Consider the following 72,089-nt stretch of genomic DNA (forward strand, 5'->3'; position numbering starts at 1 on the left):
CTTGAAAGGTTTCAAGAACAAATCAAATAAACCTTATCGATCATCACTAGCATACGAGTTGAGGTTTACAACCTATCGTGTTGACAATATTTTGATTTTGTGTTGTTCCAATTGAGTTAATTATGCATGTGAGTCCTATGAGTTCTCATTTTGAACGCATAAAAGGCAAAGCACCTTAATCAATGGAAGGTACATTGATAGGAAAAGGTGAGCTGCTTAACTACTTGGAAGACGTGGTGGGCAGCTATGCTACCATAAGGCAAGAAATCAAGATTAAGAAAGTTCGGTCCATATGAGTTTGAATTTGTCATAAATTCTGGTTTTAACAAATTCACATGGATAAGAACAAATACATTGCTTTAAATCTAAGTGTCATAAGATTTCCTCCTTCATGAAAATGATTGTGAGGAAATGCTTTCACTAAGAAAGATTTTAAGAAGATAGTGATTGTAAAATTTCATTTTCAAATTTGATTATGGTTACGGTATCCCTTTCCATAATTTGAATTGTGACGTTTGGCAATTAGTCTTAATTGTTTAGACACACATATGAACTATCTAAGGCAAAGGTGTATAAGTTCGAGAAGCCTTGATAAAAGATTATCAAAAGCGTTAAGTATTAGAAACATGGACTTAAGAAATTCAATAGGTATTTTTTTTCTGGAAGTTAAGATGTTTTGAATACATGTCGAAGCTAGTGGGAGCATAAGTGTTATGTTTTTATAGTAATCATCATGATAGTGGGAGCATAAATGTTATGATTGTATGATTATTAAGGCACGTATTGCAAGTTGGCAATATTAATTATAGAAAACAAGAGTTATACCTTGCAAAGACGTAAGGGTTGTAGAGTTGTTTTGCTATAATTAAGGGAGAGAATATTATGCTTCATTTCAAATCTAAAGGCTTAGGTTGAGAAATGTTAATAAATTTAGTCAAAGGTACATAGTGTGTTCTTAAAATTTCGATTATGATTACGGCATTCCTCTTCACAATTCGAATTTTGAGAACATAGCAAATAAAACATTATGCGTCGTGTCCCATACGCTTCGGGTATAGGATCGATTGCAAATGCTTTAATATTTGACCATTATAAAATTTTCCAAATTTCTAGCGCATTTAGAGGAAAAAGGGACTAGAATTGGTTTTGACTAAAATAATTAAACAACTATCAAAGGACAATTCAAAGTTCGACGAGGATTGGTTGCTTGTGAGTAGTTGGAAGCATGGTATTGAATGGACCATATCGACATCATTACGAATACATAAGATTCTATTAAGAATAAGTTGTCATATGGAAAATATGGAAACGTGTCCATATTGGGAATTGAATATTGAAAATCTATGTCTAGATTAGAAACTTTTATGCAAAAGGATGTTCAAAGAATGTACTTTAAGTGAGAGACATCATATCTAAGGAATTGTCTTGTAACAATCTCCAAATAGAAGATTTTGTAATATCATTGGCAATAGTCTTTGTGATTTTGGTGCAGTGACATTACGAAATAATCATTGCATGGAATGTTAGAATCTAGCATATTCTATAAGTAGCAAGAATTTGATATTCTTTCACTTATGGAAAAGGATTTGGAGTTGTGAAATGAGAATGATTGGAAATGTGTTCAATTTGATCTATTTCAAAAGGTAAGAACCATAAGTAAACATTATGTGCATGATAAGAGCATGGGACAAGTGTAATAATTCAAGTAAGAAGTTGATTACCCGAAACGACAAATAATGAGTAATCGATATGGTGATAAATAAAAGGAGTTTTATTTATACTCAAAGGGTTGAGGCTATATGGGATTAGTATTATTCTTGTGTTTCACTTTGCATGTTTTGACTTCCTGAATAATTTAACTGGTTTAGAACAGTCAAATTATTCGAACGGGCCACAGTCGTTCATATGTTGGAAGTAGGTATGAATGAAGACTGTCATGAATTGGTGTGTGGATTGTCTCAAAGAGTATTAGACATAAGCAAATGTTTGTTGCAACGTTCATGAGTGCTTAAGAATAAGATTTGAGCATTGGATTAAACCCACACTCACTTGGATCATTCCATGAATTGTATCACGAGTGATTGGTGAGACAATAACATCTTATATTCTTGAAACCGAGATGTGTGAGTTGTATCTTGCTAATCGGTTGCACATTGATAATATGAAAACGCACTAGTAACTTGGTGTTATAAAACATATTGTTGTGTGTGATTCGGTGAGTGAGTGCAAGCAAGCATTGTATCAAAGTTTATCCGTTCCTTTTATCCAAAGAAGGATAAAAGCGATATCTTTGGGCCCCTCAATGATTTAGTGATGACAAACGAAAATGCTCGGCCGGGCTAGGGCTAATTTGATTTGTTCAATTAGTCAGTCGTCATAAATCGGGAATCAAGAAATAGTACAAAGAGAATGATTAGAAATCATATCTCATACGATATCTAGAATGGAGGAATATATGATCCCTTATCTTAAGGACACGTGTATCTGATAGGATCAGAGTTGACAGCGGCTTTGGAAAGCTACGATTGCAGATCATGATCAGAAGTCATACGCAAAATAGTTATTAGACTTATCCAAGTGGGATACTGTTGGATTAGTGTCTAAGTCCATAACTATTTTGGTATGTACTTGACCCGATGGTGCATGGTCCTTTTGGGTTGCCTTCACCAAAGCAACCTGATAGGATGAATTATGGAGAGAAAGGATTAAATATGATTTATTAATGTATTATGAGAATAATATATTAAAGGAGAAATCATATTGTTTAATTAATATTAGTCAATAATTGATTGGTAATTAGTATATATACAACATTATGGAAAACCCTAATATTGTACAATAAGGCTTGGTGTCATAATCGTCTTTGTGACAAACCCTCCTCTTGGTGAAGACAAAACTCTTTCTTGGTGAAAGAAACAATTTGGAGAACTCTCTGTGTCTTCTAATTTTTATTCTATTTTCATTGATTAAGTTTCTCTTTAGTCTTTATACTTGAAGTGTATTTGATCAATACAAACCTTCACTTGAAAATCAGAACATATTGCATGGGGTATAGTGCCCCCTTATGCCAATTTTAGTACGAATCTGAGATCTGATCCCTTAGAGTCAGAAGCTCCATCTGTAAAGTGATCCCATTTCTTTGTTTCAAATATCTTAGAGCCATTGGATTTCCTTTTTGGCTTCAAGTTAAAGATTCGAACTAAAATCAACCATAAAATTTACTAATGCTTGTGATTTTATTGGAAATCATGGCTCGTATCTAAGTTATAAGTGTTGGATTAGTGTCTAAGTCCATAACTATTTTGGTATGTACTTGACCCGATGGTGCATGGTCCTTTTGGGTTGCCTTCACCAAAGCAACTTGATAGGATGAATTATGGAGAGAAAGGATTAAATATGATTTATTAATATATTATGAGAATAATATATTAAAGGAGAAATCATATTGTTTAATATTAGTCAATAATTAATTGGTACTTAGTTTGTGACTAAAAGAGATTAATTAAACTTAAGGGACTGGAATTGTAATTATAAGATAATTATAATTTGGGCCATGGATTGCCTTATATGATAAGGTGGACGAATTCTATGGGGAAGCCCATATGAAATCGTCCAAGGCCTTAAAGAAAAGGCTCCATGGGTTGCTTAGGGCTTAAGCATCCAAATTAGGGTTTCCTTGTTAGATAACCCTAATAGCCTTACTATATATAAGACCCTTATGACCCAAAAACGTGGCTAATGATCTTTCTAGGGTTTCACACGTTTTTTGGGCAGCCTCCATACTCTCTCCTCTTCATCCTCTTGCTTATGGTGTTTGTGAACCATTAGAGGAGTGACACTTGTGACTCTAAGCCTTCCAAAGTCAATACAAGGAGATTTGGGATTGTTATTGCTACATAACAATCAAGGTAACATTATAAACTCATTCTTGTGTTAATATGATTACTTGTATGCTAGAATTAGGTTTTGTAGTCTTGGATAACTTGCATGTACAATAGAGAAACCTAGATCCAAGCTTTAGGGTTTGTATGAGCACATAGGATGTTCTTAGGACCAAAACCCATCAATGGCCACCTGCCGTGGAGACACACATCCATACTCATAATGTACCTCATGTCTAATCTCACTCTGCACTTCGCCTTGTCCAATAATAACCCTGGTCTCTTGATTCCGAACCGCAGGTCTTTATAGCTAGATTTCTAACCGCCCTTGATCAAATCTCTGGTACCCTCTATAAAGTCCGGTTCTCCCCCACCTAGGGTTCGAACCATCACCAATTGACGCACTAACAACTATCCCATAGATAGTTTCTACCAGAACATCGCACCTACTCTTGGAGGGTGCTACACGACGCCCAATGATATCCCTACATAGGGATCAAGCAACCCCAAATTCCATAAATCTCCGATGAAGTCCCCAAGAACTTCTCATCACGACTGCCTCTAGTTCCTCCAAAAATCTCATACCATCCACTACCGAACATCTCAATTGTCCAGTAATAATCCGAACTATCAAACTGGAAATTCCGAATCATCATACTCCTCATCCTCGCATTCCCAACCAACGTGTGAATCATCACAAGAGCAGGGTCACCACTCCCATACTCAATTCCTCACATAGACATAAGGGTCATCGCCCCGATATACTCTTCTGGGTCTCCTATTGCTGCAGTTAGCATAAGTCCTACTATACACAAGTAGGGTGCATCCTAGTCCCTGCCCATCTCCATCCCACTACCAACCTGCACATGATATACCATTTCTCGCGGCAGACACGCTGCCAAAAACTCTGGTGGAAGATCGCCATCAATGATAGCCTGCAGGGTTTACTCCTAACCCCAAAAACCGACATCTCATACCTCTTATGTTTCCCAACAGGAAGCGAGAATAGCACCACTCAGGTCACAGAAAGTGTCCCCTTTCTCTCGGCTGCTTGCTCCTCTCAAGCCGTAACCATCTCTACTTATCTTTGAGTCTTGCGAATACATCTGACATCTTACCAAAAATATTTGAAATGGTCTCGACCTCCCTCTCAAGGGATGCCTCTTCCGGCTCAATCATGGCCCTCGGGCTTTAAACCTCATCGCGCGCAATCTCCGCATATTCAACCATGCCCGGGTAACCGGGTAACCATAAACATCATTCACTACGAACCATTGTACCTAGACCATGACGTCTATTTCCAATCTACTTCAACGCATGGCATTTGAACTATGACACTACTCCTTGATCTCTCATCCCCACTTGTTTCTCTAGTACCCTAAGGATTCTTAGTTGGACTGCTTACTGATACGGTGTCTTCGGTAGTACGGGCCCTATACTACCGCTCACACCGCATCAGCATTCACCCCAAGTCCTCCTCCTAGGATCCCAGATCACAAGCACTCTGATCTCGCTATGCATAGTCTAATCTCCCGTAGACCTTTCGTAAGCTCCTCACTGCTACCTACTCACTCTCAAGTATCTCATAGCAGCAGAAATCTCCTAGGCTAAGGCATCACAAATCAGGCCACTCTAGTCCTAATATGATTATCTAGCCTACTCTATCATGCATCTTATATCATATCATAACTCATAACACATAATGTAAGGGTATTTTGCGGATTCACCGTTCGGTCGTTGGCTGACCGTACACACCTTCCACTCTGCTTGCTTCCAAAACCTCTTTTTCTTTTTAGAAAATTTTAGTTTTATTTGAAAATTTCTCAAATTCCTCGGTTTGAGTTCAAATACGCCTGAAGGTGCATCCGAGTCCCTCAAACCAAGGCTCTAATACCAACTTGTAACACCGTAAATTTTCAAAATAATTTTCGTATTTTATAAAGAACATAATTCATTTATTATTCATAAAAAAACATCATTGTTTGAACTCATTTAAAAACATATACAAATCCCAAGATCTCATAGCATAAAAATCTCGTGTGTGTACTGATCAAGCCGGCGCCTTTCCGCGAACATCACTGATACCTGAAACACATAACACGACAACTATAAGCATAAATGCTTAGTGAGTTCCCCAAGATACTACTTACGCACATACGCCTTTCCAGGCCCTGACCTTCCGGTCCATGTGTCTCAGGGGACTTCCGTCTCGACTCGGTAAACCTTCCGGTCCTACCTGCGTCAACCTTACGGTTCACATCACAACACCTTCCGGCCCATAACATATATGCCTTCCGACCCATAACATAATGCCTTCCGGCCCATATCAAGCATAGCATATATAGCACATATAAACGATTAACTTATCACGTACGATGCATATAACTCATAACATATCTGACCTTCCGGTCACACAACAAAAACCCTTCCGGGTACATTATAGTGAGAAAACTCACCTGGAACTAAGAATCAACCTCCAATCATGCTGCTTGCCAAACACCAACTTCTAACTCTGTATCAAATCCGACAATTAACCCAATCAGGAACTAAGTCCAAATTCTCAATCACCAGGTCTAAAGATAGACCATCTACCAGTCCATTACGGTTCTAACCCATTGGGCCCACCAAGGCCCAATAATAATTGAGTTTTCCCCAAGGCCCAACCTCATCCTACAAGACCAGCCCAACATGAGGCCCAAGACATCAATTTAATTCTCAGATCACAGGCTCCACTAAGCAGGCCCAAGGATTCCGGCCTATCACTTAAAGCCCAAAATATCACCTAGTCCAAAAGCCCACAGAGGGGTTATGCGGGGAGTGCCTCTCTTGGTATGCTCAGCGTACTCAAATATGCACAAATCTGATCGGGGACCTCATCCTAGTACGCGGGGCGTACTAGGATTACGCTGGGCGTACTCTCAGTTTTGCTTAAATACATTTATGGGTCTTAACCCGTTAAGACCTTGACTTATCTCTTGGATCTGGACTTCCTAACATCTTTTACTCCATAAAGTCATCGACTTTAAGCCTTTACATGGCTGGTGAGGTCACAACACATAAAAACTCTTACTTTCATAACCCAAAATGCTCACAACATCATGCATGGGTAGATTCACACGATCAAGATCTCATTTTTATGGTTCTTCACCATTAGATACACTTAAAAGGATGGCTATTAAGCTTTGGAGTGCATCAACTCATAAAGTCTCAAGCTTGGGACCAAAAACCCTAAAATGGGCCCTAAAATGCACAAAACAAAGAGAGAGGGAAAGTTTGGAGTGTTATACCTTCAAATGGTGCTCAAGCCCCAAGAAAGCTCAGATCCACAGCTTGTTCTTCGACTTCACACCCTTTCATGCTTCTTCTTGACTCTCCAAAGTCCACAAGAACACAACAAGCTCATTCATGGCCACCACAAACTTCAAGGATGGATATTAGGGTTTGAGAGGGTCTAACCACTAAGGAAGATGACCAAAAATGAGACCATCTCTTTCTTTATATAGGGACACTTCATTTAATTAGGGTTTTCCTCTGTGTCTAGTACGCCCAGCGTACTAGGTGGCTCAGCTTAAGAAAAACGCGTGTATGTACGCTAAGCGTACGCATTATGTACGCCCAGCGTACATGGTTGTCAACTTCTTGAATTTAAGGGCTTAACTTGTCAACCCTCCAAACTTTCATATCTTCCAAGATAAAACTTTGTTTCCACCATCCTCCTACATATCGAAAACTAATGAGATCCCTTATCTTTCAAGCAACTCGCCTCAAACTGAAACCTTCTCGCGCCCGACTCGTGACCCACCAACACGAATCACGAACAATCTGAAACAGGATGTTACAGCTAGAACCTTGATGTAAATCTACTATCTCTGTCGGAGATAATGGATGAACACCATGCAACCGCACTATTTCCCTTATGTAAGTTCTTGTAAGCCTTTCCATCTTGTCAGTCTCCTTGATTGGTAGAAAATGCACGGATTTGGTCAATCTATCGACGATGATCCATATGGTATCAAGTCCACCCGTTGTCTTGGGAAAATTGGTTATGAAATCCATAGTAATACGTTCCCATTTCCATTCCAGTATCTCCGGTTGTTGTAGTAATCATGAAGGTTTCTGATACTCGACCTTAACCTTAGTGCAAGTAAGACATTTACTTACAAAGCTAGCAATTTTCGCTTTCATGTTAGGCCACTAGTACAGATTCTTAAGATCCAGATACATTTTATCTGAACCTGGATGAACGGAATAGCTCGTGTCGTGAGCTTCGATCATGACCACATCTCTGAAGCCACCATGTCTCGGTGTCCAGATACGGTCCATGAGATAATAGGCTCCACCACCCTTGATTTCTAGATTCTTTTCCATTCCTATCAGGGATTCACCCGTCACATGTTCAAGTTGCAAAGCTTCTAGTTAAGCCTCCTTAATTTGTGTGGATAAGTGGGAATGGATAGTTATATTCAGAGATTTGACTCAACTACCAGTGTATTTTTTTCGACTAAGGGCGTTGGCTACTACATTGGCCTTGCCAGGATGATAACGAATTTCGCATTCGTAGTCGTTGAGTAGCTAGACCCACCGTCGTTGTCGCATGTTGAGCTCCTTTTGATCGAAAATGTGTTGAAGGCTTTTGTGGTCGGTGTAAATAGTACTCTTCATTCCGTACAGGTAGTGTCTCAAGATCTTCAGAGCAAATACCACTGCTCCTAACTCAAGATCGTCTGTTGTATAGTTTACTTCGTGTATCTTAAGCTGACGGGAGGCATAGGCAATAACCTTCCCTCTTTGCATAAGAACACAACCAAGTCCTTGATTTGATGCATCGCAATACACTACGAAATCTTCTATCCCTTGGGGGAGGGATAGTATCGGTGCGGAGCACAAGGCTTGTTTCAATGTTTGAAACGCCTTCTCTCGTTTTGCTTCCCAGTCAAAGACCACGCCTTTATGGGTTAATGTAGTAAGAGGTTTCGCAATGCTAGAGAAGTTCTTTATGAATCTGTGATAGTAGCCAGCTAGACCTAGAAATTGACGAATCCTTGTAGGTGTCTTCGGTGTCGACCAGTTCTTAATGGCCTTAATTTTGGAGGGGTCCACATGTATCCCTTTTTCTCTAACAATGTGGCCCAAAAATTCGACTCTTTGAATCCAAAATTCACATTTAGAGAACTTAGCATAGAGCTTCTCCGATCGTAGTGTTTCTAAGACTCTTCGTAGGTGATGACTATGTTCTTCCTTACTTCGGGAGTAGATAAGTATATCATCGATGAAGACAGTGATGAACTGATCCAAGTAAGGACGGCACACCCTATTCATTAGGTCCATGAATACCGCTGGTGCGTTGGTTAATCCGAACGGCATCACTACAAATTCTTAGTGTCCATAACGGGTTCGGAAGGTTGTCTTGGGAACATCTTCCTCTAGCACTCGTAATTGGTGATATCCGGATCGTAGATCTATCTTCGAGAAGTAGCTCGCTCCTTGAAGTTGATCAAATAGGTCGTCAATGCGGGGCAGAGGGTAACGATTTTTTACACTAAGTTTGTTCAGCTCTCGGTAGTCGATGCACATACGGAACGATCCGTCCTTCTTTTTTACAAACAAGACCGGTGCTCCCCAAGGTGAGAAACTTGGTCTAATGAATCCTTTTTGGTGGAATTCGTTAAGCTGACTGGAAAGTTCTTGCATCTCTGCTGGTGCCAGACGATAAGGCGATTTTGCTACTGGCATACCCCCTAGAACTAAGTCGATTCTGAATTCGACTTGGCGTTGTGGTGGTAATCCCGGTAGTTCTTCTGGAAAGATATCCGGGAAGTCGCGTACTTCTGCAATGCTATTAATATCCTTTACTTCCCGACTCGTATCGACGATGTGTGCAAGAAATGCATTATAATACTTCCGCAAACACTTTCGAGCTTGGATGCACAAAATGATGCGAAGGTTTGTACTTGATTTGTCGCTGTAAATCACTAATGTTTCATCGTTAGGGAGATTAAGACGAACTACTTTTTCAAAGCACATGATGTCGGCGCGAAGAAGACTTAACCAATCCATGCCAACTATGACGTCGAAACTTTTAATTTGGACTGGCATGAGGTTGATTGGGAAAGAGTGACTGTCTAAAGTTAATGTACAACTCATGTATATGCAGTTGGTGTTTTCTGTTTTTCCTTTTTCCATTTCTACAGTGAATGATTCTTCTAACATGCTAGGTTTATGTTTAAGTAAGTGAATAAAGTTTTGTCTCACGAAGAATCTCTCTGCTCCACTATCAAATAATATGCATGCATATGAATTATCGAGAAGAAACGTACCAGCAACTATTGTAGGATAAGCTTTGGCTTCTTCGTGACCTATAGCCAAAACTCGTCCCATTCCGCCGATATTTGTTGCCTTCGGGTAGTTTCTTTTGTAGTGACCCACCTCGCCACAACCATAGCAAGCTTGGCCTACACCAGCATTGGGAACTTTAGCGATTGGCTTTACGGGGGCTTTGCAGAAACGGACAGTGTGTCCCTTTCTGTTGCAGTTGGAGCACTGCATTTCTCGACAAGGTCCATTGTGGTGGTAATTGCACTTGGTGCACTTTGGAAGGTTGCCCACATAAAGCTTTGTTGGGTAGAGATTTGTAGGAACGGTAGTAGGTACAGTAGCAGCATTCACTGTAACTAGTTGTTGTTTCTTCGAGGATTCTGTTGGGTTTTGAGCATTCTAACACTCCTAAGTGTACATGCAACCCTAAATACCTTGGATCTATATTTTCTCCATTACACATGCAAATAAGATCTTTCCAAGGCTTTAATCCTAACTAGCATATTATGAAGTTCTTATACTACAAAGTACTAGTTAGATAACATACCTTTTGATGTAGCTTGATGTCTTCAAGCTTTAAGAGCTTAGCCCCAATAGTGTAGAAGCCTCAAGTGGAATCAAAAATCACCAAAACACCTTGGAAGACTTTAGAGAATATGAATACTTGGTTCTCTTTAGTGAAATCGGCTAGCCCTTCTTAGTGTACCCACACTAGTGCAATTTCACCAACCAAGGACATCTTTATATAGTATGGAGACTAAGTTTAAACCCATGACCTTTCATTTCATATGATCCATGGGTTAAAGAATCCATGGACAATCCATGAAAGCTTAGCCCAACCTAAATGAACTTGGCCCATTCCATATATATAAGAGTCCATATTTAATTAGTTCATTTTGATCACTTAATTAATTCTAAATTAAGTCTTGATCAATACTAATTAAATAATATGATTCCTTATTAATATATTAGAACTTATAATATACTAATATAAATCATAAATATACTATTCTCAAAAGACTATCCATATAAATTGTGTCAGTGAAGTGCAACCTAAATGGACCATGCCGAGTCGGGTCAAGTACATACCAAATATAGTTATGGAATTAGACATTAATCCAACAGTCTCCCACTTGGATAAGTCTAAAACTATTATTGAGTATGACTTCAAAACCTAACTGGCAATCGTAGCTCTTAAAGCCGCTGTCAAACTCTGATCTTGTCAACGAACTTGTCCATTAGATAAGGGATCATATATTCCTCCATTGTAGATATCATATGGACTGAGACATGGATTATAATCATTCTCTCTGTCCATTTGTTGTTTCCCGATTTCCGATTTATGACGACCGACTAATTGAACAAATCAAATCAGTCATGGCCCGGCCGAGCACTTCCATTTGTCATCATCAAATCATCGAGGGGCCCACAGATATCGCTTTTATCCTGAAGGTAAAAGGAATGGATAAACTTCAACTCATATGGCTTGTTCTACTACTTGTTGAATCATACATAAAGACACGCTTTATAACATCGATTTACCAATGCGTTTTCGTGGAATCAATGTACTATCAACTCATAGTAACAAGTCATATCTCTAGGTTTGAAGAATATAAGATATTATCGTCTCATGATCACTCGTGATAAAATCCATGAAGTGATTCCAATGAGCGCGGGTTAAATCCAATACTCAGAACTTATGAGCACTCATGAGTGTTGTAGCCCTTTTGTCCAACACCTTAGACCTCTACAAGCCAACCCATGACAGTCTTAATTCATATCTACTTCAAACATATGACCGAATGTGGATGGTTTGAATAACTTAGTCATTCCAGAAGAATAACCTAGTTTATTCTGGAAGTCAAAACATGCAAAATTGAAACACATGAATAATTGAATCCAATATGGTATCAAAACCTATGAACATAAATTAAACACCTTTTATTTATCGCCATATGGTTACACATTATTCATTGTATACTGTTTCAGCTATCAACTTTGTTCTTGAATTTAAAACAATAGTTGTCCTATGCACCAAGCATGTACACTATGTTTTCTAAACACTAGTCATGCCATACACCAAGTATGCATACTATGTTTGTCTATGATCTTTACTTTGTGAACTAGATCAACTGAACATAACTCCAATGATCCTCTTTTCACAGTCCCAAATCCTTACTGCAAATGCAAGAATTCCAAATTCATGCGATTTATTGAAATCTGTTAGATTCTAAACTTATATGCATTGACCCACTTGTAATGATTATGCACAAATTCACAAAGAATTGGCACCAATCATTACAGAGTATTCCAAAGGAGATCAGCTCCTTGGAAACATCCTTCTTGCATTAAGTTTCCTAATCTCACACAGATTGAATAATTTCTAACTTCGAAACATTTCCAGATTCATTTTGACTATCACTTCTGAACAAGAGTTTCCTCCTTACAGATTATGTCAACATGGTCCTTCCAGAATTAATACTATACTTCCAACTATCCTTGAGCACCCAATCTTCGGTAAACCTTAGATCGTCCTCGACAATTGTTTAATCCTTTTAGCGATATCCAATTCTAGACCTTTTCCATTCTTAATACCCCAGGCATTTGGAAAATTTTAGAACGTATTAATATATCACATGTAATCGATCCTATATCCGAAGCATATGGGACACGATTCATGATGTCTCACATAAAGACTACACCAGTCTTTTGCTATACTATTTCCATTTCAATTTTACAAGTTCTCAGAATTCAGATAATGAAAAGGGATGTCGTAATCATAATCGAATTTTAGAACGCAAATAATGGACCCATATACAGAATTTCCTTATGTTGAGCCATTCCAACATGAAATTCATATATATATATATATATATATATATATATATATATATATATATATATATATATATATATATATCCTTGACTAAATACGATTAAAACCTCAATCTAAGCTTTTAGATTTGAGATGAAGTATAATTTCCTCTCCCTTAATTATAGCAAAACAACTCTTTCCCAATTGAAACTTTGTTTTCTATAATTAACATTGCTAACTTGAAATCTTTATCATAATTATCAGGTTCCCACTAACATGATGATTATGAGCATAACACTTATGCTCCCACTAGCTTTGACATGTACTTAGAAATCAGCTGACTTTCTTACCAAAGATCAGATTTTTGATACTAGATTGTTTTGATAAAACTTTATCAAAATCATACACCTTGCCTTAGATAGCACACTTGTGTGTCTGAACAATTTTAAGAAATATGAAAAGGGATTTCGTAATCATAGTCTCGATTGTTTAGACCTTTGCCGCTTCTCACAAGTCCATGTTAGTGTGCAGGTAAACCACACACACTCCACTAACGAGTATGAGAATGCAAATATTACAATTGCTATCTAGCTAAAATCTACTTAGTGAAAGAGTTTCCTCACCATCATTTTCATGAATCGGAGAGAAACCTTATGACACTTAAATTTACTGGTGTATGTGTTCTTATCCATGTGAATTGTCAAAACCATAGTCACAAGACAAGGATAATGACAAATCCAAACTCATATGGACTGAACTCAATCTTGATTTCTTGCCACCTGGAAGCTCAAGGGCCTGCCATTGCTTCCAAGTTGTTGCGCAACCAATTGAGAACTCTAAGAACTCATATGCAAAGCCAACTTTAACTGGAATGGGCACAGAATATGTCAACATGATAGGTTATAAACCTCAAGTCGTGTGCTAGTGAAGAACTTCAGGTTTTATTCTTGATTAGTTCTTGAGACTTTCAAGACCTTTAAGACTCCCACCGTCCTCTTGACCTATAATACTCCCTTGTCAAACATCCAAGAGATAGTGCGGATTCTAATCAAGACAAACACTTCACACAATTGGCCTTAGTTGGTCTTTGTTTTATCAAAAACATCACAACTTACCAAATTCAAATGTACAAGAGTAGGAAACTTTTACTCTTACATGTGACAAATGTTTTAAACCTTCTTTAAGACATGTCACTCAAATTACAATCTTGGAGTTTGACTCGAAGACTTATATTGGAACGAAGTATGACTCATCTTCTTGACTTAACCATTTCAACAATTCAAGATTCCTCTTCTTAGTCATAAGAATGCACTAAGATTCCCTTGGAGAAATAATTGTTCTATGGTTTCTTAATCATTAAGATGATCACAAAACTGATACTAAAGTACTCTCCCATCTTTTCAGATTTGAGAAACTTTTATCTTTCTGCCTAAGTTGATTCTTCTTATTCGCTCTGCCTTACATTGGATCCTTTTCCAATGTCTCAGAGTTACATTTAAGCTTGTAAGTATAACCATATTTACTGAGCTTTAGTAAACTATGACGAATAATCTTATCAATCTTTTGTGGTGGACTTAATCAGTGCACAAGAATGTGTACTCGATCCCTTAGTCCATTACTTGACTCACATATCCATGTGAACAAGTAAATTAGTCTTAATTTTCCAATACTTGAAAGTTCTCATTCATCATGCCAAACAACTTCCATGATTCCAAGTTTCGGTTCAATTGAAACTTGGGTGATGAGAATCTTTCCTTATTTGGTAATGTTAGACATTACCACAAATGAAAGAATCAATTTCATATTTCAACTCTTGCTATTAATGGAATCATATAAGCAACAATTTTCCTCAAATTCCATTGTAAGGATATTTTAAAATAAATAAAATCAAAAATTTTTCTTTTATTTTAAAACTTTTGCGGAAAAACTTATCCTTACAATCCAAATGAAAACTTTTTGTTATCTATTCCTAAGCAATATCTCATAACTCCTAAGAAGTAGCTCAAGAATCCAATCTTTAAACTATGCGATAGAAATCCAGCTAGGCGATCAGATTCAGCATATTCTTTCTTTAAGTTTCTTCACTTTTCTTTGATTCTTAAACCATCACCATGTGATCCAGTCACATCATGTATCAAGAATCTCAGAATAGAAACTTAGCAGAGTTAGATAGCGGACTTTACCTAAAGTAGAGTCAAACTTATTGACTTTAACATCCTTAGGTATGTTTGGCAGCTTTGCAACTAATGCCCCTTTCTTTGGCAATATAAACATATGGACCCTTTGATAATGGTACACGGTAGTATCTCAGACTTGGCTTTCTCTTTACCATTTGGTCAACCGAGTTGACTATGGCCGATCCCTTTCCACTTGAAGAGAGAGCTTTACTAGATATCCAATGTCATCATTGTCAATCTCCACAAAGTTTTAGGAAGTTGATCATAGCAAATAGATAAGATCATTAAGGGTCTTGTCATAGTCTGTTTCATAGGTGTTCCAAAAGAACTCACTATGTGACTTAGAAAGTAGTTGAACCACCAACTTTCTCAAGACTTTGACACCCAACTCTCCCGGCTTGTCAATATGTGACTACATCTCCAAGATGTGACCACACCTAGACCTTGCCTTGCCAATAGGGATTGAGTGACCTTGAACTTGTGGGTTAGGGAGAATAATTGGAGGAGGTGAAAGAAGTATGATTTCCAAAGGATATCATCTTCATTTAAGAAAGCTTGTTTCAAGAGATTTGGGAAGATCATAAATGTCTAAACCAGACATCTTTTGGGAGATATTCAAGATAGTTGATCTTAAGTCCTTAATATGACACCCAATATGAAATATTAAGGCTAGGACCCAACAAACTATTTTATAACTTAGAAGAGGGATGCCGTAATCCAAGCTATAAAATATTGAAGGTAGGTGAATGACGATTCACCAATTTCCACCAAGATAAACGAAATGAATCATTAGGTTTTAATTAGATTTGAAACTCCTAGATCTTTGATATTCGTTGAACTATTCAATGGCATGTTTCAATCTCGAGTGTGCCCTTCAGGTTTTTTGACTGGGATGCCGAGGATCACAAAACAAGGTGTGAAGTAACCATGCAAATTACTTGGTACCCTTAAGTGTTTACCCCTCAATCAATGTGTTGGTTAACAACACACGCTCCATCGATACTATGATAAACATTAAGTTACCCTTTGCCTACCTTGTCAAATACGAGTTAGTGTGCCGGTTAACCACACACGCTCCACTAACCGACTTAAACAAAGTGCAAAGTATAATTTCATGGATTAGCACCTTATTCACATTTTCCTAAGTGACTAAGATTGGGTATTATTAAGAGTTCAGTTACTTAGTGTTTACCATTAATACTTTTAATGAAGGGAGAATTATGATCCTGTCAAACCCGTTCGGCTAACGACCCTCCACCGGTCAAGGAAGCGGTGGGTGAGAGTGGACACCCATTAAACTACCATTTTATAGGCAGTAACCGTATACCCCCCTCATAGACCGGCTTCGTGAATGAGGCCTACTAAAGGTAAGACTGACTTTACTCTTATACATACATATATATATATATATATATATATATATATATATATATATATATATATATATATATATATTATTAACTTATAATATTATAAAGTATAGGGGTTGAAATTTAACTTTTAAAATTCTAAGGGCTAACTTGGAATTAAAGTATTCATAAGAGAACATTTTTCAAATTCCAAAACTTGAGGGCAAGTTTTGAAATTATTCAAAACTAATTAATTCCATAACTTATGTGTTTAAAGTAATTTTAATCCAAAAACTCTTCAAATTCCATAACTTGAGGACAAGTTATGGAAGACTTTAAACTAATAAAAGAATTAACTTATCTTTATTTTATAACTTATGGAATTAATTAAGGTTACACATTTTATTACTTAATGAAGTGACTCTTGAACTTCCATAACCTGAGGACAAGTTATGGAGTCATAAAACCATTCAATGAGACAAGACTCTTCATTTTTGTAACCTTTGCCAACTTTTATGAGTTTTATGAATCTTAAATGTGACTTCTCATATAACTTGAGGACAAGTTACAAAAACACATTTTAGAATCAACTCTTAGATTAATTTGGATTGAAAACAACTATTTCACTCAACTTTTCTATTAATCTAAGCAACTCATAAGAACAAGATAATTCAAATCAAACTTTTTCATGTAATTAGTCTAAACCTTAAACTAATACAAAACATGAATCTATTGACAATTATCTTTGAAATTGGATTAGCATGAACATTACCACATCAAAAACAAGTTTATAAGTCCAAAAACATCTTAGGGTAATGTTCCTAGTCCAATTCCAGCCAAAAAAGTTGAATTTATGCTGTCTGGGGGTCCAACTCGGCGAGTTGGATCGATTTGATCACTTTTTATGCATGGAATCGCCGAGTCTCCTGATGGACTCGCTGAGTCTGATGATCAGACAGCAAACAACTTCGATTTTTTAAGCAGTTTTGCAAGTATAACAAGAAAACAAGCCTAGGCTCTAATACCACTGTTGGGTTTTGAGCATTCTAACACTCCTAAGTGTACATGCAACCCTAAATACCTTGGATTTATGTTTTCTCCATTATACATGCAAATAAGATCTTTCTAAGGCTTTAATCCTAACTAGCATATTATGAAGTTCTTATACTACAAAGTACTAGTTAGATAACATACCTTTTGATGTAGCTTGATGTCTTCAAGATTTAAGAGCTTAGCCCCAATAGTGTGGAAGCCTCAAGTGGAATCACAAATCACCAAAACACCTTGGAAGACTTTAGAGAATATGAATACTTGGTTCTCTTTAGTGAAATCGGCTAGCCCTACTTAGTGTACCACACTAGTGCAATTTCACCAACCAAGGACATCTTTATATAGTATGGAGACTAGGGTTAAACCCATGACCTTTCATTTCATATGATCCATGGGTTAAAGACTCCATGGACTATCCATGAAAGCTTAGCCCAACCTAAATGAACTTGGCCCATTCCATATATATAAGAGTCCATATTTAATTAGTTCATTTTGATCACTTAATTAATTCTAAATTAAGTCTTGATCAATACTAATTAAATAATATGATTCCTTATTAATATATTAGAACTTATAAGATACTAATATAAATCATAAATATACTATTCTCAAAAGACTATCCATATAAATTGTGTCGGTGAAGTGCAACCCAAATGGACCATGCCGAGTTGGGTCAAGTACATACCAAATACAGTTATGGACTTAGACATTAAACCAACAGATTCTTGGGAAGACCCACCCTTCCCCTTATTCCATCCTCTCTTCTTGTTATTGTTCTTGTTGTTTCCCTTTTGTGGTTATGGTTCAGAAATTGTTGAGTTCTGATGATTTCCGTGATCAATAAGCGATTGTGCCAACTCTTTGGCACTTTCAAAAGTGTCAGGTTTTGAAGCTAACACGCTTGACTGAATCTGGGGCGACAGTCCCCAAATGTATCTCTCTATTTTCTTGCTCTCAGGAGCAATCATATATGGGCAAAGGATTTCCATACCGCAGAATCTATTGGTATAAGTTTCTATGTCGGTACCAATCATTCCAAGAGTCCAGAGTTCGTGCTCGAGTTTTTGAATCTCTCCTCATGGATAGTACTCCCTCATCAACATGATTTTTAATCTCTCCCAGCTTATTGAATTCGCCACTATCAGAGTAAGTACCTTAACGTGGCCATTCCACCAAGTTAAAGCTCTATCAGTAAGTGTGTAAGTTGCAAACTTGACTTTGTTGTGCTCGGGGCAGGAGCAGGTTTCAAAGACTGATTCCGTCCTTTCAATCCACTGCCTTAAAATCATCACACCACCCGTTCCATTAAACATCATGGGTTTAGCATTCGTAAAGTCTTTATAGGTGCACTCTCGGGGTTGCCTATGACTATCGCCATGGTTGGAAGGATGTATGCCAATTCCTGAACTAGTAGTAACAGGGGTATTGATTTGTGACATGGTAGCTACCACAGCTATGGTGACTACTGCCTGGAACATGACAGCATCAAATTGAGGAGGTGGAGGTGGTGGTGGTATCGGTGCTTCCCCACCGTTGTTGCGTCTCCGATTTCTACGCGGAGGCATCCTTCAACTATAGATTGAAAAGACAAGGGTAAGAAGTCCATAGTATAGAAAATGAATGTGCCTCATGAACTAAATCGCTATAGTTCAACAACAGATGATAGTATGAGTCTCAAAGATAAAATAACGAAAGTTATTCGTAAATCCGAATATATGAACAAGCGTATGGTTTTTCCATAATATTTTAAAGATTTAACGAAATACTCAACTTAGTAATAATATCGTGCAAATTATATTAATATAATAGATGATACAACGATCACGAAAATTTAACCCCTAAAAGGGTCTCGGGTTACAAGGTTTAAGAAAGTAAAAACTTTTAGCCGAGGTCCTAACTTATAACAAAATTTGAGGTTTTCGCAAGTACTACTTGCGACGTGTGTTGCGCTTGGAGCTTGACTCCGCATCCGATTGCTTTGATTCCATAAGACGCCTATTGAAGGCGGCTTGCTGTTCCCTCAACTTTGCGAGGGCTGCAATCATTTGTGTTTGGAATGCGTCGGTGCGGAGATGGGTGTCATCCTGCAACATATCCAGACGACAGATGTCGGCCGTGTGAACTTGTACTTCCACGTTGACTTCGCGGATTCGATTTGCTTGGACCCACGATTGATAGGACTGGTTGGCCAGTTTACCTACCATGACCGAAAGTGCTCGGTCGGCTGAACCCCCATCCCTGATGTCGTAGAAGTTCCGACACATACCGTAGGGAGAGCATATCCCTTGTTGTTGGCTCCAATGGTGGAGGTGACTTCCCCAAACGGGAGTCGGTCCCTGGAAGTTCCTCCTAATGGCTGGAGGGTCGACTACTTCTAGTTCTGAGTCTGTACCAGAGTCATCCCCTTCTTCCAACTCGATAGGTTCTTCATCCTCTTCAGGATCCTCCTCTACCCATCCTCCATTGCCCTGGTTTGGGTAGTAGGGGTCCCCTTGTGGGTGAAATCCAACCATTTGACTATACGAGAATAGGGTTATAAGTTTTGAACAAAACTTGAAAACATGTAACAATAAACAAGTCGATTAAACTATTGTATGCACCAAATACTCCTATAGTATTTAAATTTGTATGTTTGATACTAGTGTCTATTTTGGTAAGTTTTGACTTGTTGCTCACTACAATCATTCATCGACATACGTTAGTCCAATCTCGGATAAATATAGTTGATCAGGCTATATTCGTCCCAAATTCGATTACATATATCAAGGACTAATCGTAGTGTCCAACTCGTCTTAATACTTTTTGTATAGCTCTCATCATGAAAATATATCGTTCTATGCATGTATTTTGTATTTTCATGACCTAAAATAATCTATTTAAATGAAATGAGGATTTTAGGTGTGAAAACCTTTTGTCAGAGACTTTGAGTCCCTAAGCATTTATAGTTTGTATATTTTATGAGGTTCGATATACTTAGTTCACTATAAACATTGCTCTGATGCCAATCTGTCACACCCCCAAACCGGAACGGCGGAAACGTTCGCGGGCGGATGACTTCATGTGGTAGCGTAACAAATGAATACATAGTAAAGAAAGCAATACAACCATCATATATATAATTGAAAGTTTACATTGTTAAAAGAGTACATGTTCAAAACCAATTACAATATAATGCCAAAAATATGAATTTAAACTGGCACCGCAACGTTCCTTCTTCAAAAAGTTGTTTGGTACCTGCAATTACTGAGCCCTTGGGACATATAAGTAGTTTTGAAAGAGTAGATTAGAATTTAAGTTGGTGAGTTTCATAAGTATTAAATGATAGTATTTGTATGAACTAAAATGAAATGGTTTGTTTTTCTTTGTTAGTTTCTAGAAAATCCCATATTTCCTACTGGTATAAATGTAGCCTTAAATCAAGACCAATGTTTGTTAGAAAGTTGATGTTTTCCTATCTGTGAGTAGTGGTTTAGAAGTTCCAAACTTGTATCACAATTAGGTTTTTCATGCCTAAAGTAGTTAATTTATGTACGTATAAAACCTTCAATACGTCTGGAAAAAACCCCGTAAATCAATGTGTTTTTAATACTCTATGTGAGTTTTATAACCATACTATTGACTAGAAATGCCTATACACCACGTTCTTCAGGCATTGGAATGTTCTGACATTTTTCACCCCAAATGGTGTACTGTAGCTAACAGTCAGGGTGCGGGGTTGTCAATCTCGTATAGATCTATACACAAACACCATGCTCCCCCTCCTAGGGATTCTGGTATATAATACAGGACTTGAAATGTGTACTCGAGCGTACGTGAAGTTTAATGTCTCACAAAACTTAGTATAAAACAGATTTACGTGTGAAAATGTTCGTTTGTTCTTGTATATGAAAGTAACTTCTTGAAATAATATTTCCAGTATGTAAAAGTACGTAGTGTTCTCGTAAAACTATACCTATTATAGTTTTCTAAAAGTGTGTTTCGTTTGTATAGTAATCCCTATTGAAATGCTCACTGGTCATGAAAAGTATAATTTTTGTAGTGCCTAAAACTGGACACATATACCTGTAGTATAAATAGAGTGTTTGATTTACATAAACACATAAATCATTTCTTATTTCAAAAGATAAGATGTTATCGTGGTAAAATTCGCATACGAAAGTTTCCCTATAATAGTTATAAATCACATATGATTCCATTGATAAAAAGCGTATAATGAAACTTTATATAACATACGATAATAATCGAGTGTTTTACTTGTATTCCCCCCACCCCCCTTAAAAGCATATAAAAGTATTTATAAAACATTTAAAAGTGTGGATTGTAGGGATATGAACTCACTTGAAAGATCGAAGAAGGCGAGATGAAAACCGAGTAGAATTTCGACTCGAGAAAGCGGATTTTCTCGGGATTCTCGGAAATCTCGGGAGCACAAACGAACTTCGGTACTTGAGCAAGGTAACCGGGACTATGATACAAATTGGCCCTTTTCTTTGGAACCCTCGCATCCTTTTTATAGGGAGTGGGAACCGCCTCGGTACGCTGGGCGTACTCGAGCGTCATGCGTGACCGCATCCTCGACTGCCTCGGACTTCGGATGGGACAAGGCATAGCCTCGCATAGGGGCGATGTGGACGATCCGAGGCCTAGGCCTCTAGTACGTTGGGCGTACGAGTGTACGCTGGGCGTAACTCGGATCGGCCCGTGACTCAGCATTCGGATAATACCGAAATTAAATTAAAAATTATATTTTTAATATTTAATAAATTTCAGAAAATCATATCTCCTTCATACAAGTTCCGTTTTCGACGTTCTTTATATCCACGCATAGGTGAGACTATACTCTACAACTTTCGTTTAGATTTCATTGGCAAATTTTGAAATTATTTTTATTATTTATTTTTAAAATGTCGTGGTAAGAAAATTTCGTTAGAAATTCATAACTTCATTATCTGACGTTTGTTTTTGCCAGACTTTTTACCATTGAAAAACCATTGTCGAGACCTTCAATTCTCATTTAGGTCATTCCGGTCAAAAGTCGCTCGATCTCCGTTTCGAGTTTTTAGTTGTCCGTTGCTACGCCGAACTTGGAAAATTCATAACTTCCTTATACGAAGTCAGATTTGGGCGTTCTTTTTACGTACAATCACGGTTTAATGACATCTAACATAGTAGGTAATTTAATTAGTGATTTTTGGACATTTTATTTTCGAAGTTAATTTCATTATAACAAACATGGTTACAATACTTAACTTTTTAGGTCGTTACATAGAGTTGAAAATCGGGTTGTCACATCATGTATCATCGGGTGTTCATAATTCTAAATACATATAACGTTAAACATATTCATGTAGCAATAACTGGGATCTAGTGAGACTTGTCAGTTGACACCATAGAGTGTATGGCCGTAACATGTAGTTATAATTAGAGTCTCCTGGAGGGAAAGCGAGTTTTTGTGTATAGATCTATACAGGGGTGAATTCCACACACCTGAGCTGTTCGCTACAGTTATACTAGGTCAGTCTAGGGTGACAAAACCTTGATCAGAACCGGCGTTTGGAAAAATGCCAAGACAGGCAAATTTGTCACTATCATGCATGGTTATAACGACTCACATAGAGATCCATTATCATCAATACATTATGGGAAACAAAGTGCTTAAATCATATTAACACGAAATAATTCATACGATAATGCTAGGACTACAACACTTTTATAAATCAGAAAATATCGGATTTTCTGGGGAAGTACTATTATTCATTGCCTTCTAATTACAATAGATATAATACAAGGAAATTTTGGATCATTTGTTTATACATGTTTTTACAAATGGAAATCACACATACATTTATACTTGATCAATACATCTTTTTCATAGAATTTACAGAAAATATCAGATTTTCTAGGTTTCACGAACCATACAAATTCTTTCAATCAAACTCGCTTATGAACTCACCAACATTATATATGTTGACCATTTTCTAATAACTTGTATTCTTAGGTAATCGATAAGCTGAAGAACCATCATGAGTGTTTTGGAATTTCTTTTATGCAAATGTCAATCATCGTACAATTTATGTTTTGGAATATGAAATATAAAATAATGTATTTGATGTAAACAATACCAGCTATACTATGTGATGTTTGGTGATGATTGTGTTTTGTTTCATGCATATTCATTGTGATGATATTTCAATTTATAGTCACATGAGCCCTCGGATGTTTCCACCGTCTGGTTCGAGGGTGTGACACAAGTGGTGGATGTCAACTTTTGTATGCGAAGCTTGTTAGCTGGCAATCGAAAAAGCAAACTTGTGTTTCGATTTCCACAACAGAAGTAGAATTTGTTACTGTTGTAGCTTGCATTTTTCAAATTATATGGATTCAAAGTCAACTACATTATTATGCAATCAACATGAAGAAAATTACGTTGTGTTGTGACTCACAAAATGCAACTCACATCTGCTATAACCATGTGCAACATTCAAAGACCAAACATATCGCACTGCGTTATCACTTTATCAAATATCATGTTGAAGATCGCAACATAGAAGTTCACATTATAAAGACAACTGATCAAATTGTTGATATTTTTACAAAACCATTGGATGAAAAGAATTTTCTTATAAGTTTATTGAGCTTAGGCATGCTAGATGTGAATGCTATTCCTGGTATGAATTCATCATAAAGACAAGTGATGTCGAACTCTCATTGATCCACTCAGATGTTAATGTTCACCATTCAACGTTCGACACGCTTCGCTTTCAACATTCCTTTGAATGATTCATAAGATGCTTCGCTACTTCATTCCTATAGCAATGTCGATAATTTCATTTCTTATGTCGACACTTTAAACTTCGCATGTCTAGTAAATTTTTCTTTCTTTTCTTGTTATTTTTCATTCAAAATTCAAAATATCAAAAAGATTTTCTTATTTTTGTCATTTTCATTCAAAATCAAAAATATCAAAAAGATTTTTTATTTTTGTTATTTTCATTCAAAAATTAAAAAAAACAAAAAAAAAACCATTTTTTTTGTTTAATTAACATGCTTGTGAAACTTTCTAATGAAGATCTATAGTGGAACATGTTTTGTAGCACTAGGGAAAGGTAAATATTCGATATTGTACACTAGTTAGTATCCCTAGAAGCATGCTACAGCATGTCGACGCAAGCCTCCATAACTCAATATGTTTCGAACCCTTAATGGATTTCTCATCACGAGGATTCCTTCCCAATCAGGCTATATTCACATTAGTCGTTGAGCTACATTACTCTTCTCAAATGAGTTAAGAGTTTCCTGCTTGGTCCACTAATAGAATAGGTATTTTTGATTCTCTAACCAATATTTTTCATCAAATATTCTTAAACGATCAAACACAATGACACATACCCAAAACATCTCTGGTCCAAACCAACCAGGTTATATGTATCTAAACAATTTGTGTCTATGATTTAGATTCATGAGACCATGATGAAGGTGAAACCCAATATTTCGAAATATTTAAGGAATTAACGAGGAACTTTTTTTCTAGAATGTTACGAAACATCTATTTCAATACCTCACTACAATATTCAAAATCATATTCTTTCTTTTTGCGTAGTCTTGCTAAAATGTTCGAAACCCACAACATTTTTACCCAACAAGATCCAGGACTAAATTCTTTTTTGGAATATGATTTTTGTCTCAATAGCAGTTCAATACTTTGTTACTTGAAATATTCTTCCAAGCCTACTTGTCCCTGCCTACACTGGTCAAACAGGTACTTTTATTTACAGTTTTTCACACTTATGTTGAGTTGTGATTTGTAAGAAAAGTTTAACCAACCCACAAAGCCTGCTAAAAGAAGCCCTTCGATACTCATCTATGAGTATTCGATTATAATTCATGGGAAACCACATAAACAATTCCACATCTCTCTTGATGTGAACGAAGTGATCTTTGCCCAGGGTCTAACTGCTTTTGTGTCGATTTATAATTAACATGTCACACCGCCAAACCGAAACGGCGAAAACGTTGGGGTGGAGGACGTCATGTACAGTATCACAACAATTGCATCATAGTAATCAAAGTAAACACAACCATTACATTGAAATATAGGTATATACATTGGTTTGTTACGTAGTTTGAATACATCAAAAGTATAACAAAATATAAAAGACATGACTCTATACGCTCCGTCTTCTCAAAAGCGTGTGGGAGTGCCTGCCTACTGATTTTCTGAGAATACAAGCAATTTTTGAAAGAGCATCAGCATTAAGCTGGTGAGTTCATAAGAATGTTTTTGTAATTAAAACCAGTTCGTGAATCTGTAAAAGTGTTTGTATGCTTCCCAATATAATTCAATATTTTCTAACATATGTGTTTGTTATTGTATTCTGTAGTAGTGTATAATGTGCTAGTTTGTACGCCTGATTACCACTAGCTGTATTATATACTGTTGTTTTTAGTGAAAACCCTTTGTATGAAAACCCTGGCTATCACTAGTAATGTATAGAATGTTCTGTTTGAAAACCCCGGTTACCACCAGTATGTATAGTAGTTTTATTACCTACAACAAAACCATGTATTGTATCCCCTGGAATCCTCCAGTGTAATGTAAAGTAGTTATATTAATTAAAATAAAACTAATGAAGAATGAAATCCCTTAAACGAAGGTTATTTTATACTATTGTGAGTTCATATAACCATGCTTGACATGACCTAGTGACCCCTACGACGTTCTTCAAGCGTCGGACATTATGGCATTTGTCACCCTAGGCATGTCTGCCTAACTGTAGCTAGTAGTTCAGGTGTGGGATAGTCAGTCCCGAATAGATCTATTCAAAAATCTCAAGCTCTCCCTCCAGGAGACTCTGGTTATGCTATGATGGGATTTAGCCAGCACCCCGAAGGGTACAATTGAAGTGATGTCTCATAATCTTGTATTAACTAGTTTACGTGTAGTGTAATGTTCTTTTTGTACTTGAATCTGTAAGTATACCTTGATGGGTAATAATAATTATACTTACATAATTATTTAATGTTTTACTCTTGGAATCCGAAAGTAGTAATGTATATCATAAACTAAATTTGCCATAGTTTATATGTTTGTTAATATATAAGATGTGAATTTGTAAAATTGTGTTTTGAAATCCCAAAATATACCTATTATAGTTTGCATGTATGTTATGTACTTGGTTCGTGTATTGAACTGAAAGTTATGCAATTATAGTTGTAAGTTGAAAACGTCCCTTATGCTCAACATATTATAAAAGGGATAAAATATCTATATATTTTATAATCTGTAGAAATCTTTTGGTTGTACCAATTGCATAAGTTTTACAAGTGTTGAAATTCTTTTGTATAAGTTCACAAAATCATTTGTGTTTAGCTTGTAATCTCCCCCTGAAAACGTTAAAAATAGTAAAATCATAGGGGTGTGAACTCACTGTCAGTTGCATGAAGGTGTCGAACTGTGAAACTAAATGAGGACCTTCAAGTTGTGGTACGCAGAATTAACAGAATACTAATAATAATTAAACACGTATACGCGCAATATTAGCGAAACCATTTATTATAGTGTTGGAAAACACTTGCTTGGAGTTTGGGAATGTTACCGGGACTCGATTGAATCAGAAAAAAGCGGGTTTTCGGCCAAGTTCACAACATAGGAAGGTTTGCATCCGTGAACTGTTCTCGGCCGTGAACAGCCCCTTGAATGGTTTACGGTCGTGATCGGTGTTCTTGAATAAAATATGAAGGTTTGAAGGGTTCACGACCATAAACTGATTTCGACCCTTGAAGAAGATTTGAAGGGTTTGTGGCCGTGAACTCAAGAACAGCAATGCTTGATTTGATGGAAAACGCATTGTATAGGCTCCACAACAATACCCAAATGTGATTTTGATGATTTTCGAAAGAAAAGGGGTATTCTTGAGTTTGCGGTCGGGAGGTTAGAGAGAGAACGGATGATTTTTCGGCTAGAAAATTGTAAATGAGGGGTAGGAGCACATATATATAGGTTGGGTTCATGGTTGGTGGTGGGGTCCACCAGCTGTGAACGGGTTTACGACCGTGATCGGGTTCACGGCTGTGAACACCAATCAGGCTGGATTTTCGCTGATTTTCGAAGAAACTCAGGTTTTCACGTGATTTTGGTTCCAACTCTTATATAAAATTTAATAGCATAACTTAAATGATTTTCCAAACCATAAGAATTTGACGGAACTAAATAAAAATTCAATATTTATTAACGGAATCGGGCTAACGTTAACGGAAAAATGGTCGAGTTGTCACATAACATCACAAAACCAAATTTTATTTTGCTTGCTTCTTATCTTATTCTTTGTCTCACATAGGCACTCAAGAAATCCTTCAGGTTCTAAGTAATACCAACTTAGGCTGATGATTTCGCAAAGTCTGACATATGACTTCACTTCTTAACCCAATAGTGAAAGAGCCCAACCTCCATGCCGAAGGGTTACTGATTGTTCTTATTCCATTGGGACACGCAAACAGACTAATGGATGTGACATTTTAGTTGTCATGCGGTTTTCAAAGAAAAAGTGCTAATCACTTTTTAGACGTGGTTGTTTTTATGGCTATTGGTCTGATTTTCAAGGAGCCTCGTGGACTGCATTAAATGCTTAAACCGCTTCAAATTCAAATTGGGGTTTATGTATAAAAGGGTTTTGGTTCATATTGTTCTAATCTTATGCAATCAAAAAATCCCCAAAATTTTATTTCCCTTTACGTTCTCTCAAACCCTAACAATGGTGGCTCCAAATTTGCCCGTTGATCTATCTCAGACAACAGATAACAACATTTCACAGCCTTTAATGAAGATTCAAAGAACAAACTATAGAGTTCAACCTGATGAAACTCAATATCTTGTCGAATTGTAGATGTTAATTATTTCTTTGAACAATTTTGTTTTATCAACAGCAATGTCGGCATTCTTCTCTGTTCCGATGACTTGGTTGTCACTGGCTGGCTCTACTGTAGTTTTCAACAACACCATCAATGTGGATACCTTCCAGTTAACCAACGACAACAGGTTCACATTAACTAAGAAGACGTTTTCTAAAATCTTACATATCTCGAATGTTGAACCCTTTTATGAAGTGACGAATGAACAAGTCCTGCACATGTTCAATGAAATGGGTCATCAACCGATTCTCACTAAGATAAGTAACTTCAACAAATCTTCTTTGCCCTGTATATGGAATTTTTTGTTTGGAATATTCCTTTGTTGCCTGACGGGTCGAAGCGTTGGTTTGGACAAGGCCAAATTGGAGATCTATGTCATGGTCGCAAGTCTTTATTATGATTTACAAGTTGATTATGCCACACAGTTATAGGAAGAATTTGTTAAGAATATTGGCCATATGAATGTGGTAAATGGCATCTCTTGTGCTCGTTACCGGAGCCTTATTTTATAGTTTGCATATGAAAGAGAATGGATTGTTGTTCTAGATATTATCCAAAAGGCTGAATTTTCTTTGTATCAGCATCCGAAGACAATGGAGGATAATCCCGATGTGTTTCCTTCAATTTTCTGAATCCCTAATGCTATGATTCGCAAGGTTGATCCTGCTCATCCAGTAGTTGTCATTTATTTAGAAAATACCAATCCTTCGATTGAGACCGGGGTCTTGTTAGCAAAGGGTGCTAAAGTCAAAAGAAGCAAACATTCAAAGAAGGATCCTAATGTTAGTCCTTCGAAGACTGCACCTGAGTCTACTCCCAAGACGGTTTCAAAGAAAGATTATATGGCTCGTGCTTCGAAATCTGATTATGTTCCAAAGGCGGTTGTTCAACCTATGTCTTCTCCACAAGCAGACATTGTTTTGCCTTCAAAGACTAGGGTTCTTAAAAAAGTTAAAGAAAATGGTTCACAGACCTTCTCATTCTACAAAACTTGGTCAGGTTACAAAGATCAAGAAGCCTCAATTGAATCGGAAGGGAGTCATTATTAATGAACTTCCTACTCTTGTGTCATCTGCATCTAAGAAGCAAAGAGCTGAAGATATGGTGAAACGCATATCCAAAAAGAAGAAGAAAGTGGTTCACGATTCTGTAGACGAAGTTGTTCCTTAGTCAGATTTTGATGAAAGTGGTAAGTCTCAATCATCATCTCGTGAAATTGATATGGGTACTCCATCACCGACGAGGGGCTCTCTAATCAAGTCGAATATCGAGGAGACTGGAGGTCCTGGTGGCTCTTTGAAAACATATATTGTGGACACAACCACTAATCAATGTGATCCTTCGAAAATATCCACTCTTGAGAGGAATGTTGTTACACCACCCGAAGTTTTGCATATCGAATAAGTTTCTGAGGAGGTTCAGACTTCATGCATCATTGCTCACATATCTCATATGGATGCAAATGTCAATATGGGTGAAGGAGTGTTGACCAAAGAAGCATGTGGTACTTCTACTATTATCATTTCATCTTCCTTCGAAACATCTACCATTCATACCGATACTTATCTACCACCATTCCATCCTACAATTTCTACCACCTTACCTCAATCCACATAATCACCAACTTTTGAAAACATCCTTAATCAACCCATCACTTCTTTATTTCCATCACAATCTATCAGATATTGAATTCAATCCAGAAGAGGAGAACATTCGTGATCACATGTTAATGTTTAGGAAACAAATCAAGATTATCAACAGGAAGCTTAACTCTTTATTGAAGTAGATGTGATGCTCAACACTCAAGAGCTTCTATTAAGAAATGAATTGGATCTACTGAACAGGAATAATGAGAACCGTGTACAGGCTCAGTCTTTGCCTTTCAATGATGAGCTTAATGTCACACCCCAAAACCGGAACGGCAGAAACGTTCTGGGGTGGATGACGTCATGTCAAGTAACACAACACATGCATTATAGAAATCAAAGTACAACAAAACATTGCATTAATAGTAATAGTTTTACATGGTTACATTACAACAATTTAAGGTAGTACAAGTAATTGAATAAATACAACGAGGTACTAAGCCATCTTCATCAACAGCTCCGGGGGTGTACCTGTCTAATTGCTGACCTGAGAATACAAGTTATTTGAAAAGCGAGTATCAGCATTTTTACAAATGCTGGTGAGTTCCTAAGTATTTAGTGTTATTTAGTCAAATAACTTTATAAAGTAGTAGTTTAAGTGTTTTCTGTGTATTAGTGTTCTTTCCAGAAAATCCTATATTTTCTTTAATAAAAGCAGCCTTCTACCAAGACTGGTCAGTGTAATGTGGTAAAAAGAAGTTTCCCTTGATTTCTATTATTATCAAAAATACTGAATTTGATTATTAAAGAAAGCAAGAGACATCAGGGAATAACATATGCCTCAACAGTGAGGACTGCTGACTAAGGCAAAAGAATCATAGACTCCAGGAGAGTATCGAACTAACGACAAGCCTGGTTCAGTCTAACAAATGGAGACACAGACCCTAGAAGGTACCAAATGAAAGGTACAGCTGGTAAGGTCTAAGACAATGAACACAGGCCGAAGACGATACCAAATGAAAGGTACATCTTGCAAGGTCAAAACAGTGAAGACAGACCGCAGACGATACCAAATGAAAGGTACATCTCGCAAGGTCAAAACAGTGAAGACAGACCGCAGACGATACCAAATGAAAGGTACATCTCTCAAGGCAAAATAGTGAAGACAGACCGCAGACGACACCAAATGAAAGGTACATCTCGCAAGGTCAAAACAGTGAAGACAGACCGCAGACGATACCAAATGAAAGGTACATCTCGCAAGGTCAAAACAGAGTGACTCCGAAAAAGGTGACATCAGCATACAGTGTAAATTGCTGACGCAATACTGTTACCTTAAAGCCATGAATTATAAGGCAACTTAGGATACTCGTAACCATACTGACTAGAGTTCCAGACACCTACAAGCATCTATATAATGTGACATTTGTCACCCCTTGGCTTGGTAGGCCGTGGACTGTAGCTAGCAGTCAGGGTGCGGGGTTGTCAATCCCGTATAGGCCTATACACACAATGTCCGCTCTCCCTACAGGAGGCTCTGGTTACCAACTAGACGACGGAGTAGGCCGCATCCCTAAGATGCATCCCAAATAGAGGATAGTGTGTTACTAGGAGGGAGTGGTTTTCTAATGTAAGTGTAGACTAGAGGTAGAGACTCTTAACTGAACTGACTAGGGAATTTCCTGTATGTCCATACTCATATACATAGTATATAACTAATGAACCAAACGACTTTCGGACAGCCACCCGATCCCACCAGACCACATCTCAACGAAGAAAAGGAAATAGGGCGGATGAGTTAAGGGTCGTAAACTCCCCAAAACATGCCCAAATGTTGGTTTTTGCCCCCCAAATGACCTTAGTCTATTTCTATAAAATACTAGGAAGGAGTTAAGGACTTAAACACATGAAATGGAGGGGTAAAAAGGAGTTTACGGCCCAAGCAAGTGCCTAGGCCGTAAACTCCCCAAAACACACTCTAATGGTAGTTTTAATCCCCCAAAATGGCATCACACTTCATTATAAATTGCTAGGAAGGTATTTAGGGCTTAAGACTTCACAAAATCCAAGGTATGAGAGTTTACAGCCGTAAAATCCCATGGGAGTGTCCCTAGGCCGTAAACTCCAATATAATTCCCTTAGAAGCCTCAAATCCACTCATGCCTTTTATGAAAAGTACTTAGAAAAATCCCATGAACAAGCTAGAAGCATAAAACACCCAAGAATATACCCTTGGGAGTTTACGGCCATAAACTCCCTTAAGTTGGGCCGTAAACTCCAAATTGGTCCATCCTAATGCTTTAAACCCATTCACACACTTGATATTTGAGTTTAGCAAAGTTCCACAACTGATAGGAGACCCTTAGCACCCTTAAACGCTACCCGGGACCCCAAACACTTAACTAAAAGTGTTTTCCGCTCCTTTGAGCGCGTATATTTGTGTAATTAGAATTAAATATACTAATTGTATGTGAACATATGTTATCATATGTTAAATAGGTCATTGAGTGTGTTCGAGTCCTTACGTGGCACCGAAAGCCCAAACAGCACTCTCGTTGGACCTACTTACACCAGGTGAGTTCATACCCCTGAATGAACCTTTTAAATGCTTTTAAATGTTTTATAGAGGGGAATACAAGTTAAACATGCCAGTTATCATATCAATCACATGTGATTGATAACCTGCATGCGCAAGATTTTACCACTTTACACTTTTTACCGAGTAGGACACTATAATGACTTTTACTTATTTCATAACTTTCACTTATACTGATTTATCCAAATTCATTTTAAATTGGTTTATGAAAGATCCTCTAAGGTTTTTAAACATATTTTACAAAAGAATACATTTTGGGATTTTCTCTGTACATAAAGACTTTTCATTAAAGATTTCCTTTCTAGACGTATACTTTTACTTGTTAAATACTGCTGCTTCGCTTATACTTATTTTATACTCCTACTCGGAAACGCTTCCAATTATATTTGTAGTCGCGTATACCTAATGACGCTTATACTTATTCACGCTCTTACTTAGTGATACGATTTCTTCTTCACTTATACTTGATAACGACTCTACTTCACTTATACTTGACAACGACTCTACTTCACTTATACTTGATACGCTTCTACTTCACTTATTGTTGCCTCTACTTTGTGATACGCTTATACTTGTTCGAAACTTCTACTTCACTTGCGACCGCTCCTACTTCACTCGTTAGACACTCCTACTTCACGAGAATCACTTATACTTGATACACTTATACTTTACGATTCTGTTATTCCACACTATATGAATTCACACCACGATGATATGTCTTCAATTATTACACGCTCAGTCATAGTTAGATGTACGTCTGTGCTTATATAGATACATATAAGTAACGATTGAAAGACTTAGGAAGGCTATTATCCGCCCTATTTCCTTTTCTTCGTTGAGATGTGGTCTGGTGGGATCGGGTAGCCGTCCGAAAGTCGTTTGGTTCATTAGTTATATACTATGTATATGAGTATGGACATACAAGAAATTCCCTAGTCAATTCAGTTAAGAGTTTCTACCTCTAGTCTACACTTACATTAGAAAACCACTCCTTCCTAGTAACACACTATCCTCTATTTGGGATGCATCTTAGGGACGCGGCCTACTCCGTCGTCTAGTTGGTAACCAGAGCCTCCTGTAGGGAGAGCGGACATTGTGTGTATAGGCCTATACGGGATTGACAACCCCGCACCCTGACTGCTAGCTACAGTCCACGGCCTACCAAGCCAAAGGGTGACAAATGTCACATTATATAGATGCTTGTAGGCGTCTGGAACTCTAGTCAGTATGGTTACGAGTATCCTGAGTTGCCTTATAATTCATGGCTTTAAGGTAATGGTATTACGTCAGCAATTTACACTGTATGCTGATGTCACCTTTTTCAGAGTCACTCTGTTTTGACCTTGCGAGATGTACCTTTCATTTGGTATCGTCTGCGGTCTGTCTTCACTGTTTTGACCTTGCGAGATGTACCTTTCATTTGGTATCGTCTGCGGTCTGTCTTCACTATTTTGACCTTGAGAGATGTACCTTTCATTTGGTATCGTCTGCGGTCTGTCTTCACTGTTTTGACCTTGCGAGATGTACCTTTCATTTGGTATCGGCTGCGGTCTGTCTTCACTGTTTTGACCTTGCAAGATGTACCTTTCATTTGGTATTGTCTTCGGCCTGTGTTCATTGTCTTAGACCTTACCAGCTGTACCTTTCATTTGGTACCTTCTGGGGTCTGTGTCTCCATTTGTTAGACTAAACCAGGCTTGTCGTTAGTTCGATACTCTCCTGGAGTCTATGATTCTTTTGCCTTAGTCAGCAGTCCTCACTGCTGAGGCATATGTTATTCCCTGATGTCTCTTGCTTTCTTTAATAATCAAATTTAGTGTTTTTGATAATAATAGAAATCAAGGGAAACTTCTTTTTACCACATTACACTGACCAGTCTTGGTAGAAGGCTGCTTTTATTAAAGAAAATATAGGATTTTCTGGAAAGAACACTAATACACAGAAAACACTTAAACTACTACTTTATAAAGTTATTTGACTAAATGACACTAAATACTTAGGAACTCACCAGCATTTGTAAAAATGCTGATACTCGCTTTTCAAATAACTTGTATTCTTAGGTCAGCAATTAGACAGGTACACCCCCGGAGCTGTTGATGAAGATGGCTTAGTACCTCGCTGTATTTATTCAATTACTTGTACTACCTTAAATTGTTGTAATGTAACCATGTAAAACTATTACTATTAATGCAATGTTTTGTTGTACTTTGATTTCTATAATGCATGTGTTGTGATACTTGACATGACGTCATCCACCCCAGAACGTTTCCGCCGTTCCGGTTTTGGGGTGTGATAGATTGGTATCAGAGCATTGTTTATAGTGAGCTAAGTATATCAATTCATAAAAGATATACAGCCTATAAATGCAATTGGATAAAACACTCTGACCAGTAAATTATACTTTAAAATATAACCATATTTTACCAAAGTATAATAACATCCAGAATCTAAACACTCGAACACAAGTATCACAAGAAGAACAATAATAAAAGTCTTCGGATGTTGAACCCTACAGTCAAACCTGGGCAGTTATGTAATCGTAAGCTGGAATAAATGTAACCTGATCAACTACATTTATTCGAGATGCAATGAATGTGTGCTCGGGAGTGGTAGTGGTGTACAACAGGTCTGAAACTTACCAATTAGGGATGCTAGAGCCAAACATAAAGTTAAAATACTATAGGAGTATTTTAGAACGCTAAAAGATTCACACTAATCCCATAATCATATTCAGAAGATAAGACTCAAACAAGAATTAAAATACCATAGGGGTATTTTAGGAATCATAAACAACCTTGCGTGAATAACTAAAAAGATCCTCATTGATATACCTACAACTACAGAGGGTATACTCCCAAGGTTATATATAATAAGGACCCCATAGGCTAAGAATGTGTGGTTTCGCTCTATTACCTTTTCCTCGTTGGGATGTGGTTCTAGAGTAGTATCACATATTTGAAGGCCTATCGGATCCAAGCTATATATGATTTGTACACCCTGTGTAATCGTAGCAGGACTCGATATGGATCACATAGTGAAATGTTAATAATCTCTTAGGATTCTTTAGACATTTCCATTCTCTCACGAACCCTGTAGAAAACCCTACCCACTTTAGTGCATAACAGAAGAGTTGATTCCGACCCCGAAGAAGTTCATTGAGAAGATTTCCTGTTTGGACATAAATGAACTGGGCCGAGACTATTAAGTGCACCAAGTGCCCATATTCTTATAGGGACATCGGTGAGGAATTCGCCTAAACTTCGGAGATTCCCAGTCATCCTTCATGAAGTGATGACACCTAGAGTTGTAATCAGAAGGAAGGCGGAGTAGAAATTCAATATGTTCATACGAGAAGAGAACCCTAGGAAACTACCCAAAGGAAACCAACGCCGATTCCAGTCAAAGATACGAGGCAGACCGAGGGAGCCAGTACGTGGAACCCCGAGAAGTGTCTTTTCCTCGTGTTCATCACGCTAATACACCTATAAAATAATACAATTAAGTGAGTTAGTGGTTACACTGCTCACGCTACGTGTTAGGTAAATCGCCTTGTTCTCGTTGCCAGTAATGCGCTTAGAGCGGATCCCCACACCTCTGTGAGGTTGTTTAGCCATAAGCCCTCATGAGCCTCTCTTTCCGCAGCTTCGTTCCGAACTGTTCTCAAATCTCTCCAGGCCGGAGAGTGAAACCTTTCTCAGTATAAAGGTAACTTAGTAGGAACGACTCGCATCTTATGGCCTTTTTCTGATATTCAAACACCCACTTCGATTACCAGGACTACATCATAGGGATGTAGGTCGACACTCAGACAACCAATACCCGAGGCACGGGAAAAATATTATGCCTAATACGTTCAGGACAGAAATGTCCAGGGTTAACTATCGTCTTTCATTACCTTATATTCCTTTCCGTGTAGGAAAAAAACCATGCCACCGAAGAAGCGTAACCAATCCACAAGAAAGAAACCCACTCTCTTATTCGATGAAGCTACGTTCCAAGCTGCAGTCTCCGCAGCCGTAGCAACTGTCATGGCTCACCTAAATGCTAACAACGCCAATGTTAGCAAGGTGCCCGTCGGGAATTCCAATCCTGACAATGGACAGCATCAACCCACACTTCCATACTCAGCCACCCAAGAACCTCAACCGACTAAAGAGAAAACTCAAGTTTGAGGAAGGAAGTACCTCAGCTCAAGGACCTTCAGAAGGATAACGGGCTGAGGCAGCCTATACTCCTGTCAACCCTTCCCTCCCGATCTCAAGGAGACCGTACCTAGGAGACCTCCCCCATTGCAGCAAGTGCAGCTACCATCATCATGGTGCCTGCCGGGAACTCTATTGTGCTAGGTGCAACATGAAGGGGCATACTACTCGTGTATGCAGAACTCCGGTGGAACGTATTGCATCAATCGCCAATGCGGTGGCCACTCAGGTTTGCCGCCTATGTGGCGAGTTTGGACACTTCAAGAAGGACTGCCCAACCGAAGGAAAAGACAAAGACACAGAAGGGGCCTGACACTACTGCTTAGGGAGAAACGTCAAGGAACTCGATAGATTTTTGGTACGTCTCTCGATCTCGGATAACTAAGCTAAGAACAATAAAAGACTAATTCAAATGCAAATTCTTTCCAGTAAGGCGAAAGTCGCAGCACTTTTATAAAATTTAAAATTCATTAGGTAAAACTATAGTGGCTAAACATATACGTTACGGCCATGTCTATTTAAGATGGACGGACCTAGAGTGAGCGAATGCCGCCTCATTTCCTGTTCTTCGTTTGGTTGTGGATTTAGGGCGGGGTCGCTCAGTCAACAGTCCTCCCCACCTTAAATATACATGACTAGTATATGTGAGGCGATTATAGAAATGCCTCGTGAGAATCCATTTATGAAAAGATACTCTATTCGGAAACACTTAGAACTCTCTAGAGTTCCGCGTCGACTCTATCGGTCCAAGTATCCGCGGTAGTGATACATAGGACAGAACCCGAGACGCCTAGAACTAGTGTGCCTGTTCGGCACATGACTCTATCGATCTTCACTTTACATCATGTCGGAGTGTCCCAACTTCGACGAATCTATTGATCATGGTTTGACTTCGTGCAACCGTGTGTACATTCTTAGTGTTGTGTAAAAAGAGCTTTCTCCATAGCCATATCGGCAAATAAAGGTTCTTTCGAACCTGAACATAACACAAATAAACAAAATTAACGCGATCCGTCAATAGTTCCTCTTATCTTAGACCTTCCAAGGTACCCAAGGGAGGGTACCACGCGCCATCGACCGACCCCTCGTATTCAGATGAACACCGAAGCGAAGGACATTGCAAAGACTCTAGAAGATGACAATTGACCGAAGCATACTCCGTAGATTCCCCCGAGAGACCCTTCGCACCTAGCACATTAGGTTCGTGAACCTAGAGAACAGAACTCATGAGACTGACCACTATAAATAGGTATATGCATAAAGGTGACATATAATCGAGATCAAAAAGATTTAAGGTGTGTGTTTCCTCCCTATTCCCTGTTCCTCGTTGGGTTGTGGGTTTGGGGTGGAGTCGCACAGCTGAACGTCCTGCCGACCTCAATCGTATACTGCTCGCATACACCCAATATTTGTGGTTAGACTAAGCATGAGCTCTACCACGAACCACTTCGCAAAACACTTTCACCCTAATCCATAAAATAGGAGTCGGAGTCAAGAGAATCACTACGGGTTGAACTATTAAAGAGCCGGGTGAGAAGACTCTATACTCACTAGATTCGACCTAGACCAAGAAAACCGAGAACCTTCGGAAGAGTAGTTGCAGTATATGCCCGCACTACTCAGGCACTTCGTCCACTTGTTACAGACAGGTAGTGCCTACCATCCCCCACCCTATTGCATGGAGGAAATCGTCGTCGCCCTGTAGACGATAGACTTCATCCTCCGAAGTGAACACTAGAATACCGAGGACCACGGCATAACCTTCGTAGCCAAGAGTAATCGGTCAAGTGTGAAAGTAGCTGCGTTAGATCTCATGACCCGGATCCCGAAGAGATCATAGGCTTGACACCAGCCCTGGTGTTAGTTGAAGGGTCATGCATGAACATACACTTTCCACGCTAGAATAAACCGAAGTCTTAGAGATTCATTGGACTATTAGGTGTTCCACGAATACTATCTCATGCACAGATAGTAGAACCACCTCTCGAGATAGTCCAACACTCGTCTAGTGAAACCCTATCCCTCCGACCCTCAGGGTTTCCGTATCTCAAGATTCTTAAGTGCAGGCCCACTTTGCACGAGCTTGAGATAGACACTCTACAGCAACCCGATAACCATAGTCACGCAACCCGCTCGATGATCTAGAAAGTCTCTATCAGCCCGTTGACAAGGAACGTGAGACAAAAGACCACTCGAGCATTCTAAGAACCAACCTGAAGGACCACACACACATCCAGTACAGGTGGGAGCGTTAGGAACTTCAAAATAGCGATCACTCCAGTGATGATCTTTCCATAGAAGTACACTATGTTCTTAGTACTGAAAAGCTCTATCTTTCCGAGAGTTTAGGACCATATGGGGATTCTCATGGAGATTTGGTCCAACCCTATTCAGACCGCTACTACTTTCAGATATACCACAAGACTCACACTCGATCGATCCACTTCATAGTCTTGATATGTGATTACCCGACATCACTCTTCGTACCCCACTCATCTTGATAGAATCCATTGAGAACCCTAACCTCGTAGATACACCAGGCGGAACCTACTAGCTACTCGAAACGGAGTCTGCATCCCGTGCGTGAAGGTCTGTTGGAATGGCAAACACGGACTAGAGCTCACCTGGGTATGCGAGGACAACCGTATAGGGAGTATTTCCTTACCTCTGCTTGGCCATTCATACCTACTTCCTTGCCTAGACCTGAATTTCGGGACGAAATTCCCTCTAACGGGGGGATGATGTGACAACCCAAGTGTTCCCATTACATTTTCCCCGTTACCGTTAACGGAATATTCCACTGTATAAAAGTTCCGTTAGTTAGAGGGCGTCAATTCAATAAACATCCCATTTATTTATAGTGTATATGACGATAAGTCGTGATATAAGGTAACGGTATTGCGTCAGCAATTTACACTGTATGCTGATGTCACCTTTTTCGGAGTCACTCTGTTTTGACCTTGCGAGATGTACCTTTCATTTGGTATCGTCTGCGGTCTGTCTTCACTATTTGACCTTGCAAGATGTACCTTTCATTTGGTATAGTCTGCGGTCTGTCTTCACTATTTTGACCTTGCGAGATGTACCTTTCATTTGGTATCATCTGCGGTCTGTCTTCACTGTTTTGACCTTGCGAGATGTACCTTTCATTTGGTATCGTCTGCGGTCTGTCTTCACTGTTTTGACCTTGCAAGATGTACCTTTCATTTGGTATCGTCTTCGGCCTGTGTTCACTGTCTTAGACCTTACCAGCTGTACCTTTCATTTGGTACCTTCTGGGGTCTGTGTCTCCATTTGTTAGACTGAACCAGGCTTGTCGTTAGTTTGATACTCTCCTGGAGTCTATGATTCTTTTGCCTTAGTCAGCAGTCCTCACTGCTGAGGCATATGTTCTCTTGCTTTCTTTAATAATCAAATTCAGTATTTTTGATAATAATAGAAATCAAGGGAAACTTCTTTTTACCACATTACACTGACCAGTCTTGGTAGAAGGCTGCTTTTATTAAAGAAAATATAGGATTTTCTGGAAAGAACACTAATACACAGAAAACACTTAAACTACTACTTTATAAAGTTATTTGACTAAATGACACTAAATACTTAGGAACTCACCAGCATTTGTAAAAATGCTGATACTCGTTTTTCAAATAACTTGTATTCTCAGGTCAGTAATTAGACAGGTACACCCCCGGAGCTGTTGATGAAGATGGCTTAGTACCTCGCTGTATTTATTCAATTACTTGTACTACCTTAAATTGTTGTAATGTAACCATGTAAAACTATTACTATTAATGCAATGTTTTGTTGTACTTTGATTTCTATAATGCATGTGTTGTGATACTTGACATGACATCATCCACCCCAGAATGTTTCCGCCGTTCCGGTTTTGGGGTGTGACACTTAAGGACTTGAAAGCTGTTGCTAAAGAAAGGCACATTTTGTTTATCCAAAATGTTAAAAAGGTTCATGAAGATGTCAACCTGAAGATTGAGGAACTCAGGGTTGACATGGAGAAGGAAGTTGCAGCTCTTACAAATGATTATTCTTCTCATCACACCAAAGTGGATATCATTGCTGATGATGTATGGTAAATTGGTATTATTCGTTCCTTCCTAAAGTTGATAAGAAAGTTGAACTTGATGTTCAAAGTTTTAACAAGATTGAAGAGACGTTGAACAATCTTAAGGAATTAGTTTCGGAGATTGGTTCTTCATCTTCTTCGTTGCTCACTCTGGAATCCTTGTCTCAGAAGTTTCTATCTTTAGAGTCAACCCTTAAGAGTGAATTAGCTCCTCCTGTGAAGCTAATTCATTTGCTGACAATAGATGCCCACATGTTCACACAGGGGTGCAAGGGAGAGAACGAGTAAGTGTTGGCATGAGCATGGGTTTGAAGGCCAATATGGGAGGAATTGATTCTTCAAAAGGTAATGATGATGCAAAAGTAGTTGGGAAGGTTATTTCAACCAAAATATCTACTTTGTTACCAAAAACCACTATTCCAATTTTGTCAACAACAACAACAAAACCCTTAACGAAAGGGGTTATAATTGGTTTTGGTGTTGGAGGTTCAAGTTCATCGAAGCGACCTCAATCAACAGAAGATATGAAAAACAAAGGGAAAGGTATCTCTACAGAACCCACTGCCGAAGAAAAGAAGGTTGCCTTTGAAAATGAAATGGATTAGCAAAGGTAGACTCAAAGCATTCTTCGACAAAGGGTAAATGACCCTCCTAGTCTTGATAAGGGGAATGCTTCAAAACACTATTGCTATGAAAATATTGAAGCATTGGTTGTTCCTGAAGAAATGCATGACTTCGATAAAATTCCCACGAAGAGTTATGCCATAGAAAATATTGATTTCAATTAGTTGGATTTTCCAATTAACAAGATGATGTCTATGGCTACTCAATATCATATTTCTGATAAATTCGAAGACAAAGAAGAATATAAAAGAATGAAAATTTGATTCCATGCAGTTCTTGGAAAAATGGAAGAGGAGATTTGGTCATTGGTCAAGATAGTTCGAGTTCTCAATATTTCCAAAGACATTTTGTTTGATGGGGTGTTGCAGAATTATCGATTTCATGTTGTCAGAGAAAACAACGTTGCTTTCAACTTTTCGATGGCTGACTTCCCTTTAATGAATCTTCATGATTTGATTTGTGTTGCAAGAATTTTGAAGGGAACTGATGTCTCAAAGCTTCAGTTAACAAGCAAAGAAGATTTCTTAATCGGATTGGGTCACATCAAGTTGTTCATAAACAATTTCTATGAGTATCTTGCTTTAACTGATGTCAAATTAGCTTTGGCAGTTAGCAAATAGATCACAGTGCCCCAATCTATCTGGAAAAGTCAAGCTAGGTTGAAGAGCTATGAAGATGAGGATATTTGTTTGAAGCCTCTTGGGATTATGTTTGTTGGAAAGAACAAAAAGGGAAAGAACACGAAATTTTTGTTTCAAGCTTGCGATGTGGAAAGATATACAACATCACATTATACAAACCTCGTTGTTAGAATGACTAGTTGTGCAAAGAACAGTGATGGTGACAAAGCTGAAATTCGCAAGGTGATCAATTGGTATGCTGAAATTCGAAGGGTGATACATCAAGCTGCTCAAATGTTGATGACTTAGATTCGACACTTCTTACAAAGGGGGAGAATGTTGAGGTCGAAAGTTGTTGTGAGGTGTCGAAGTTTGTCTGAGTCGTTGTATGTGTCGAAGTGTGTTTGAATGTTTGTTTATTATAAGGGCAATTTGTATTGAAGCTTAAGAGTCTTAGTCTCATATATTTTTATACGTTTTCCTTATCCCTATATATATGGGATGAATATTAGAGTTAGAGGAAAGCTTTTGTATTCAACTTGTACTCTCTGATATTCTGTATTTCTAGAAAGCGTAATCGAACCAACCAGATTATATTTAAATCTTGTGTTCTTAATTCTTTCTTGACTCTGATCTCGTATTACATGCTCAATTAAATCACAACCACAAAAGATAATTGACTTTTCGTTTTGTTCTCATTTAGGCAATTTCTGTTTTGTTTTTATACATTTGAACATTTAACTTGTTAAATATATTCACATGTTACTATTATAACCTAAGATACTCGGTGATAATGATAATATGTGAACACATTTAACTACAAATTAAATAGTGAATTGTATACGAAAAAAAAATTGCTTAAATGTAAACAAAATAAAAAAAAATGATTACCCCGTAAGTCATTTTCCTAAAACATATTGGATTATTATTCTTTTAAAGCAAAATAGATACGTACTTATATTTTTAAACCTAAAACAGCAACACAAACATACTTTTACACCAAAACAATATACTTTTACTTTAATTAAGGCAGTAACATACTTTTGTTTTTAACAAACATGTAGTATTAGATATATTTTAATGGTAAATAATATTGAGCATGTTTGGCACAAAACATTTGAAAGCTTCTAACTTCTAACTCTTGACAAAATGCTTAGTTTTGCACTACAAGCTTTAAGCGTTCAGTTTAAACAAACGTCACAAATCTAAAGCTATCTTGCGTAGCGTTAAACTCTAACAACTCTTTGCTACCTGCTATTTTTATCAAACACAACCATTGTCTGTGCATTGTATATTTTATAAAAATATTACATGTTTTCAAAAAGAAAAAAAAAAACAGCCATATCCCATAATCTTGGTAAAATGGATGAAAAATGTCCTTGATTAGACAAAATAAAATAAAAGTATTTTCCCATTTTGTTAAAGAAAATACATTTAACAAAAGAGAAGATGAGGTCAAATGTATGTGTGAAAAATACACAAGAAAAATAGTTGTGAGTTGGGTCATTGCTACAAAATTTAAATTAATTGGATTCTTCAAAGGACAGAAAATTGCAATCAGTCCATGGCCAGACAAGTTACTTAGACCAACAATAATCATCCTAACCTTGCTTCCCTTCGTAATACCTGCACCGAAAAACACTTTTTAGCATCCAAGATGTCGCAACCAAAAGTGTTGCCTACATTGCTATTATTATTATGGTTGCATGTCAATAAAAAATGTTTACTTACTACAATGGGTAAAAATATTTGAGAAAAAAAACACATGGAACAGAAATTGAAGTAAAAAGAGAGAATAAATGTATTCAGGATGTTACCTCCTCAGCAAATTTTATCAAAATGGTTGTCCGGGGGCGTTGTTGACCATCCACCGGAACAAAATGAGCAGTAACAACAGCCGGGAAACCTGCATTGTCTAAAACGCCCTTCAAAGTGAAACAACAACAACACCCATCAAGTTTCCAATTCCAAACGTGGAAATATTACATTTATAGCCAATTCTAACACATACCCTGACTATCCCAGCAACGAAAGCACCACAGTTAAAAGACCCCATGTCTTTGGGTACCGAAATAAATCTATAACTCAAAAACACACAGGTAAAAAATAACTAGACTAGACAGAAATATATATATATATATATATATATATATATATATATATATATATATATATATATATATATATATATATATATATATATATGTCAAAAAATAAGTGTGCGTATAACTGTTGTATATGTAGGTAGCGTACCTATTGACTAGGAGCTCCTTTTCACTAATCATATATTCATCTTCATGTTCAGTGCCTTTCTCAAGAGAGTCTGCTACCTATTGTGTTGTTGGTTTGGAGTAAGACAGTGAAACTCAAACTTGAAAACACAAAATCTTCACTGTATGTTTGGGACAGAGACTCAATATTGATCTCTTGACTATGCAAAAGACGTGAATACCCTTCATTAGCCTACAAACCTTCACCTGTCTAGTCTAGTCCAATCCAGTCCGGTCCAATCCAGTCCAGTCCTCCCATCTTGTCTCATGTAACAAATGTAGAATCAGGAAACACCTTTTGTATACCATAGGGGCATATTTGAAAAGTGCAAAAACAAAATTTAAAACTATATTAAAAAAATAAATAAATAAATAATCTAGTATATTATCACCTTTCCAAATAACACCTTCCATACTGTGCTATGTACAAAAGACAAAATTCCCAACAAACGTGTCTCTCTTCTGTTACCCTGAGAGACGTTAATACAAAAATTCAAAATAAATTGTGTTGCTGCCATATATTAACTATACAAAAACTTGGAAATACACACATAAAATAATTTTATTGACTATAGAATAATTCATCAACTGCCAAGAAGATGAATTTGTTACCTTTTCCCTATGGCAAAGTAATTCCAGTACTCGTACTCCAACAGCATAACCAGCATCCTCCAATCTGATCCAACATCAGATGAGAATCATGTTGCAAAATATTTATAACTTAAACTTATTAATTAATTATTATTACCTCACATGTATATAAAGATTTCTTTTCTTTGTAGTTGAACAAGTCATAACAAATGACTTACAAGATTCTATGATCAATGTAAGTACATTCTGGTTTATACATACATCCCTTAAATGCTTGCTTATTTATCATTTACTTGTACATGTCAAATCAAGTATTTTGGAAGAAGATGAAGTAAACAGCTGAGCAAACATGAATCGGGAAATATGTGCCTTAACTCGATAAGGAAACAAGTGATGGGGTTATCGAAAACAGCTAAAAGATTAATATATATATATATATATATATATATATATATATATATAAAGAATCCATGTTAAATTAGATGTTAAGTGTACTACATCCAAGGATCAAAGTCAAAATGTAGCTCTTGTTTTCTCAAAGAGAGGGATTTCAAAATACCACAAGTACTAAATCCTTTTTGTTTATGCTGCATGTCAAAAATCTAATTCTACCAGCTGAAATTATTTACTATTTTAATAGGTTTAACTAAAAACAGCATGTGGTTACCTCCTTTCTAGTTCCCCAATGTTGTCAACCTGAGTTTGGTTGTACTGAACAAGCTCTGAAAATAAGTAAGCAAATCCACTTAAACTGACCTGCATTTTGTAATACAGAACTGTTCAGCCTCACAACATATATACTTTGACTTTCAAGGTCAAATCTGTTGCATTCGAACTTCAAAACTGGAAGAATTTGTAAACCTTTGCGATAAAGATGAAATATCCATGTTCAAACTTTGTAACAAGCAACTCAAATACAGTAACACCGGTATTTAATTTATCTCACAAAAACTTTATCAATTTTGCATTAAAAAACGAGATTCAAAGTTCCGACGTGTATCTTTCCTTTTAACTAAGACACATAATCAGAAAAAATGTACGCCCAGATTTGTCCAGAAGCTCTACCGTTTGGGCAACAGAAAGTAAAAGTTATTTTTCTGGATCAGTTCCCAATTTCCCCTTTTGGAATTTCTCTGAGAACCCTAAACGCGCTGAATTGAATTGGATCGCTGTCGGAATATCGAATTTTGGGATCTTAGTTAACAGAAAGAAATTGGGTTGATCGATCAAATCTTACCTCCTGTCTGCCTTTACTAAGGGGTTTATCCAGAACATTCGTGTACTGCTTAATCTTCCCTACTCCGATCATCTTCGTTGTTATCCTCTCAGTAGCCGAGCAAGAGTAACGAATTTAATGGCGATATGCTCCCTCGGTTTACCTGAAGTCCAAACCCTCCTTCACTATGCCCTGAGTCCCTTAGAACTATCACACCCAAAAATTTGTCACATGCAATGTCATCGCACCATGGTTACTACAAAATGAAAATGAGTAATTAACTTTTGCATTTTTACTTGTTTGGTTCCTTTTTTTTTTTTTTTTATTCAATATACCATCGAACTTGTTGTTGGTGTTTATCATAGCCCTTTTGACCGGCTTTTGACCTGTGATAGTCGGTCAAAGGGTTATGGTGAACACAAACAACAAGTTCGATGGTATATTGAGTACAAAAAAAGGAAAGTGACCAAATGAGAACAAACGCAACAGTTGGTTACCCTCCTGATTCATTTTCCCTTTACTCATTTACAACAAATCTCACATCATCTCCTACTAATATTAATGACTTTATGATATTCATTCTTGCTTCTCTTCAAAACATAACTCACGAAATGACATTATTCATGTATGTACAACTTTGTAATGCACTTAAATATTTATTAGGGGAATCTTGACTAAGTAGGCACATTTCATGACTACATTTACATTTGCAATCAAATGATATATCGTATCATTGATTCTAAACAAGTCTACAAACGAGTGGAATCACAAGTGCTGTAATTTTTGAGTTTACTTAGCTTTAAAATCGAACTCATGGGATAAGATACAACATCAATATATACAATATCATGCTGCTTTTGTAGACACATCACCATAATATTGTACATATTGATGTTGTATCTTATCACATGAGTTCGATCTTAAAGCTAAGTAAACTTAAAAATCATAGCACTTGTGATTCCACTCGTTTGTAGACTTGTCTAGAATCCATGATACAATAAATCATTTGATTAAAAATGTAAATGTAGTCATGAAATGCGCCTGCTTAGTCAAGATTCCCCTAATAAATATTCAAGTGCATTACAAAGTTGTACATGTATGAATAATGTCCTTTCGTAGGTTATGTTTTGAAGAGAAGCAAGAATGAATCTCATAAAGTCATTAATATCAGTAGGGATGATGTGGGATTTGTTGTAAATGAGTAAAGGAAAAATGAATCAGGAGAGTAACCAACTGTTGCGTTTGTTCTCATTTGGTCACTTTCCTTTTTTTGTACTCAATATACCATCGAACTTGTTGTTTGTGTTCACCATAACCCTTTGACCGGCTATCACAGGTCAAAAGCCGGTCAAAAGAGTTATGGTAAACACCAACAACAAGTTCGATGGTATATTGAATATAAAAAAATAAAAAAAAAATAAAAAAAAAAAAAAAAAAAGGACCAAATGAGTACAAACGCAAAAATTAATTACCCTCAAGAGTCATTTTCCCAAAGTAAAATTATCACTATATTCATCTCTAGAATTGTTTTTTTCAAATGATTAAACATTTTTATAATTTTTTTTTCATTAGTTTAACAACTTATCTTTATCTATCTAAAATATTATATAAAACTCTCTCATTTACTTAATTGTTTTTCAAACATGTCCTAATTTAATATAAACATTCACTCACATACAATCACATACAAACGGTCTGTATATTACTCTAATATATATTTATATATTATATATTTTTTATTTATAAACTTTAGATAAATAATAAATACCTAAAATTAAATTAAGGGAATAAAATATAATATTATTAAAGAGAAAATTTTAGAATGTCCAAAGTGTTAAACTTGAGACTTAATAGCAGATCTTGGCTCATAATTTATGTCATATGTGCTTAATTTCATGGACCACTTTGCCAACCTTCCTGATATTTCCGGTTTTCTCATAACATTCTTAATAGGATAATTAGTTCTTACAGTTATACGGTGTGTTTCAAAATAGTGTCTTTATTTAATAGATGTAGTCACCAATGCAAGTATAAGTTTTTCACAGTAGTAGTACCTGATCTCAAGATCCAAGAGACTTTTACTTACATAGTATAGTGGATGTTGGTCCATATTAAGATCATTAGCCAACATTGCACTCACTGTGTTTGAGGATACCAAGAGGTAGTGAAGAAGTACATCTTTTTTAGGAGAATTTTAGTTTCCTGGAAAGCGGCTTCATGTTCCTTGGTACACTCGAATCTTTTGTTCTTCTTCAAAATGTCATAGAAAGGCTTGCATCTTTATGAGGATCTTGAGATGAACCTGTTTAGGGCTGCCACTTTTCCTATTAGTCTTTGGATATCTTTTATTGATGATGGTGATCTTAGATCGAGGATGGCCTTGTTTTGCTCTGGGCTTGCTTCAATTCCACTTTTGGTTACCATGTATCCAAGGAACTTGCCTGATATCATCCCAAAGTGGCACTTCGAGGGATTTAGCTTCATGTTATATTGGGAAAATGACTCTTGAGGGTAATTAACTTTTGCGTTTGTACTCATTTGGTCCCTTTTCTTTTTTTTGTATTCAATATACTATCGAACTTTTTGTTGGTGTTTACCATAGCCCTTTTGACCGGCTTTTGACCTGTGATAGCCGGTCAAAGGGTTATGGTGAACACAAACAACAAGTTCGATGGTATATTGAGTAAAAAAAAAGGAAAGTGACCAAATGAGAACAAATGCAACAGTTGGTTACCCTCCTGATTCATTTTCCCTTTACTCATTTACAACAAATCACACATCATCTCCTACTGATATTAATGACTTTATGAGATTCATTCTTGCTTCTCTTCAAAACATAACCTACGAAAGGACATTATTCATACATGTACAACTTTGTAATGCACTTGAATATTTATTAGGGGAATCTTGACTAAGCAGGTGCATTTCATGACTACATTTACATTTTCAATCAAATGATTTATCGTATCATGGATTCTAGACAAGTCTACAAACGAGTGGAATCACAAGTGCTATGATTTTTGAGTTTACTTAGCTTTAAGATCGAACTCATGTGATAAGATACAACATCAATATGTACAATATTATGGTGATGTGTCTACAAAAGCAGCATGATATTGTACATATTGATGTTGTATCTTATCCCATGAGTTCGATTTTAAAGCTAAGTAAACTCAAAAATCATAGCACTTGTGATTCCACTCGTTTGTAGACTTGTTTAGAATCAATGATACGATATATCATTTGATTGCAAATGTAAATGTAGTCATGAAATGTGCCTACTTAGTCAAGATTCCCCTAATAAATATTCAAGTGCATTACAAAGTTGTACATGCATGAATAATGTCCTTTCGTGAGTTATGTTTTGAAGAGAAGCAAGAATGAATATCATAAAGTCATTAATATTAGTAGGAGATGATGTGAGATTTGTTGTAAATGAGTAAAGGGAAAATAAATCAGGAGGGTAACCAACTGTTGCGTTTGTTCTCATTTGGTCACTTTCCTTTTTTTTGTACTCAATATACCATCGAACTTGTTGTTTGTGTTCACCATAACCCTTTGACCGGCTATCACAGGTCAAAAGGGCTATGGTAAACACCAACAACATGTTCGATGGTATGTTAAATACAAAAAAAAGGGACCAAATGAGTACAAACGCAAAAGTTAATTACCCTCAAGAGTCATTTTCCCTGTTATATTCATTTAGAATGTCGAAGGCTTCTTCAAGATCCTTGAGGTGATCTTCATCTTTCTTAGACTTGACCACCATCTCATCGATGTATACTTCCATGGTGTCCCCCAGTTTCTCTTTGAACATCTTGTTGACTAGCCTTTGGTATGTTGCACATGCATTTTAAGACAAAATGGAACGACAGTATAACAATAGATACCCTTTGGAGTTATGAACGCCATATCATCTTCGTTAAATGGTTCAATCTGGATATGTTGGAATCCCGCTGATGTATCCATGAATGTTAAAAATTTGTGAGTTGATGTCACGTCTATCATGGAGTCTATGTGCAGTAGAGGGAAAGGATCCTTAGGATAAGCCTTTTTAAGATCCATGTAATCTACACATACTCTCCACTTACCATTCTTCCTTTGTACTACGACCACATTGGCTAGCCACCTTGGGAATTTCACCTTCTTGATCATCCCAGTTTTGAGAAGTTTTTCTACCTCTTCTTATATAACTTGGTTTCTCTCTGGTGCAATTTTCCTTCTTGTTTGGTGTATTGCCCTAAAAGATGGATCAATGTTAAGTTTACTGGTTATTATATTTTTGTCTATACTGTCATGTCCTCATGCTTCCATGTAAACGTCTTGCTTCTAGCTTTGAGGAACTTTATTATATCATGTTCAATCTGTTCATGCATTGAGGATCATATGAGAACTTTGGCTTTAGGATCCTCAAGGTTTAGGGGCACTTCTTTTATATCATGTTCTCTTGTTTCCAGTACATCTTGCGCCCCCACTTTAATTGTTATGCTTATCGTGGTATCGTCGAGGCTTTCATCAAAGTCATGTAGTATTCTTTGGATTCTTGTTGGTCTCCTATGATCTTCATCGTCCCCCATGGGGTAGGCATCTTCATGAATTGATGATATGTTGATGGAACAACCTTCATTTCGTGGATCCATGGCCTACCTAGTATAAAATTATAAGAGGATACTATATCAATTACACAAAAACGTGTATAGAGATTACCCCCTCTATGTAGATAGGTAGGTTTATCTCGTCGACGGTTTGTTTGGTTTCGTCGCTGAATCTGATAAACACTGAGGATCTTCTAACTATTTCAGACACTGGGATGTTCATTCTTTTAATGAGTCCAGGAGTATAATGTTGACTGGGGATCCTCCATCGACAAGGATCCTTCTAAAGAAATGCTTGCGATGTAGAGAGTGATCACCAATTTGTCATGGTGAGGATCTCAGATGTCTTGTCTATCTGCTTCATCGAAGGTGATATCCTTATCATTTGTGATAGACGTGTCCTTCTGTGGTCCTTTTTCTTTCTCTGTTTTTTATACCTTGGCGTGCCTCTTTGCTGCAAAATAAGAGGTACCACAAATGTCAGATCTTCCAGATATCACATTGATTACCTTGGCCTCAGTAGGGGGATCTCAATTTGTCGAGGATCCTGATCTTTTTTCTTTGGATCTCTCCTTTCTTCTTCCAAGGATTTCTTTGAGGTATCCATTGCCTAAGAGGTAGTTGATCTCCTTCTTGAAAGCTATGCAATCCTTTGTGATATGACCAAATTCTTCATGGTATGCACACCATTTGGACTTGTCTTTCCAAGCGGTGGATTTTTCTCCTTTTCCTGCCCATGTTGCTTTGTCTCCAAGATCTTGCATAGCAAATATTACAACTGAAATATCCATAGAAAAACAATAGTCAGTAATTTTAGGAAAATCTTCTTCCTCTCCCTCATTTTCAAGGGCATTAACCCGATGATGGTCAGGTTTGGAATGTGGTTTTGACTTATAGGATCTTTGGGCCGAGGAGTTTGCTTTTCTATCAAGGTGATCGTAAGAGCTTTGTGGGTTTCTCCTATTTTGGATCTCCTTGTCTTCTTCGAGCCTTATGAACCTTAGTGCTCTGTTTCTGACTTCGTCCATCCTCTTACATGGAGTCATCACAAGGTCTTCATAGAAAGTAGAATCCTTCTTTAAGCCCATTTTAAAGGCTTCAACTGCAGTTGCCATGTCGATGTGGTGGATATTTAGAGCTTCCCTGCCAAACCTGTTCACAAAAGTCCTAAGGGATTCCTTAGGATCCCGGACCACTCGATAGAGATCACTAGTGATCTTTTTGAATGTTCTGCTACAAGAAAATTGATTGTTAAAAAAATTAATTGAATGAGCAAACGATGTAATGGAGTAAAGAGGAACATTAAGAAGAGATTTTAAATCTGATCATGTGAGGGTTAAACCAAACCCCTTGCATAGGCAAGCTTCTTTTAAGTGAGTGGTGATGAGAATGATCTCATCAGAATCTGTAGTCCCATCATAAGGCTTCATGCTGGAGGTTTTGAAGTGCTTTGGGACTTCGTTATCAGCTATTACTGGAACAAATCTTGAGATCCTATGGATTGGGGGTACTTCTGATACAAGTTGAACTACTTAGGGCATGCTCGAGATCATTTGTCTTAGTTGTTGGAGCTCCTTAGCCATGATCGGGCTTAAACCTGTATCAAGATCTATTGAGTTAGTAGTAATAATATTATTATTGACGGGGTTACCATGATCCTTGTTATTGGGAGTAACAAAGGTTTCGTTGAGATCCTGGGTCGTGTGAGCTTGCTCTCTTGGAGTTGCGCCCTAGCAGGAACAGAGGTCGATACAGAGGATCCTATCTCGCGATGAATTGTTGAGGATCCCATGTTATCAAACTTCAAGATCTTGGGTTGCAAGATCGAGGGTGCTGCTTCCTAAGGCTTGTGGATTTTTGTCCCCATTCTCTCCACTTCTTTGAGAATTTTCCTGTTATCCTCCTGCTATTGGGTGACTTGTCGTTCTATTCTCTTCATCATAGCAATGATTTCACTGCTGGAAATCAGCACAAGTGGATCCTAGAGTCCTGGGGTAACGACCGGAGAGTTGTTTTTCTTTGGTGCTTTAGAGGCTTTCTTAGGAACTTTAGCTGGATGTGATGGAAGGTTTTGTCACACCCCGAAAATCAAGGCGGAAACATTTCCGGGGTAGACTCCACGTTGAGTATCAAATCTAATGCACATAGTAAGCAAAGTAAACAACCATTACATTACATATTAGAATTTACATCTATTCAAAAGCAAAGTGTTACAAGTGTTATACATATGTATCATATGAACAAAAGTAAAGATGTGTCTTCTACATACCCCGTCTTCGCCGAAAAGGATCGATGGGTAGCTGTCTAATGTGGACCTGAGAATACAAGCAGTTTGAAAATTAGCATAAAGCTGGTGAGTTCATAAGATGTTTGTTTTCTGAAAATGTTTAAGTTTCCTTTGGTTTTTCCGAAAAAGTTACAAACCCAAGAAAATCCCATATTTTCTTAAAAGTAATGTTTAGTTATCTGTTTTGTTACACGATTCTGGTTATGTACAATTGTTATCCCAGGAAAATCCTATATTTTCCTAAAAGTAAAGTTTTAGTTAAAGACCACATTGTATAGTTTTACACATAAAACTATTTACTGAAAATCATGGGGTTACTATCTCGTACCAGTTATAAGATAGTTTGATATATACAAAACTATAGATAAATATAGATTGAAAACCATAGGACTATCATCCCGTACTAGATATAGATTCAAAACCATGGGATTATCATCTCGTACTAGATATAGATTGAAAAACCGTGGGACTATCATCCCGTACTAGATATAGATTCAAAACCATGGGATTATCATCTCGTACTAGATATAGATTGAAAAACCATGGGACTATCATCCCGTACTAGATATAGATTCAAAACCATGGGACTATCATCCCGTACTAGATATAGATTCAAAACCATGGGATTATCATCCCGTACTAGATATAGATTGAAAACCATGGGACTATCATCCCGTACTAGATATAGATTCAAAACCAGGGGATTATCATCCCGTACTAGATATAAGACATAAAACCATGGGATTACCATCCCGTACTAGATATAGTTGATATAGATAGAAAGTAGATATAAAATTCAATCCGTGAATAAATCTATAATAATACATATTGTGAGTCGGGTAACCATGCTAATGCGACACCGAGACCTCCTTGATGTTTCTCAGACGTCGGATGATTTCCAGAATTTGTCACCCCAGGCGTGCCCGCCTAACTATAGCTAGCAGTTTAGGTGTGGGATTGTCAGTCCCGAATAGATCTATCCACAAATTCCACGCTCTCCCTCCAGGAGACTCTGGTTACACTTCTGGGGAGGATTTACTGATAATGATCACGAATCTCACAAGCTAGTATCATGTTATTCACGGGGTTCTCAGACATTATCAGACATACAAATCGTATTTAAACATAATATAGTAGGATAGTTAAATACAATGAAATTATCTGGCAATATATTCTAAATTAAATAGAGATAAACTGAACCAGACATAGTTTATCTATTAACTTTATGTAAATCTATGTTCGTAAAACAAGAACTAAAGATCCCAAATTATTCCCATAATAATTTAATTGATTTGATTGTATCCTTTACTGAAATCCACGTAGTTATAGTCGAGAAAACATCCCTTATGCTCAACATAATACATAAGGGGTAAAGATATCTAAAGGTTAGCCAGATATTTATAGAAATATATCAATTTTAGGTTTTTTGTAGTTTTGATTGTATCCCCCCCTGAAAACATTGAAAAACACGGAAAAAGGCATAGGGGTATGAACTCACCAATCACGGAATGTGTCGGTTTGGATGCTAAACGTCAGTTCAAGGCTTGAAAACGCGCGTGGTTCCTATGTAATGTGAAATGATATACAAATGTATCTAATTAGACTTTAAATCACTAATTAGATATGATTATACACTCTAAGACGCGAAAACACTTCAAATCAAGTGTTTGGAGTGACCCAGGTGACATCTACGGACGTATATGGCTTGGATATGGAGTTTACTCTTCAAGAGTAAACTCTTAGAGGATTTTTCGGCCCTAAGGACCACATCCACATGAGTTCACATCCGTGAACTCGTAGATGATGAGTTTTAAGGTGTTTACAGGTCAAATATCACTTGGGAGATGTTGTTAGGATTTAATCTAAGGCATAAGAAGGAATTAAACCAACACATGGACCTCTTAAAGGAGTTTACGGCAGTAAACTAGGAGTTTACGAACGTAAGCTCCCTCATACCCATTCCTTATGTGTTTTGGTGGTGCTAGGACAATCACATGTTATTTAAACTCATTCTACAAGTCTTTGATGGAATTTAGGGCATCATTTGACCATGTTTTAAGAGTTTACGGCCCAGGAACCCATCCATGGGGGGTTTACGGCCGTGAACTCCTAAGGAAGTTGTTTTCATCATGTTTAAGGCCCCTAAATCGATTGTGGTTGGTTCTAGACTTTAATCCAAGGCTATTGGTGTGTTTAAATGGCATTTTAACACTTTAAAATGAGTTTACTACCCATGATATAGAGTTTACAGCCCATGCATGTTCTTGGGTAGTAAACTCATGTTTACTCCCCAAAATTTGTGTTTAAGGTGTTCTAAGTCCAATCCAATAAGTCCTTAAGCCATATCTAAGCTCCAAAGGTGTTTTGGAAGGGTTTTTGGGCTCCAAAACCCAGCTTATATGTGTTCACAGCCCAAGAACATTCCAGGGCCGTAAACACATGTTTATGGTCCTAAATGATAGTTTGAACCCGGATTTGGAAGCTAGAAAGGTTGTACAACAAGTTAGGAAGGTACCTTGATGAAATGGAGCTTAAATTTGATGATTTTGGACCTTAAGTTTGGATTGAGGAGAGAGGTTAGAGAGAGAGTAGTGAGAGAGTGCAAAAGCTTCAAAATGAAGCTTAATCAACTTTATATATGGTTTGGGTTTGGGACACGGTGGAATTCTACCCGATACTAACGTTTACCGAGGCTTTTGGTCGTACCCAATTAAGTTGTCGTTACCCGATATGGTCGTGTCACACCCCAAAACCGGAACGACGGAAACGTTCTGGGGTGGATGACGTCATGTCAAGTATCACAACATATGCAGTATAGTAATCAAAGTACAACAACCATTGCATTAATAGTAATAGTTTTACATGGTTTACATTACAATACATCAAAGTAATACAAGTAATGATATAAGTACATCTTGGTACTAAGCTATCTTTCTCAAAAGCTCCTGGGATGTACCTGTCTAATGTTGACCTGAGAATACAAGTTATTTGAAAAGCGAGTATCATCATATTTACAAATGCTGGTGAGTTAATAAGCATTTAGTGTCATTTTATACAAATAACTTTATATAAGTAGTAGTTTTCAAGTATACAGTGAAATAGAGTCCTTTCCAGAAAATCCTATATTTTCTGATTAAAAAGTAGTCTTCTACCAAGACTGGTCAGAGTTATGTGGTAAAAAGTAGTTTTCCCTTAAACACTTTCATTATCAAAATACGGGATTTGGTTTTTAAGAAAGTCGGAGAATATCAGGGAAAATAACATATGCCTCAGCAGTGAGGACTGCTGACTAAGGCAAAAGAATCATAGACTCTAGGAGGGTATCGAATGAATGGTATGTCTGGCTCAGAAACAAACGGAGACACAGACCCCAGACAATATCAAATGAAAGATACAGCTAGTAAGGTCTAAAATAGAGAATACAGACCCCAGACAGTATCAAATGAAAAATACAGCTAGCAAGGTCTAAAACAGAGAATACAGACCCCAGACAGTATCAAATGAAAGATACAGCTAGCAAGGTCTAAAACAGAGAATACAGACCCCAGATAGTATCAAATGAAAGATACAGCTAGCAAGGTCTAAAATAGAGAATACATACCCCAGACAGTATCAAATGAAAGATACAGCTAGCAAGGTCTAAAATAGAGACAGACCCTAGACAGTATCAAATAAAAGATACAGCTAGCAAGGTCTAAACTAGAGACAGAACCTAGACAGTATCAAATGAAAGATACAGCTAGTACGGTCCAATACAGTGAACACAGTGTATACAGTGAAATACTGTGTATAAAACCTATTACCTTAAAGCCATGAATTATAAGGTAACCCCGAGATACTCGTAACCATACTGATCGACACTATAGAATCTTGACGCCCTGCAAGCATCGGTATAATTATGACATGTGTCACCCCTTGGCTTGGTAGGTCGTGGACTGTAGCTAGCAGTCAGGGTGCGGGGGTGTCAATCCCGTATATATCTATACACACAATGTCCGCTCTCCCTACAAGAGACTCTGGTTACCAACTCGACAACGTAAAAGGCCGTGTACTGAGGATGTATCTCGTATAGTGAGATTTAGTGTAAAATACTTGACAAGCGATAGAGACTCTTAACTGGACTGACTAGTGTAAATCTATATGTCTATGCCTGTATACATAATATATAACTAATGATCAAACGACCTTAGGACGGACATCCGATCCCACCAGACCACATCTCAACAAAGAAAAGGAAATAGGGCGAACAAGCCTTCCTAAGTCCTTCAAACATTATTTATATGCATCTATACAAGCATAGGCATACATCTAACTTTGTGGAAGTGTCATCAGGTATAATCGTATCACAAAGTGGAAGCGTTCTCAAGTATAAGTGGATCACGAAGTGGAGGCGTTCTCAAGTATAAGTGTATCACGAAGTAGAGTGTCTTACAAGGTATAAGCGTATCACGAAGTAGAGTATCTTACAAGGTATAAGCGTATCACGAAGTAGAGTGTCTTACAAGGTATAAGCGTATCACGAAGTAGAGTGTCTTACAAGGTATAAGCGTATCACGAAGTAGAGTGTCTTACAAGGTATAAGTGTATCACGAAGTGGAGGCGTTATCAGGTATAAGCGTATCACAAAGTAGAGGTATTAACTAAATAGAAGTGATGCAGTGGTATCTTAACCATGTAGGAGGATAAAAACATAGACGAAAACTTTGGAAAAACCTTTATACATTACGAAAACCACGACTTGATATTCCTTTGTAAAATAAGTTTAAAAACCTTAAAAATCCTTTAAAAACCTTTCATAAACAAGTTTAAAAATGAAACTTTGATTAGACATTATAAGTAAAATCTAAACAATTAACTACGTTTTTAGAAAACCATTTACAGTGTCATTCTCGGTAAAATAGTCAACAGTGTGGTAAATCCTTGAGCATGCGGGTTATCAATCACATATGATTGATATGATAACTGGCATGTTTAACTTGTATTCCCCCCTATAAAACATGTAAAAACATTTAAAAGGTTCATTTAGGGGTATGAACTCACCTGATGTAAGTGGATCCGACGAAGGTGTCGGTTGGGTGCTCGGTGTCAAGTAAACGATTGAACACACTTAGTGACCTATTAACATAAGATAACATATGTTTACATACAATTAGTACATAAAATACTAATTAAACAAATATACGCATCCTAAAGTGCGGAAAACACTTTGGTTAAGTGTTTGAAGTGTCCCGAGTAACATCTAAGGGTATGGATGGCTTAGATAAGGAGTTTACTCTCCTAAAACTCACTTTATGTGATTTCACGGTTGGGAGGCCACATCCCCCATGAGTTTACGGCCGTAAACTCATGGGAGGAGTTTTTTTTGGATGATTTTAAGTCCCATGTGATTCTAGAAATGGTTTTAAGAAATTGTACAAGGCTATAGGGGTGTTTAAGGGTCCAAGAGTTTACTCCCTTGGAGTTTACGGCCCAAAGGCCACTCCTTGGGAGTTTACGGCTGTAAGCCCCATGTCTTAGGCCGTGAACTCCTGTGCACCCTCCAAACTTTGATTTTAAAGCCCTTGGTTCAATTCTAGTAATTTATAATAAAGGTATAAGGCTATTTAGGGGACTTAAACTATCATTTGGCTTGGTTTAGGGGAGTTTACGGCCTAAGCACATGCTTGGGTCGTGAACTCTATTTCACCCTTCAAATGTTTGTGTTTAATTGTTCCAAACTCGAAATGGAAATTCCTTAAGTCATATCTCAAGCCTAAACATGATTTGGAAGTGTTTTGGGGGCATTTAGTATGGTTAGAGGGTGTTTACGGCCTAAGCATGTGCTTGGGCCATAAACCCTCTTTTATCCACTAAAATTTATTGTTTTCAGGCTCAAACACTTCTAGGCTTAATCCTAATTTAGTTTCCAACCTTAAGGGGGAGTTTTAGGGCAAGTTTGGCATCATTTTAGGGGTTTACGGCCCTAGAGTGTTCTTGGGCCGTAAACTCCTTACTCCTTGCCTTCTTGGACGATTTTTTTAGCTATAATGACATGCAATGGGTTGTAAAACAAGCTAGGGTGCAAGAACTTACGATTTGGAGGTGGAAACTCGCGGATTTGAGGAGAAATCGGGCGAGAGAGAGAGAGAGAGAGTAGAGGGAGGAAATGGGTTTAGGGTGGTAAAAGTTTCAAATGGAGTACCCAACTCCCTATATATATACCTTGGGTGTTGCACCCGGTATACGACTACCCGATACTAAAGTTTACCGAGGTTTAAGCTTTTTACCCGGTTAAATGGTCGTAATAAAAATGAACTTTTTCCAACTAAATGGAAATGTAATTTACGTGCTTTTATTTTATTTTATTACAACGAATAACGACATAGAATATAAATAAATAAAACATTTATTTATTTTACGACCTCAAATTAACGGAATTTTTATAAAATGAAATATTCCGTTAACGGAAACGGGGTAATATAACGGAATAACTTTGGGTTGTCACAGGTCGAAACTAAAATTTTTCTAATCGTTAATTTGGAATATGTGCTTGAGTTATTAACGTGTTTGAGCACCCATTAAGTCATAATAAACCACTCAAATTTAATGACTTAATTTAATAACGAAGCGGAAACAATTCAAAAACGACGAATTTTACTGACGGATCGGTTATAAGACGGAATGAAATTTACGGGTTGTCACAGGTTTTTGGAGGAAATAGGAGGAATTGAGGAAGAGGATAGGGTCAATTATAGAGATATGACTTTTCGAGGGATTTTGAACACCACGGCCACACGGTGAGTACCAAATTGTTTTGTTAAAAAAATGAACAAGCAAGAATTAACCAAAGTGTATGACAGGCTGTGATGTTCAGAATAAAACAAGTATAAAATGATGATTAAAGTGACACAAGTGGTTTACAAGGAAAAACCTTGATCCTTGATAGGATCTCCAACACAAAACCTTAGGAGGTGATAATGATCACCTTCCTTGATGATTTTATTGATTGAAAATGTCGATTACAGAGATGAATGTGTAAAAGGCAAGTACAAGTATTGCAGATGAGCTAATCGTTTACGTTGTGTGTGTAATACAAGTGCTATTTATAGTCTAAAGCAAATAATAAGAAGTTCGATAATTCCGGGATCCTCCGAAATCAACTTATAGATGTTATTTGACTGGGTATCCCAAGTCTTTTGCGTTGTCAAGATGATTCTTCATTTAGAATAAGTCTTTAGATAACTATTTCTACACATGTGAGAAAAATAAAGTAGCATATAACCATTATATATGTTAGGAAAATAAATTATAATAATTAGGATCCTGAAGTTCGTTTAAGGATCCTGAGCTTTGATGATCCTAAATGTAATTATGAGATCCTAGCCATAACGATTAGATAATTTTAGAAGGTTAGGTTTAACTCTATTGTGTAGCTCTTGTTAGTGTCCATGGGCGTATCAGGTTGATCCCCCGCGATCCTCCTAGCCTTAGTACGCCCAACATACTCCTCGTACGTCCAACGTACGCAACTTAACCCAAAGCCTTCCTAACTTCAAACGGTCGTAACTTCTTCGTTCCAACTTCATTTTCGATGTTCTTTATATCCACAAAAAGGTGTTGAAGATTCCCACAACATTATCTAAATATCTTGGACTAAAAACGTATCGAACAAAAATTCATATTTCATGCAAGAACCTGGCCTATGACTTTTCTCTTTTTACCCTTCGACCCAACACAATTCAAGGGTTAAATCTATTAACTATCATTACCTCCTTCCATAAGGACTAAACTTTGCCTCCTTAAGGCCCAAGACTTACACAATCAACTTTCAACCCATGGCCCATAAATGGCAGGAAATAGGATGTTACAGATGTCATCCTTAACTCTTTCACTAGTGCATACAAGCAGTTCATTATGAACTACTATATGAATGGTTTGGAGAAGGGTATCATGGAGCTACATGGGGTTCTCAAGATTGCTGAAGAAATCATTGTTCCACCTAGTAACTCTAGCTCAACCATTCTTATATTGGATATTAGGTAAGGTGGTGTCAAAAGAAAGAGGTCCTTTCATCATCATCTTAAGGGAAAAAGGAAAAGGACATTTAGTAGTCCAAATTCCAACCCAAGAAAGACATTCTAGATATAACACCTGTGAATGAACCTAAAGAGGCTATATGCTACTATTTCCAAGAAAAATGACATTAGAAATGTAGTTTCCCTAAGAATTTAGAGGATCTTAAGAAGAACGAGGCCAAAGTTATTGGCACTTCAGGTATATTTATAATTTAATTACATTTGGCTTCTACTTCTAATAATTGGATACTTGACACAGGAGGTGGAACCTACGTTGGTTCTGATGTGCAGGGACTAAGTCAAAGTAAGAAGCTAAGACATGGAGAACTTAACTTGATTATGGGGAACAAGAGCAGAGCAGTCGTTACCAAGATTGGAAATGACAAGCTTTCATTTCCTTCTAGTTTTTCAGTTGTTTTAAAAGATTGTTGTTATTCGACTTACATGTCAAGAAACATCATTTCATTTTATGCATTGTGGATAGATGGTTTTACTTTTGGTTTTAATAATAGTAAAGCTTCTATTTTGGTTACAGAGATAATGTTATTTATTTTAAAGAAAGACCTTACAAAGGAATATGTGAATCTATGATTGTTGTAAGTAACAAAAATAACTTAATCTTAAATGTTAGTCCAAATTCTTTCGATAAATCATGTCTATGACATTATCACCTTGCCATATCACAAAGAAGAGAATCGCCAAGCTCAATCGGATGGGATCTTGGAACCATTTAACCTAGAGTTTAATGGAGATTGAAAATTTTGTCTACTTTGAAAGATAACAAAGTCTCCTTTCACAGAAAACTGTGAGAGAGGAGCATACATGTTGGACATCATCCATTCGGATGTATGTGGTCCGTTCAAGCGCATCACTAGACATGATGAAATATACTTTGTCACATTTATTGATAATTTTAGTAGATATGGATATGTTTATTTGATTAAACATAAGTCTGAGACATTTAAAGTATTTAATAAATTCAAAATGAAGTAGAGAACCACATGGGCAAGAGAATCAAGATACTTCGTTTTGATAGGGGTGGAGAGTGTCTGAGTGATGACTTCTACGATCATCTTAGAAGTTGTGGAATAGTCACACAACTAGCTCCACTAAGAACATCACAACATTGTAGTGTGTTATAAAGGAGAAATTGAACCTTGTTTGACATGGTTTGTTCTATGATGACTCGTGCTACACTTCCAGTAAGTTTCGAGGGTTATACTCTAGAAACGGCTGCTTGTATTCTAAACCTTGTACCAACTAAGAAGGTTGAGAAAACACCATTCAAAATATGGAAAGAGACCCATCCTTCTCTTATGCGAATTAAGGTATGGTTTGTGAGGCTTTCGTTCATCTAGAAGTGCTTGACAACCTTGAACCCATATCCAAAAGATGTTACTTCGTTGGTTATCCCAAAGACTCTTTTGGATACTTGTTCTACAAGCCTACTAAGAACTTGTTGCTCGTATGGAAGTCTTTCATGAAAGAGAGTTGATATCTCAACAAAACTATCTAGTAGGATTCCAATTGATCTTGATGAGATTCAAGAGTCAACCAATGAAGAACCTGAAGTTGACACTAGAACCCAACAATAGGTTGAACAACCTGTTAAGGAATCTAATGTTCTTTCATCACCAACTCATAGATCCGGTAGTGAAGGTCGTCAACCTGAGTTCTATGGATTTCATAGAGGATTACAATCTGTTAGGCGATAATGAGCCACTCAGCTATCAGGAAGCCATAGCGAGCCCAGAGGCTACTAATTGGTAAGAGGTGATGGACAACAAGATTAAATCCATCTAAGATAACCAAGTATCGAACATGGTTGTCCTACACCTGGTCTTAAAACCATTAGATGTAAATGGGTCTTCAAGAAGAAGACTAGCATGAGGAAACCTTATCACTAGTAGTTATGATTGAGTCTATTATGATACTATAGATGCATTTCATGATTATGAAATATGGCAAATGCATGTAAAAATTCCTTTCCTTAACGGGAAATTGACTAAGGAAGTTTTCATGGCTTATCTAGAAGGTTTTGTACAGTCCAAGTCTCCTAATATGGTATTTAAGCTTCAAAAGTCTATTTATGGACTTAAACAAGCACCTCATAAATGGAACATTTGTTTCGATGAGAAAGTCAAGGAGTTTGGTTTCTCACAAAATGAAGATGAGCATTGTGTGTATGTTAGATCTAGTGGGAGGGTAGTTATATTTCTTGTCTTGTATGTTGATGACATTCTACTCATAGGAAACGACACCCCTACACTTAATAGTGTAAAAGCATAACTTGGGAATAGTTTCTCTATGAAAGACTTCAGAGAAGTTGCCTATATACTTGGTATCAAGATATATAGGGATAGATCTAGACGTCTAATAGGACTTCGCTAAAACACATAGTTAGATAAAATCTTGAAGAAATTCAAGATGGAAAAGTCTATAAGAAGGGATTTGTACCTATACAACGTGACACTATTTTGAACAAAAGCCAATGTCTTAGTCCTAGTGAAGAACTGGAAAAACGAGTCGAGTCCCATATGCTTCTACCATAGGATCGATCATGTACGCCATGATATGCACAAGGACAGACGTCTCATACGCTATTAGTATGACGAGTCATTATCAAGCGGATCCTAGTGAAAGTCGTTGGATTACTGTCAAGAACATTCAAAAGTATCTTAGGAGGACTAAATATATATTCTTGGTTTATGTTGGTAAAGATGAGCTAAGAATCAAAGGATATGTGGATGTAAGTTTCCAAAATGACAGAGATAATTCAATATCTCAGTCTGCTTTGTGTTCATATTTGATGGATGAGCAGTAACTTAGAGAAGTTCCAAGCAAGAAACAATTGATGATTGAACTACAGAGTCAGAGTACATTGTAGCAAATGAAGCGGCTAAAGAAGTAGTGCGGCTAAAGAATTTCATCAATGATTTAGGTGTTGCTCCTAGCATAGATGAATCGGTTGAAATCTTCTGTGATAATGAGGGTGCAGTTGCCTTAACTAAAGAACCTAGAGATCACAAGCGCACAAGGAATATTAAGAGAAAGTTCCATCTTATAAGGAAGTTTGTAGAAAATGGATACATTATTGTGAGTCGAGTTCCATCCGAAGACAATCTAACTGATCCACTCACAAAACCACTGTCACATATTAAGCATGATCTTCATACTAGGTTTATTGGCATTAGATTTGCTGGTGAGTTGGTTGGATAACATAACTTATAGTTTGATCTCTATTTGGAACGCATTGGATTTTTTTATTTGGTAATTATTAATAATAAGTTACTTTTACTATTCATATTATCCTTATTCCTAATTTTGTATGTTTAGAATCCTTTATAGAATAATTTATTATTCAAACATTCCACAATCAATCCTATCCTTGGAAGATGGTAGTGAATTAAGATTGTCATAGTATTGGTAGATTGTTCATATGGATGAACATAGCAAAGCCCTACGACCAATACTATGAGTGCTTAGATTTTAAGTATTGGAGTAACCATGCTTAAAGATTACTTCATTGATCATGTCATGAGTAAATTAAGATAATTATTTTATGTACTCTTCAAATGGAGATGCATGAAGTTTTGTTCTATAATCGGTTGTATCTTCTCTCCCCAAAGTTGTCTGTAACTGGCTTTTATACAGGGTTTGACTAAGTATTGCATGAGGAATAGTACAAACCTATGTAGTCAAAGTTTAATTGATCATTTTGCTATCATAGAGAAGTGGATATCTCTAGGCCTTTCGTTGATTTGGTGCTGACAACAAATGTTTGGCTAAGCTGACAATCAGTCTGAAAGGTCACCACAAGTCAGTATCGGGAAACATAATCTTGAATCATGATATTAACAGTTGATCCATGTCTCTAGTTCATAATAAGATATCATGAAGATCAAAAGAATTTGAAGTTATTAGTCTTAGGGCTTTTTTAGAGAATTGAACAAAATCATACGTTAGTTGGGTTTTTTTAGAGAAAATGTTAAGTTCGTTGGGTTTTCTTGAACAAACAAAACATAATCTGGGTTTTTTGAACGGTTTGGAAACTTCGTTGGATTTTTAAGTCATTTTCCATTAGTAATAGTTCAAATAATGTGTATATAGATTCTAGAATGAAGACATAAGAGAAACATAATATTAAGATAATCACGTATATAAGAAAAACAATTCATATATTGACTTATAAAGTAGTTGTGTAGTCTTTCTTTAGCCACCACAAGTGATATTTTCACATAAAAATTAGGAACACATAGTATATCATAAACATTAAAATTAAGAGAAGATATGGGAGATATAAAACTCTTAATACGACATCAGCCTTATAACACTATATCTAAGGATGGAACATATTTGACCCATACAACTCATCTCGTACGAATTACAACCCAACAAATCAATTAAAATTACAAAAATTGAACTGAAATTGAAAACAATCTACATTTACCAAAAAAAATTAATTCGTGTAACTTTAGCCTTTTCATTCAAACCTGCCATAAAACCGACAAAACAAATCGATGAAATAAAAAAGGATTTGAAAAATAAAAGTTTGATCCTATCATTATGGCCGTGTTCGGAAATGAGTGCTTAGGAGCTTTTGAGAGCTTCTAGCTTCTAGCATTTGACAAACCTTTACGTTTTGAACAATCAGTCTCGTTTGAAACTACAAGCTTCTAGCATTTAGTAGTAAACAAAACGCTCTAAATCCAAATCCTACTTCACGTAGCGTTTAACAAAACGCTACAAGCTATCCGCTCCTAGCTAGTTTTACCGTACACGCCCTATAAGAACCTAAATGAGATGGGGAAAAGGAACATGAAACCAAACTAAAAAATCACACACAGAAACACAAGGAATTTGAAAAATTAAAGCTTGCTTCGATAACACACATTTCCTGCATGAGGTTTCTATAATGCAGCAATAAGAAGATGAGCAATAAATACAAAATCCAATGCACAACCATAAACCGACACAGCCAGTGCTGATGAAAAAAGAAAAGAACAAGAAGTAACAGCATAGAAGCATAAAACAAGAATGGCGGGATGATGGTAGCCTTTTTAAGGTTTGTAAATAGCCGGCGGCGCAAAACAGTGCTATTTCTTGTACTTGGCCTTACAAGAAACAATTGTCAGCGACAAACATGTATTTCAAAATTACACTATAAATTAAAGTTTTTGATTCAATTGCAGACATCAGAATCATATATTGCACAGTTAGTCCGGGATACGGATACTTATTGTCTGTGATTCAGCCAAAGCACAACTCAAGTTCAAAAGGGAAATTGTAATGTTATATAGTAATACTGGATATTGTATTGTTAAGCGATAAGATAGTAACAAGAAACTATTATGCCTCACTGGTGGAGACAGCATCATCTTTATGCTTGATCATGCCAGAATCCACAAGAACTGGTATTTCCGCTGCAAGCCACGGTGCAAGCCCCAAACAAAGCGCATGTGCTATACCAAATCTAGGCCTGAAATATACAAACCTCACTTTATATAAAATAATGTTTAAAAGAAAAACATAATTGTAGACTTTTATTTGTTCACATAACCAGTCCTGGTAGAGGCTTGTTCATAAATACGATGAATCTACTAGGTAAGTTTCTTACGAGTTTTTAGCCCAGAGTGGCTTGAAATGCACCGTCAAGCAAATCTTCCCACCTCTATACATCTGTAGCCAGCCACAAAATGAACAAACATTTAATAAAAACATAAGGATAGACTGTATCACTTCTTTACAAACAAATCCATCCATCTGTAAGTAAGTTATTATAGCTACAAGGTTTTTCTCTGAATTTGCGGAAACCAAAGCTTTTCAAAGTTGGATAACAAACAAAAAGAATTTGTTTTTTTTTGCAAAAAGGATTATTGTCAAGCCCTTTTTGCAGACATTACATCTCACATGATGCTTTGGCGTGGGTGGTTGTGTGAGCCAGCTCAAAGGTTACTAGAAGAATAGCCCTTTTGTATAAATAGGATTCATTGATAATTTGATATGCCTCGCATTCTTTCTAACTAAATACTGTTTTTTTTTTTTCACCTGAATATGTATTACTTAATGCAAGATTCCTGAGCATGCATAAGTAGTTTGGAATTGAATTGCACTCCCCAATTATTTTTTTATATTGATTCTTAGACTAGTAACCCAACTCAGCAAGCAGAGTCCAGTAAAAGATTCAATTCAGCTACCCAAAGATGATACTGATTTTGATTCAAAAGAAATAACCAGAAACTAAGACATCTATAGCTTTCCTAATTTCTCTATTGTGTGGGTCCTTCATCACATCTCATAACAGGAGTTGCTACGGTATCTTCAATTTTTATATCAAAATTGTTAAGATCAAGGCGTTAAATTCACGCCAAATTAAAGTTGAAATGGATCCTATGAATTGATAATAAAGGTTTTCCTATTGAAATATAAACAGCCAAAATCGACTAACAATCATCGATGCTGTAAGATCTTACAATTGATTTAAAATATGCAAAACTGCATAAAAATGGGTTTCTTTACGAACCTTGTGAGTCTTTCCATCGAGTTGGGGAAGCTCAAGTTCAGGAGCTGTGGCAGGGTAGGTCACCGGAATATCAAATTGGAGATCAAATTCATATTTGAGCAAATTATGCACATACCAACACTTTCCTGTCCATCGTGTTCCTTCGGGATTAGCAGCGGAGATACGAAACCAATCGTTGTCTCTGGATTTGTTCATTGAAGTATAGGCGATCAAGGCTTTGTACTCCTCCTTCAGACGCTGAGTCCAAGTGGCGCCATCGCGAGGACCGGCTTTAACTGTTAGGAGAGGAATTTGTGTCAATGTTGACTTGGTGGTCGGATCCCATCCCTCCATTGCTGTCGTTGAGCTCTGAGCTCTAACCCTAGAGAAACCGGTGGACAATAATTTCTGTGCAGTGAGAACTTGAACTTGAAAGCCCTGTTTCGCCTAAAAAAACTTAACCCTCTAATCCTCTATTTCCCAACTTAATATATTTAAAACAAAAACAAAAATAAAAACAAAAAACAAGAAAAAAAATCCTTAGAAATAAGAATTTATGTTTCTTTTCGAATAAAATTATCAGTGATTTAAAGCAAATAAGCAAAATTATCAATGATTTAAAGCACATAAGCTAAATAGATCGAACAATAAAAAGAAATATCATTCTTAAATATTTACATTTGAATATTTTAGGGATGCAAATTCTTTTTCACAAAAATAAAAAGACTATTGTCACTGAAATAGGATAACAATACATACTCATAGGCTAAGCTTTTTTTCTCCTGTCATCTTCTTAAACCTACCGGTATACTCTCCACGAACCGGACCGTGGTTGAGATGACAACAAACAACGGTCGTGCACACAAAGAGCTCAGAGAAGGTACGGAGAAGGTATGGTATCGTTGGGTAGATACAAACTCTTGAATCCCAGTCTTAAGTATGCTCAAGTATCGCGACATCCAGGCGTGTTTCGAAGCAGAATACTTGGGATAGAAAAAAGCTCTCTCAGTAAACATCTAGGCGATCTCCATCACTAACTATGTCATCTTCCTCAACGACAGATACTCCTGAGCCAACCTCTCCCTCTCCACCAAGGAACATACTCTATGCAAAACATCTCCAAGAACTGCCCTAAGTTATAGCAATCCTCTACTCAGGGATATAAGAATCAATCATCAGCTTCCACCAGTCCTTCGCGCCAAGACAAAGAAGGTTTAGGGCGCACCTGACCTTCCAATCCTTCGGGAACAAGTGAAGAAGCAGGCCTCCACATCAAAAATCCACCTCATGGCCATGATCGGGTCCTTGACCCCATCAAACTTTTGGGTATTCATATTACTGAAGTCTGTGTTCTAGAATGGGATCCCTTGAACTCCTTCAGCAACAACAGCTGTGGTAGCTGCTGCAACAACATCCTCAGTCACGGCAATATGTCGCTTATCGAAAAACTCAAGCATCGTGATCTTAATGGATCCAAAAACCTTCGGGATAGCACCCTAAACACCTGCAGTCACCTCAGTAGAGATCAGCTTCCGAATCTCATCATCAGTCAATCATGGCTTCGTTGGGCCACCTACTCTTGATCCAAAACCCCTTGTGATCGACATAATGAAAACAAACCGGAATACATCAGAAAACCATAATTCATACTAAAACATCATACGAAATTTCACATCCACGGGGTTCGTGACTTCCTTGATACTTGTATGGGTCTTGTGCTTCCAATACTACAGGCCCATACTACCTACCCATATTTATCTCAAGGATCATCACGACCTGCAACCCAATAGACTCATCAACTAGTCATACGCATACATCCTCTACATAATCTCTTAGGAGTAGCTAATCCGATGTCACAACTATAAATTTTGAGCCATGTAATCTATGCATTCAAGTACATGTGAATCAAAAACTTCAATCAAATACAAGATACAAGTACTATAAGTAGTCATCAAACAATTGGAGACCCTAGAAGTTCTTGTTAAGTCCATTTAGGACTAGGACTTCCTTATTGGATCCAAATGGACCAATGAATTTCCAAATTGGACTATCATGGGTTTAGGACCCTAATTGGGTTCTAATTGGACCCACATTCGTTTATTGCAATATTTTGGGCTAGGTAGAACCTAGAATGAAATAAAACACAAGTTTTGATCCATAATTTAACCTAACCTAGCTTAATAAAGCATAAAAATCACAATTTTATTTTATAAGGCCAATAAATACCCTAAACTACCTCTAATGTTGGGCTTAGGGGCAAAGAGCCCAATTTTTCCTTCTTCTCTCCCCATTCTCGGCCCAATGCATGAGCCCAAGAGGAAAGGAAGCATGTTGACTTGTGAGTGACACCTCACTATTATCTAATGGATTTCTAGGCACATATCACATACCTCCATGCATGTATCACTTCAAATATCACTTCCTCTCTTCTCTCTTCCCACTCTCGGCCGAATCCCCTCTCACACACACCAAAAATATCTCAAATTCTCTCTAGAACACTCAAGAACTCTCCTTCCTCCCCTCTCCAAAAATCTCGAAAATTAGGGACTTTCCAAGAGAATTTTGCAAGTAAATCATCATCTAAGGTAAGATTATGCATAGATCTATGGTTTAAATTCTTTTGTTATCAAAATCCTTTCCTAATCTATGCAAAAATCGTGATCTTGCACCCTAGAACCATCTCAAAACTCGAGATCTTCATCAAAGGGAGCCAAGGCCAAAAACACTTCATTTTTCCTTCCATTTTCCTTGCAAAACCGAATCAACACCCCAAGGTGAGCTTCATACCCCCTATTTTCTGTTTTTATGAGTTTTGTGGGGGGGGGGGGGGGGGGGGGGAATACAAGTGAAAGTGTAGATCTATATGTGTTTGTATGCCTTGTATGATTTCCATGCTTATATGTATGCTTTTATGTGTTTTTATGTTGGATCTAGCCTCAAAACTCATCAAAACCGAGATATAACTTGTGCTACATGATTTTAACTTCAAATATATTTCTAAACACAAAGTGCTTCAAGAAAAATTGGCTAAGTAGTTTAGCAATAATTTCTTTGGGTTAAAAACACAAATTTTGGGCCTAAAATGTGAAAAATGCAAAAATAAGGGCCCAAATCGACATGTCACAGATTCTGATGGATGAAGTGTGCCAAAACAGTTTTCATAAATAAATTTCTGGAAATATACTCATTTAGGGGACTAAAAACATAAATTTTAAGCTTAATGGGTTAAAATGTAACTTTCGGCCCAATAAGGCCCATTATGCGAATTTTTCTGTTTTGGAGGGCCAAAACTGTAACTTTCTGTAAAACAGTGGACTATAAGTGTTCCAACTCCTTTTCAAAGGTTTAAAATGCTTTTTAAATTTAAAAAGGACCAAAGTTGCAAAAATTTTCCAAATTGGGCCAAAATTGTAAAAATTGCGAAAAGAAGGGGTTAAAACCGTGAAAACTGCATTTTCAAGGACTTAAACTGTTTTTATGAAAAATATGTTGAAAAATATTAATTTCAATAATTTTTGGTGTTAAAATGTCAAGAAAAATAGTTTAAGGACTAAACCGGGAAGTATTTAATATAAGGGGTTGAAAATGTAAATTTTACAAATGATGAGGGGCTGAAAACAGGAATATTTCAAGGCTAGTTCAATATACCCAATTTGATCAAATGATGGCACCACGACTATCAACGGAATACAATACATTACAATACCAAAAGTCGTTGTTAAACGAATTGGCTCGGTCTCGAGCCAATAGAAATCTACAACTACTAACACTACGACACTACAATTCATACAAGTAACGTTTGGTTATACATACACATGCGAGTGTGCACAGACGTCTATGCACCATCTTTGGGCCCCACAAGTGTAAAATCTTGTTCGTTGAGCCTAGCTAGCCCAATGACCTGATCTTAAGGCCCGAAGACATTTTTTTACGGAGTGTTGGGTTTTACCGATCCGACACAACGTAAATGGACTTTCAATGGCTTGTATACCACCGGTCCCCAAGGGTCCTTTGGTCTTGCTAGTAAGGTCTACATTTCATGCGAGGCGGGTCTGGGACCCCTCGTACATTTTATCCCCAACCGGCTAATGGAGTTACCGGGGTCTTCGTGATCTCTTTCTCTTCGGATGTGGGACTTCACCTAGTCAGGGCGATTGGATAACGCGATTAGTATTGACGACGCCTTCGGAGTCGTTAGTATAACTATAAACTGGGCGTTTGTGTAACGCGGGTTTGTAGTAAATAATCCTGCTCGAAAACCTTCCAACGTCGCCTGGGACTGACACTATATGCTATGCAATGGTTTCAATGTAACATCACGTAATTCAAGGAACTAGGAGAACATCGGGTTTTCCTAGGGTTTTCAATAC

General features: G+C 37.2%; 3 protein-coding genes across 3 annotated transcripts; all 3 read right to left on the reverse strand.

Moving 5' to 3' along the window:
• Positions 1-43,597: 43,597 nt before the first annotated feature.
• Positions 43,598-46,525, reverse strand: LOC145018815 (uncharacterized). Its single transcript, XM_078976663.1, has 8 exons — positions 46,303-46,525; positions 45,733-45,821; positions 45,087-45,150; positions 44,867-44,944; positions 44,458-44,534; positions 44,216-44,282; positions 44,022-44,129; positions 43,598-43,830 (listed from the first exon to the last, which is right to left on the reverse strand). Exons 1-8 carry the CDS (start codon positions 46,372-46,374, stop codon positions 43,801-43,803), a joined length of 585 nt encoding a protein of 194 aa, XP_078832789.1. The 5' UTR covers positions 46,375-46,525; the 3' UTR covers positions 43,598-43,800.
• Positions 46,526-51,406: 4,881 nt separating this feature from the next.
• LOC145016650 (uncharacterized) lies at positions 51,407-52,306 on the reverse strand. Its single transcript, XM_078974900.1, has 2 exons — positions 52,224-52,306; positions 51,407-52,109 (listed from the first exon to the last, which is right to left on the reverse strand). Exons 1-2 carry the CDS (start codon positions 52,304-52,306, stop codon positions 51,407-51,409), a joined length of 786 nt encoding a protein of 261 aa, XP_078831026.1.
• A 14,075-nt stretch (positions 52,307-66,381) lies between these two features.
• Positions 66,382-68,188, reverse strand: LOC145018095 (ubiquitin-fold modifier-conjugating enzyme). Its single transcript, XM_078976016.1, has 3 exons — positions 67,741-68,188; positions 66,835-66,896; positions 66,382-66,696 (listed from the first exon to the last, which is right to left on the reverse strand). Exons 1-3 carry the CDS (start codon positions 68,071-68,073, stop codon positions 66,567-66,569), a joined length of 525 nt encoding a protein of 174 aa, XP_078832142.1. The 5' UTR covers positions 68,074-68,188; the 3' UTR covers positions 66,382-66,566.
• Positions 68,189-72,089: the final 3,901 nt, after the last annotated feature.

Source organism: Lactuca saligna, chromosome 9, assembly GCF_052625555.1.
Source record: "Lactuca saligna cultivar CGN05327 chromosome 9, ASM5262555v1, whole genome shotgun sequence".
NCBI classification, from domain to species: domain Eukaryota; kingdom Viridiplantae; phylum Streptophyta; class Magnoliopsida; order Asterales; family Asteraceae; genus Lactuca; species Lactuca saligna.

Bases quoted from the DNA above. Each gene is read 5' to 3' on its own strand.
- LOC145018815 (XM_078976663.1), bottom strand. From the start codon at position 46,374: ATGATCGGAGTAGGGAAGATTAAGCAGTACACGAATGTTCTGGATAAA. The intron at 44,945-45,086 runs GTAACAAATTCA...AACGTCTCTCAG, and splicing joins TACTTTGCCATAGGGAAAAG to GGTAACAGAAGAGAGACACG. The intron at 44,130-44,215 runs GTATGTGTTAGA...TTCACTTTGAAG, and splicing joins TCGTTGCTGGGATAGTCAGG to GGCGTTTTAGACAATGCAGG.
- LOC145016650 (XM_078974900.1), bottom strand. From the start codon at position 52,306: ATGAAGCCTTATGATGGGACTACAGATTCTGATGAGATCATTCTCATC. The intron at 52,110-52,223 runs GTTTGGTTTAAC...ATTTTCTTGTAG, and splicing joins GAAGCTTGCCTATGCAAGGG to CAGAACATTCAAAAAGATCA.
- LOC145018095 (XM_078976016.1), bottom strand. From the start codon at position 68,073: ATGGAGGGATGGGATCCGACCACCAAGTCAACATTGACACAAATTCCT. The intron at 66,897-67,740 runs GTTCGTAAAGAA...GGCTGGCTACAG, and splicing joins TCGATGGAAAGACTCACAAG to ATGTATAGAGGTGGGAAGAT. The intron at 66,697-66,834 runs GTAAGAAACTTA...TGTATATTTCAG, and splicing joins CCACTCTGGGCTAAAAACTC to GCCTAGATTTGGTATAGCAC.